The 60,948-nt window shown below is 37.6% G+C and overlaps 3 protein-coding genes and 3 pseudogenes across 4 annotated transcripts; 3 read left to right on the top strand and 3 right to left on the bottom strand.

The window, feature by feature from the left end:
* Positions 1-9,855: 9,855 nt before the first annotated feature.
* On the top strand, positions 9,856-10,672 carry LOC147524044 (chlorophyll a-b binding protein, chloroplastic-like; annotated as a pseudogene).
* A 971-nt stretch (positions 10,673-11,643) lies between these two features.
* On the bottom strand, positions 11,644-13,264 carry LOC147524043 (uncharacterized protein At1g28695 pseudogene; annotated as a pseudogene). Its single transcript, XR_015202646.1, has 3 exons — positions 12,931-13,264; positions 12,386-12,763; positions 11,644-12,180 (listed from the first exon to the last, which is right to left on the bottom strand). The product of XR_015202646.1 is annotated as an uncharacterized protein At1g28695 pseudogene (transcript).
* Positions 13,265-17,975: 4,711 nt separating this feature from the next.
* Positions 17,976-18,844, top strand: LOC147524042 (uncharacterized). The gene is made up of 2 exons (XM_086573390.1): positions 17,976-18,408; positions 18,510-18,844. Exons 1-2 carry the CDS (start codon positions 17,976-17,978, stop codon positions 18,842-18,844), a joined length of 768 nt encoding a protein of 255 aa, XP_086429516.1.
* Positions 18,845-19,036: 192 nt separating this feature from the next.
* Positions 19,037-19,836, top strand: LOC147524041 (uncharacterized). Its single transcript, XM_086573379.1, has 2 exons — positions 19,037-19,180; positions 19,294-19,836. Exons 1-2 carry the CDS (start codon positions 19,037-19,039, stop codon positions 19,834-19,836), a joined length of 687 nt encoding a protein of 228 aa, XP_086429505.1.
* A 13,981-nt stretch (positions 19,837-33,817) lies between these two features.
* On the bottom strand, positions 33,818-36,548 carry LOC147524040 (uncharacterized; annotated as a pseudogene).
* A 15,660-nt stretch (positions 36,549-52,208) lies between these two features.
* Positions 52,209-53,338, bottom strand: LOC147524039 (uncharacterized). Its single transcript, XM_086573368.1, has 3 exons — positions 53,158-53,338; positions 52,495-53,063; positions 52,209-52,382 (listed from the first exon to the last, which is right to left on the bottom strand). The coding sequence occupies exons 1-3, from the start codon at positions 53,336-53,338 to the stop codon at positions 52,209-52,211; spliced, it is 924 nt and encodes a 307-aa protein (XP_086429494.1).
* Positions 53,339-60,948: the final 7,610 nt, after the last annotated feature.

Raw genomic sequence — 60,948 nt, 5'->3', positions numbered from 1 at the left:
ATGGCTGATAATGGGTGGGCAAGGATTAGTCTAAGGTTGGCGGAACAGAAATCAAAGAGGGCTAAGCTCGAAGCTGATAATTTGAGGGCTAGGGGGATGGGACACTTGCTGATTTCTGAAGATGCTCCCATCATCTCTGTATCTAGTGACATGATGGAATCAAGTGAACCATCACACTCCGATCATTCTCTGGATTCTAGTGTCCCCTCGAAAGTCTTTGGACCAGACATCCCTGAAGCGGAGATCCCTTCGGATGCTTTATCAGAAAAAGAAGAAGAGGATCCATCAGAAGAGGATGCTCAACATATGGTAGTGTACAATGCTGAACAACAGGATGAGGTCTCAGTAGGGAACGCACCTTTGGATTTGGTACAAGGAAGTCAAAATAGGTTGGGCTATGATTATGAGGACAATATTTCTCAACCTCAGCCTCTTGCCATTGATGACTCAAATGTGATGAGGCGTCTCAACTTCACTCTCAAGCATCAGAACAGTGGTAAATGCTCCAAAGATCCTAGGGGTTCTACTAGTGGCTATGGTGGTGATGAAAGTTCAAGTGGTGCAAGTGGTGAATCGAGTAGCAGTGGAGGTTTGTGTGTTCCTCCTTTAGGGTTCGCGGTGGCTGTCCCCAAACAGCTGCCTCTTCAAAAATGATACACGCCTGGAATTGCTGGGGAATAGGTTCCTCCACGGTAATTCAAAATCTAAAGGATCTTGTGAGGCAACACCAACATGATATTATTTGCTTGTCTGAAACAAAAGTGGGGGAAAGTATGATCAGTATGTTAAGTAAGGTGATAAAGTATGACAACTTTTTATGTGTTCCGGCTTCTGGGCTTCGAGGTGGTCTGGCTCTTCTCTGGCAAACGGGAGTCAATCTGGAAGTGTTAGGAGCTATGACAAACCAAATAACAGGTAAACTATCTGAGTATAACAATCCTACCCCTTGGTATTTTAGTTTTGTTTATGGTGAACCTAATGCTAATCTAAGACATAGATTTTGAAATGAATTAAGAGAAACTGCGCCTTTTATACCTGGCCCTTGGATTATATTTGGAGATTTTAATGCCATTAGATCTCTAGATGAAAAAGTAGGGGGAAGGTCCATTTTTACTAATTGTATGTTTGAGTTAAATTCTTTGATTAATGATTTGGGCCTGATTGATCTGGGCTATAAAGACCCCAAGTTTACTTAGAATAACAATAGAAAGGTAAAAAATAACATCCTTGAAAGGCTTGATCGAGCCTTTGCCACAACTGATTGGATGGATCTTTTTCCAAGTATGGTTGTTAAAAATGTGGTTAATGCTACATCTGACCATTTATCTTTAATGATCCATCTCAAGCCTAAAGTGGAGAATGCGGATAGGCCTTTTAGATTTTATGATATGTGGCTCAAGGATGATTCCTGTAAGCCTGTTATAGATAAGGCTTGGAATGAGGTAACTCATGATCTGCCTGACTGGAAGGTTATTCACAGGTTAAAAAATACTGAGAAAAGTCTAAAAACTTGGAATAAAAAAGTGTTTGGCAATATTTTTCATAATATCAAGAGAATTCAAAAAGATCTTGATAGGGTTCTTCGAAAAGCTTTCAATCCTATAAATCATGAGAAAGCTAAGAAGCTTAAAGCTAGTTTGTTTGATTGGTATGAAAAGGAGGAAGGCTTCTGGAAATAGAAGTCTAGCCAGCATTAGATTAAATATGGAGGAAGAAATACTAAGTTCTTTCACCTGTCTACTATTTACAGAAGAAGGAAAAATAATATTGATAAAATTAAGGATAATGAGGGTATTTGGAAGGAGGGTAGACATGAGGTGGGTATAGCTGTTAAAGAGTATTTTGATGATATTTATGCATATGATAATCCTGCTATTAATGATAACATCCTTAATCTATTCTCTCCTTGCATTACTGATAGAGAAATGAGATTCTCACTGCTTGCCCCACTGGGGAAGATATCTGGAATGTGGTGAAAAAGATGGGGGCTCTGAAAGCCCCAGGACCTGATGGTTTTCAGGGCACTTTCTATCAGCAGTGCTGGGATGTTATTGGCTCCTCTATTATTGATTGTGTTCAGAATTTTTTTACTCAAGGTTGCATGAATCCTAGTTTTAATGAAACTTTTATTGCTTTAATACCTAAAATCTCTAATCCTGATCACATGTCTAAGTTCAGACATATTAGCTTGTGTAATTTCTGCTATAAGATAATTGCTAAGATTCTGGCTAATAGACTCAAAGCTCATATTAACAAGATTGTCTCTCCTTTTCAAGGAGCTTAATTTCATAAAAGGTAGAAGTATAGGGGACAATATTAGCCTAACTAGTGAGATTTTTCATAATATGAAGCATATGAAAACTAAAAAAGGGTTTGTGGCCCTTAAGATGGATATGGCCAAAGCTTATGATAGAGTAAAGTGGTTCTTCATAGATAATATTTTCCAAAGATTAGGGTTTAGTGATAAGTGGAGACTTCTCATCTCCTAATGTATTTCTACTATTTCTTATAGAGTGCTATTGAATGGTTCTCCCCTCGAGAAGTTCAATCCTGATAGGGGTCTTAGATAGGGAGATTCTCTCTCCCCTTATCTTTTTATACAGGTGTTAGAAACTTTATCTAGAATGATCGCAAAGGCTGAGAGCAATGGGGACATCCATGGCATTAAGATAAGAAGGAATGCTCCCCCCTATTACTCACCTCCTTTATGCTGATAATCTTATCTTGTTCACTAAAGCTAATCTGGCTGAAAGTGGAAAGCTTAAAACCATCCTTGAGGAATACTGCGAAACTTCTGGATAAAAGATTAATTTTGGTAAGTCTAGTATTTTTGGTAGTAAAAATGTTCATAAAATGTATAGTAAGATTTTAAAAAGATTTTGGAAAATGAGATTATTTGAAAGAAAGGATAAGTATATGGGGGTTCCTATTGTTCTTTCCAATAAGAAGAAAGAGGACTTTGATTATCTAGTTGATAAAGTGCATAGTAAGATAAACAGGTGGAGAGCAAAAATCATTACTCAAGCTGGGAGGACTACTCTCATACAATCTGTAGTCCAGACAACACCTCTTTTTGCTATGGCCACATACAAGCTCCCTCGATCTACTTGTCAGAAAATTGATAGAGCTTGTAAAAATTTTGGTGGCATGGTCAGGAAGATAGCAACATCATCCATGCCATTGGGTGGGATGACATATGGAAACCCAAGGCCTTGGGAGGCCTAGGGCTAAGGAAAGCTGGTGATATGAACAAGGCTATGCTTGAAAAGCTGGCCTGGAAAGCTATTATTGATAACACTTCTATATGGGCTAAAACTTTTCTAGCTGTCTATGGGAAGAATTGGCTTGATATAAAAGCAGAACCCCCTCCTAGGGCCTCTTGGTTTTGGAAATGAGTCCATAAAGCTACCAGGGATATCCTTCTAGGGGTAATTTGGAGCATTGGAAAGGGGACAAGGTAAATATCATGAAGTAGCCTTGGATCCTCATTAATGATGCCCCTATTACTTTGGAAGAGGTGTTACCTGGCATACCAGACCTTGAGGACCTCAATGTGAGGGACTTGATGCTAGGGGATGACTCTGGGTGGGATTACCACAAAGTCGAAAGGCTGTTTCCACTTGAGATAGCAACCCTTATTAAATAAGTGGTGATTAGACCCTCCACTCTGGCAATTGACACAATCAGATGGGGGGGGGGGGGCACCAGGAATGGTATACTCTCTGTTAAGTCTGCATATCAGTTTTTGAAAAACTCTGAATGGCAAGGGGGCACATCCTCTTTTAACATTAAAAGCATAAAGACTCTCTGGGGAACCAAATTGCTAGCTAGCAACCAACTCTTTCTCTGGAAACTGTATATGCACATTCTCCCTACAGGAGATGTGTTGAGCAGCCACAACCTAAAAGGGGACTATACTTGTCCTCTTTGCTGGATTGAACCAGAAGATCTAAATCACTTATTTTTCCAATGTGAATGGATTAAGTTGGTATGGTTTGCCTCTGAGTTGGGAGCAAAAGTGGAGGCTAGGGCAGCTATGACCATCAGGGATTGGTTGGATGAGTTCCTAGCTTAGAGTGGAACAAGGCCAAAGATCCTGGTATTGCAGAAAAGGGGATGCTAGCAGTTATCCTCTTACAAGAGATATGGGAGCTGAGGAACAGAGTGAAATTCGAGGGCAAAACACCTAACAGAGATAGCCTATTGAGGAGGGCTTATGCAAAGAGGAATAGATGCATCCAAACGTTTACTGATACTCAGGGAGTGACCTCTACTAACTCAATACCCTCTGATTTATGCCATGATGTGAATTATCTATCACTCTTCCCGTTGATTGAAGTAAACACCTTGGTAATTAGGTTTGATGCTGCTTACTGCAAGGAAATGAGAGATGTTGCTATAGGTGCCTTGGCATGGGATGGGGAAGGCAAGCTGGTGGGCTCAACTACTCGGAAGTTTGATGCTGGCAGTGCTGAGGAGGCAGAGATGGTTGCTCTGGAAGTGGCGGCCAAGTTAGCTAGGAGCACAGGGGGAACATCTTTTCTTTTTGAGGGAGACTGTAAACAAGTTGTACAGAATTTACAGAACTCTCGCAACTCGATTTCTCTTAACTGGAAACTAGAACCACTCGGTGTATGATTATGGGCTTATGTCAGCCTTTCTCTTTTTGTAATTTTAATTGGATTAGCAGAGGTTCCAATATCGAAGCTCACAACCTAGCTCAGTGGGCTTCCAAAAATCATGACGTGAGCCTACTGCTTGGACATCTTTTGGAATGTAGCACTGTACCTTTGATGCTATAATGAATATATGACATGTTTCTATCAAAAAAAAAAAAAAAAAACATTGTCTTATACCATAGTGTGTTTAAGTAAAATATAATCTTTCTTGATTCCCTTGTTTGTATCGACTTTCAAGTACATTTGAGAATAAATCGAGCACAAGAAGATTCTATATACCTTAAAGAATTCTTATGAACAATTCATGTTTTAGTTGCTTGTTTCTTTAAATGAAGTTTTACTAGGAGCACAGCCACAACCGAAGGGAACTCACATGTAAACAAGGCCGGGGTGATATGATAGTCGTGATTGTGCAAATAAGTTGAATGTACTAACCTTTTCGGTTTCACCAACGTTGTTCAATTCGTTCTTATAGAAAGAACTCCAACTCTATTTTACTCCTGTAGTCTTCTTCTAGGTAGATTGGATCTGACAATCTTACACCACAATTTCGTTTAATGTTAAGACGTAATTTTTCGTTCTTTAAACCAGGTACAGAAATCACTTTTAATAATTTGGGTAACTAAATAAAGTGGCCTGGTGCTTGTTGTAGACATGGTGTCCGGCCTCTAACAGTTTTTACAGATTTGTATAGTATCTTCCAAACATTTAAACAATTTTAACTAATTCCCCAATTTGATTTTTTTGTGTCTATCTCTATTAGTATAGTATACCATAATTAACATGGACCTTTAAATTAGACCAACCTTTTTTCTACCATGAAATGCCCTTAATAAAATATTAAAATCAATTATTCAATGCCTTTAAAAAGGACTACTTAGTCATTTCATAATTTACTATCATCTATACCCTCAAGATTATATAGTAATTTAAGGACGTATGTGTAAATTCAGGTCGGAAATCAACTATACGCTCCTATTTAATTGTTCGCCACTTACCCATCATTGATTGCCTAAATAATTACCTTTTATGAAATTATACGCCTATATTAATTATTCATAAATTAGACTTCAATTACCATAAATACATCTCTCCTTTCCGCTTCCGTCTCCCCTCTTTTGGTAAACAATAACTTCTTTCTTTTCATCTTCTTTTTTTGTCTCTTCATTTTTTCTTCTCAACTCAAAAATCTCTAGACACTCTTCTCTTTCTTCTTTTCACTTTGGTGCAAAGTCTTGAGAGAAGAAGAAAGTACTTATTAGTAATACTAACAAAGGTGGGCATGCATCTTTGTTATTGGGTTTTACTTTGCTAAAGATCTTTTGAGTTCAGTCATGAAATTACTTGTGTTGTTGTTTGGTGAAGAGAGTTCGGACAAGATGAAAAAGCCTCCATTTAGTCGATTCTCGGTTAGTATTCTTTCCTTCCTTAGTTCCTTATATCTCTATTTGGGCATTTGTATTTCTTTGTTATGCAAATTATTAGTTTGTTGATTTCTTTTTGGAGGTATGATTTTTTTAGGAAGTTGTGAGTAGTGGAGGCTAGACGATGTGGGGAAACCCGGCAGATGTCGGGAAGGTTGTTGATTTTCGTGAGAAATGGATCAAGAGAATAGAATGATTCCTTATTTGATTCTTGAAAAAAGATGAAATAGATTCACTTAATTTGGTCAGAGAAAAAGATATCGCCATGCAAAACATCATACAAGGCTGCCATAGGAGTAAAAGAGTTTTGATCATGTGGTTAAAAATGATAACACGAAAATCATTGAATCCTCACACTTAGAAGTTTCATTTTCTAGAGAAGTTGAAAGTGGGAGTGAAGAAAAGGAAACACCGATGCATAGACCGTGTGAAGGAAACTTGGTCTTTGAACATGGGATCTTGAGCAAAGCGACCACCGAACTTAGCGGTGCTTACAGGGAAACACCCTACATTCACCCAGTTAGTCCCTTGAAACCAAAGGTCGTTCTCTTGATTGTTGACCAAGTTTTGGATACTTCTGTGGATGGTGCAAAAGAAAGTAACTTTGTTGGGTCAATCTGTAGCTCTAAGGTTACTTCTCATGTTTCTGCTACATTGATGGGTGATACCACTGAGGATATGTTGTTAAGGAATTGATCTTATTCCTCTCTTCTCGCCTGCTCAAGAACCAAAAAAATTACTGTCTATGTGCCTACTGTGCAGTCTAATGGTTTTCTGGGGCCGGGATTTGCGCTTTTTGGGTTAATTGGAGCAAAAACTCCAACTATTGCATCTGCTTGGTTTGCTGTAGCTGTTGGCTTGAAGTCTTTCAGCCACTCTGGCTTCCTTGTGAATTTTCAGGTTTTGTGGTATACTGGAATTTAAAGAACCGGCTTGGAACTCTGCAACTGACTTATTTCTTATGTTTCTACTGGAAAATTGTCAAAATGGTTTTTGCTTTTTGTCTTTGAATCACTTTATCTTACTCTCTGCTTAGGCTATCACATTGTCATGGAGTTAAAGACCAACTAAACATGTTCTTGGGGTTTCCCACATATTTTGATTATCACTAGGATATATTCCTTTTTGTTGATGCAAGGTTTTTAAGGTTTTTTCCATCTGTATGACGACATCTCTAGGCAGGTATCTCTTATGTGAAAATCACGTGTATGTTACATGCATTATTACTTTTCATTTTACAAAGATCAATATCTTAAGTTACGCATTAGTTTATAGAGTTTTGTACCATGACTTGACAATTTTGATTTTTTTTAACAATCTTGGTTATGGCTTTCTGTTGTAATCCAACAAGTCGTTTACATAATAGAAGTATTAGCTATATGTCTATGTGCATGAAAATGTTAGGAGCCCAATACCAATATTGTTGATAGCTGTTGAGGCAGGCCTTGCTGCGAAACTTCTATTAGTCATTCAGAACGTTTGCAATCCTGTTTTGAAACAACGGTCTGCTGAGCGATTAAATTAAAGTTGTGACGTTGTGTAGTTTAAATCATGTATATTAGTTTCAATGCCTCATTGGCTTTGATAAAATTTTCAGTGCCAAACAATACGTCAAGAATCAACATATGAATTGTAAGCCCAATATGAAGACACAATTAAATATTTTTGTGTCTATAAGTAAAAGCCTAAACATTATATACTCTCCCAAAAAAAACCAGCTGATTTTACAAAATAAACAAAACAATGCCGATAAAAAAAAATGATAGAGAGGAGGTATTTAAGAAAAAACTCCGAAAAGAACAACTCTGGAACACATTGTTGCAAAAGGAACGGTGGTGCCATCTTTGCTTGATGGTTGAACTTGATGGATGAGTCCCGGGAGGGTTTAGATAATGATAGAATCTAAGTGAGTTTTAAAATGATCAGATATGGACGCCAATCGAAGTTGCTCTCCAAGTACTCGAAGCTTTTTGTACCGGTTTGGTCATATGGTGGCACCCTTGGTTCGTTGTAGAACTGCCCGGCTTATCTTCGGTGAACCTTACACATTGTAGATTTCAACCGATTTCGATTAACTTTTAGCTTAGAACGGATCGACGTCAAGTGCTATTTGTCAATTTACGAACGATCCGGATCACGGTTTGAGGAAAGTACCCGCAGCGTTTTCAACCGCTATGGATGTCACTTAAATTGATCTCCATGTCCCCTCGGCCAGGTGTGCTTGACAAAGGACCTCAAGATTGACACTTTTAAAGAGTTGATTGTTAAGTCGTGACTCCCAAAGAATAGTTAAGCACAAAGAAATTGGTGCTTCCATATGACGAGTCATACTTTTTTAAGCAAAGCAGAATTCTTGGTGGTGATCATAGACTCGTGTAAAGGCTCTTTTCCTCATTGAATGTTCTTTTTCAGTTTTGTAATGAAGTTGGTTGACATTTGATCAACTGGAAAACATTTATCGCCAGGTGTGTTTGACAAAGGACCTCAAGATTGGCACTTCTAAAGAGTTGATTGTTAAGTCGTGACTCCCAACAATAGTTAAACACAAAGAAATTGGTGCTTCCATATGACGAGGCATACTTTCTTAAGCGCCAGAATTCTTGGTGGTGATCATAGACTCTGTGTAAGGCTCTTTTTCCCATTGAATGTTCTTTCGGTTTAGAATGAAGTTGGTTCGCGGTCGGGAGAATTTTTCAATGACCCAAAAATTTATCTCGATTAGTCATCCTTCATATTTTTTATTTGATATATTGATAAACTTGGGACTTATTAAGATGTTTGACCATTGTTGCACGCTTATACAATTGATGTTGTTTCGAAGAACTTAAAGCTTAAGTATCAATAGTGATCGCTTTCCAATATACTACAAAAAAAAAAAAAAAAACCTAATGAGAATCAGCCCTTTTAAGAATTGCTTTTATATAGAAGGAATTGATTCACCATGCAAAGGAATTCCCTACATATAATTCCTAAACACAGGTGTTGAATTGATATTAAATAGAACATTTTGTTGTATTGTTTTTCCATACTTCTTTTCAATATGAAGTCTGTAATTTTGTTCCTGTCGTTTGACGAGGTATTTTGCTTGAGACACATGAAATTTTATTAGCTGGTGCTTCTTTGAATTTATCTATTAAGCATACCTTTATCATCATTTTTCATATAATGACAATGATACCTTATTTCACATCACTAACGATAAACAGTTATTGAATCTAGCTAACAAAATTAATACATGCTAATTTTCTAAGTAGTTACTTAATGGTGATGGTCGAGAAAGAAAGAAGGCAAGATAAAGCTAGCAAAGGTGACTTCGACTTCACCGAAATAGATTAACAATAGAACTCCAATGGATGACCAGGTATGCTATTGTTTTCTAGGTTATATGTACCTTTACCAGTTAGATCTTTAAATTTGTCTTATTTGTGGGCCTTTACTTCCCATGTTTTCCATTATGTTGTGATTTCCCCTCTCAATAACGTTTTAAACGGGTTTGTTTCCTTTCAGTAGTGTTCTTGACATTTGTTTTAGAGCATTATGATATGGATATGGATATGGGTATACATACAAATAAGAAGAAACATAAATCCCTTTCAACCAATGAGAAAAGATATTCAGATTTTTGGTAAAAATTTCTTCTTTGCGCCAACTCCTATAAATGCAAACCACTTGACAACAGCTAGAAACACAACTTGAGTAACAAGCATACATATTTTTCTTTCTCCGCAGTTTTCACTTCCTCCAAGATTACCATGGTCGCTTCATCGATGGCTCTAACTTCTCCCTTTCTAGCCGAAAGGCGAAAGCTTGCTCCATCAAAATCTGAGCTTCTAGGTGAAGGAAGGGTCACCATGAGAAAGACAGTGGGCAAGCCAACCCAATGGTATGGTCCCGATAGAGTCAGGTACTTGGGACCATTTTCTGGTGAGCCGCCATCTTATCTAACCGGTGAATTCCCCGGTGACTATGGTTGGGACACCGCTGGCCTCTCTGCTGACCCCGAGACATTCTCCAAGAACCGTGAACTTGAGGTCATTCACTCAAGATGGGCAATGCTTGGTGCCCTTGGGATCGTCTTCCCTGAACTTCTTTCACGCAATGGGGTCAAGTTCGGGCGGCGATGCCGGTTCAAAGTGGTGCACAAATTTTCGATGAAGGTGGATTGGATTACTTGGGTAACCCCAGTTTGGTTCATGCTCAAAGTATTCTAGCCATCCGGGCTACACAAGTTATATTGATGGGTGCTTTGTTGGGGCTACCACATTCTTTGGTGGACCACTAGGTGAGGTAGTCGACCCATTGTACCTTGGTGGCAGTTTCGACCCTCTAGGATTAGCTGATGATCTTGAGGCTTTTGCTGAATTGAAGGTAAAGGAGCTTAAGAACGGGAGATTAGCTATGTTCTCTGTGTTTGAATTTTTTGTTCAAGCAATTGTAACTGGGAAGGGACCTTTGGAGAACTTGGCTGACCACTTGGCTGACCCAGTTAACAATAATGCTTGGGCATATGCCACAAACTTTGTCCCCGGCAAGTGATCTGACATTCTGACCTATAAATTTGAGCGAGGGCATTTGGATTCTTATGTATGATGTAAATTCTTATGTATGGATATTTATTTGTTACATGTTGTGTGCCTTCTCTTAGTGTTGTAGAAGTCTTGCCTTATCCTAAGATTGATTTATTTTTTAAAAACAATAATACTCTTCGTGGGTTGGCTTGCACATGCAATCCATCCGCCGGGTTCTACGTGAAAGGGCTATGCATCACCTTAAGTTGTTTCATTCATATATATTTTTGTGTAGAATCTTTTGATGATGCCCAATTGTTTGGCTATTGGAACTTATTTTCTCATTGCACCTCATATCCATATGTACAACATGGAATGGAACATGAACATGTTCTGTTAAATACATATATGTTAGTATTAACAAAGGATCTATCTTTCACTTGGTTTTCTTAACCATCCTCATCAATCGATAGGTTGCACTTTGCAAATGGGGCAGACATTCTTCACTTGCAGCCATTTTTAATGCGATGCATGGTATTCATGCCCACAACCAAGAGTTCCAACCTTCTCTTGATTTCGATACTCAACCTATTCTGGTTTAAAACTACGAAATACTTTAAAGAACAAGCTGCGTGAGTTTTGCAAACAACTTTGGACCATCATTGGCAATTAAGTTAAAAAAAAACTCAAATAAAAATATCAAACCTTGCATGAGGCTAACAAAGTAGTAGTATAAACAATTTCGTAATTTTGGACTGAACTTTACTTCTGTTATATAGGCATGAAAGCCTAAATTTTGTAATCTAATGTTGATGCATGTTGCTTTTATATTATTTTGACATATGTAAATACTCAAAATTCATCCTACACTTTTATTTTCCATCCACGTGCGAGCACGTGCATTTTAGCTAGTTTAATTAAACAACCAACACAGATAAGATTCAAAACAATTACTCTTTAGCTTTATAAAATATAGGGCTCAATAATACTTTAGGGCATATCTAAATAATCAAGACATAATCCATATCGGTTTTAGTTTAAACTCTCATTGACATTTCTCCACGACATTATACATGCGACGTGTTTTGACCAATGTAAGGCTGACATATTTTCTTTCTTAGAATCATGGGCCACTGTTCTAAAACTCCTCCAATCTCGAAGGACAACAGAAAGATCAGCCACTTTAGCTTCAATACTACGACAACAATTTGCATGAACTGTAACGACTACACTAAAATCTCTACTGTTCTCACAAAATCCACTAAAGAAAAGTGTGTTCAAAAACCTGACTCTCAATCCTAACTCACTAAACACACCAATGTGCATTATCTTCTCCAGGACATCTTGTTCTTTCATTCCTTTGTAGTTTGAATCATTCCTCATTGCATACCATGTTTCAAACAATGAGATAGTTTTGTTGTTGGATTTGACAAAATAGAAACCAGTATTAATGTGGTTGTCTGTGGACCAAGGATTACCATTGAAGCTATCAACACTTATTTGGATATCCTCGCTATCATCTTGGCTTAGCCTCGCAAATGGATTGCCAAACCACATTATGTCAATATCCTGCATCGATTAATCAGCAAAAGTGAGCATAACAAATGATTAGGTTCTTCAATTGTACTATATACTACTTCCCGGGTGCCTGGGGGGTGTGTTTGATATATATACCCAAAACAAAAGGTCCTGTTTTTGGCATTTTTCGGAACAATACAATAAATGAAATTAAATTTGTTGTTACATTTTAGTGAACAATGATATTTGCACTTACTGTGAAGATGAAGTTGTATCCACGCTTAAGAAGGTCAGCAAGGAAGAGAGTTCGTCTCCACATCATGTTGATGAAATCACGAGACATGTACAATTTTTCTTCACCATAATCGACACCCTCAGTAACAAGTCTATAGCAATGAAGTCTAAGAAACTTGCATCGATCATAGGCTACTTGATCCATTGCCACCAGAAGAAGATGGTTTATTAACAATTGTGTGTCTTGTCCAAGCCAAAAACTCTCAAGAAATAAATCAAGCATTGGTTTCTCCCCTTCAACGTAAGCCTTGTTTAGTATAGCTATAATTAAAGATTTGTTCTCAGTTGCAGCTTCATCCAAAGTTGTTTCAAGCTCATCTCGTAGAGTCACAGTGGTAGTCTTTTGGCACAAATTAAAAAAACATTTTTTATCAAGAAAAGTATGTGTTGTACGTAGTTGAAAAATGAATAGGGAAATATTTATGCACGAATTTGTAACTTGGTGTGCTAGAAAATGTTTGAACAATGAATTTGCTTGTGTTTAACTTTAATGAATGGCTTACATACCTTGTTAGGTGATGAACAAGATTGGTAGTACTTGAACGAAAGGAGACCCTTGGACACGTCCGGTGTTGAGATGGATAGATATAGTACTCCAACCATAAATACTGACACTAACGCCAAATGCCCAACACGGTTTTTTGAACAATCCATGGCCAATGTACTTCAATGATCCTGATGAAGAATCTGATAAAACATACCAGCCAAAAAGATTTGCTCCTCTGTTTATCAAAAAAAAAAAAGTTTTGGCCCTCTTAGAGATGAAAGTGCAGTGTGATCATCATAAGCCAGCTTCAAGTCTTAAGGTTAATAGGTTAAGTAGAATGGTTACTAACGTACACCAGAAATAGTTTATTCAGCTGACAGTACAATTATATACATTTGAGCTCGATCAGATCCAAAAATATCAAATGCCCATTGTAAAAGACTAAAAGTTGTAATTCGATTTTAAAAGAAGGTATAGAATTAGATCTTAACGGCTTAGGACATTGATGAGTTACCTATCTTTATCATGTGCAAGTCACGTAATTTTTACTTCAAAACTGCCACACAAATTGTCCAGACATTGCTTAATGCGTGTGTTCCTAGCTTGCTTCATGTCGAACTTGGCGACATTGCTTAATGCGTGTGTTCATTGCTTAATGCTATCTCTAAACTGCCGCGCAACTTCAAGCCCAGCCCATTGGAAGTCAAATCAATGGTAAGTAAAATTTCTTTGAAATATTTGATTGGAGACATTCCAAAATCGGTTCATAATACCCAAGGAACACTATAAATTCAGGTAATGGGGAGGGAGTCTAACAGCTCATCTAAAAATATTTAGAGTTTGTAAAATCGAGAGATTGTTGTTTGTGAAAATTAAGAAGAGATGGAAGGAAAAGCTTTACATAAGAGCATTTGTCGTTGTGATTTTTATTATTGCTCTATTTATTGTCGCGCACGCAAATATCGTCAGCTCAATATTTCAGCCCAAATATCATGATTAATTAGAAATGACACGTGGCAGAAAATGATTGAGCAAGATTATAATTGGACCACTATATAAAGACCAGAAAGGGAAGAAATGATTCATTCCAAATTCATTACACAAAAAGCTGTAAAACGAGAGCAAAGAGAGAGAAAAAGAGAAACTTGTAACCGCCATTGTTACTCAATAATAAAACCTTACTTTTATTCTGTTGCAGTCTTCATCTTCAATTCTTTAGTTTTGTTAATCTTAGTTTAGTTTCACCGAACACTACATTGGCACCGTCTGTGATTCAAAGACAAGAAAAAATTGTTTCTTTTCTTCTTTCTTTGATGATCGAGTCATTTTATTAGAAGTTTGTGTTCAAGAAACTTCGATAAGATCAGTAAAGAGTTGAAAAAGGTAATCAAGATGCCTCCAAAGCGTACTACAACAAGCAAAGCGATGATGGTAAATGAAGAAAGTACTTCTCAAGCTGCTTCTAAGAATGAGGAACAAAGAACAAGACGATCAACAAGTAGACTAATGGAAGAAGTAAAGGAGATACAGGAAGCAGAGGTGTCTTGAAAGTTTTGTTGAGAGGTTGGAGGATTTGGAAAAGCAAAACAAGATCCTAATGGCTGAAAATAAAGCTGCAATGGAAGAGAATGAGAAGCGTGCTGAAGACGCTTTGTATGAGAAAGAGGGTGAGGCGTCGAGTTCAGGCACTCCAGTGGTTAGGAAGAGTCATGTCAAGGAAAGGAGGAAAAGCCACCACGAAGAGGTGCAATCGGTGGCAAAATCGACGCCAAAGACAATATAAGAGGAAGAGGTAAAAGCGCCAATCACGAAGGAAATAGTGCAGGAGATGATGCAGAGGCAGTTTGGGGACCAGTTGTTCGAAAAGGTATCAGCCTTGATATGGAAGCTAGCAGACGATGTGAGTCGAAACCCATTGAAAAAGGATATAGAGAGGGTGTCGTTACCTCTGAAGTTCAAGAGTCCAAAGTTCAGTCAGTATGACGAGGACTTCTGATCCTATGGACCATATGTTTAGCTATCGACACCAGTTCTCGATATATCAAGGTACAGAGTATTAGGATTCTGTACTATGTCGATCGTTTTCATCGAGCCTTAAAGGTAAAGCATTGAATGGTTCTATACAATTCTTGAGGGAACCATTTTGTGTTTTCGTGAAATTGAAGAAAGATTCCTCACCAACTATGGTCACCAGAGGGTGAAGCCAAAGCAGGTGTCGGTCTTATTTCAGCTGAAACAAGGAAAGAAAGAGTCATTAAAAGATTTCTTGGCTAGGTTCAAGGCCAAAACTAAATAAGTGGAAAGGCTAGACGAGTCTAAGATGATAGCTGTCATGTCTTTCCAAACTGGTGTGATACTGGGGTCATTTATGCACAAATATCTTTTGAGAAAAGAAGTTAAAAGTCTACAAGAGTTGTATGACAAGGCTGATAGAGATATTCGAGTAGAAGAGGGATTGAAGGGAGCCACAGTGCAAGCAGTATTACAAGTCTTTGACACAGGGAAGAGAGACAAAGATAGTAGTGATCGACATGAGAGTAGAGACTCCTCGAGGTCATATAACAAAAGACCTCAGGAGCAGTATACAAACCGAGATAATCAGCCACAACAAAGAAGGAAGAATGAGAGAACATTGAAAGAAGAGTTAGAGCCCAGTAACTTCATTGCCATCAATACTACATCAGAAGATATACTGAGGAGGATAACGAAAGAAGATTTCCTGACCTAACCAAAGTACCCTCTCAGGGAGGTGAAGGGCAGGCCTTTCTGTCAATTCCACAAGGTTGAAAACCACGAGACTAATAGGTGCTTACAGCTATTAAAGGAGATTGATAGGCTGATGAAGGATGGGAAATTGCGAGAGTTTAGAGCTGATGGCAGACCCGCAGAAGCAGCATCGATTTGCGATAAACCCCTTGGAGTAATAAATATGATTTACAAAGGGGAAACACCACAGAAGAAAATCATGAGAGATAAGATAAGAAAAATTTCAACAGTAAAAGAAGTGCTCGAGGTCAATGTCGAGCCTTTTCCAGTAAGTCAGAGTCTGGTATCGGTGAGCATCCCAGGAGCAATTATGTTTGTACCAGATGACCTGTCTAAGGTGATGTTGCCACATGATAATGCACTATTAATCACTTTGCGTATTTCGGGGTATGATGTCCAAAAGGTGCTTGTGGATTATGGTAGTTCTGTGAATATTTTATTTTGGAAAGCATTCATAGGCATGGGCCTCAATGAGATTCATCTAAAGCCGCCAAAATTTAGTTTGTTCGGATTTAATGGAAGCTCAACCAAGCCAGCGGGAAGAATAAAATTGCCAGTGCGAGCGAGACCTCAGACATCAATGACGAAGTTCGTGGTCATAAAGCATCACTTCGACCACAATGCACTACTTGGCAGAAAGTGGATACACGATATGCGTGTTGTTCCAAGTACATTCTACCAAGTACTCATATTTTCTACAGTATATGGCTTGCACGAGATTAGGGGGGATCAGTCGGAGTCAGAAAAGTGTAATTTTATAACGGTGAAGGGAATGATGAAGGGGAAACTCCAAGACAATGGGTGTCTTGGAAAGCTCTAGTTAGCAGTTACAACAAGTTTTACCTATCGACACCGATATGCAGATACATGAGCAGGTAAAGTTCACTCAAGAGCTAAAGCATATTGAAGAAACCCCTTGGGAAAGAAAAACAATAGAGGAGGTGGAGAAAGTGGATATTGGTACAAGAGAAAGTGAACATCATACGTTCATTAGTACAGAGATGCAGACCACAGTGAGAAATGAGTTGATGGTCTTTTTGAAAGAGAATCAGGATGTTTTTGCAAAGTCAATGTTGGACCTAACTGATATCGATCCAGCTGTCTGTTCACACAAGCTTAATATGGAAGAAAATTCAAGTCCAGTTCATCAAAAACATCGAAAGGTTAGACCAATGTACGAGGAAGCGGTGAAAGTCGAGATACAGAAGATGTTAAATAATGACATAATCAGAGAAGTGGAGCACTCGGAATGGGTGGCAAACATAGTAGTGGTGCCTAAGAAAGATGGTAGAGTCCAAATTTGTGTCAATTTTACTGATGTAAATAAGAAGTGTCCTAAAGATCATTATCCGATGCCAAGGATAGATGAGCTGGTTGATCGAACAACTGGTTCCGAATTAATCAATTTCTGCAATGGGTATTCGGGATATTTTCAGATTCTAATGGCTATTCTAGACCAATTAAAAACGGCGTTCGTCATTAATGGAGGTATATAATGTTTTATCAGAGTGCCATTTGGATTGAAAAATGCAGGAGCCACTTATCAAAGGTTAGTGGAAAAGATGTTCAAGAAGCTCACCAAGCAAATTGTCGAGGTCTATATCGACGATATGTTCATAAAGTCTATGAAAGCTGAAGAACATGTGAAGGACCTCGACACTGTATTTCGAATATTGCGAGAGTTTAATATGAAGCTTAACCCAGACAAATGTACTTTCGGGGTCAGCTCTGGCAAATTTTCGGAATATATTGTTACAAAGCGAGGCATCGATGCAAATCCTGATAAGATACGAGCGCTTCAGCAAATGCCATCACCAACGACTAGAAAGCAGATACAAAGACGGACTGGAAGAATAGCTGCGCTCAACAGATTCATCTCCAGAACTTTAGATCGATGTAAGCCACTTTTTAAGTTGCTTAAAAAGAATATTAAATTTTGTTGGAATGAAGAATGTGAAGAAGCATTTTCTGAATTAAAGAAGTATCTACAAGAAATGCCGATGCTTAGAAAGCCCGATGAGGGAGAAAGTTTGTTTCTCTATTTGGCTGTATCAGAATTTGCTATAAGTTCAGTGTTGGTAAAAGTTGAAAATGGTGTTGAAAGACCCGTGTATTTTCAAAGTAAAACAATGCTCGAGGCAGAAACACGGTATTCGACACTGGAGAAATACGCTTTGGCACTTTTATTCTCATCTTAGAGGCTGAAGCCGTATTTCCAATCACATTATGTGATTGTGATGACGAATCTCCCATTAAAGCAAACTCTGGCAAAAACTGCAAAATCTGGAAGAATGTCGAAATGGTCAGTACTAATAAACGAATTTGGTGTCGAGTATCGGAGAAAAGTCAGGTTCTGGCTGATTTCTTGGCTGATTTTCCATGTGAGGATGCTAGTTGGGGCATGGAAGAGGAGGAGTTCTCAACTCTGCAAGAGCCTGAGGATATTATCAATTTAGATGATCCATGGGCTGGAACAAATGGTTGTAAATTATTTGTAGATGGATCATCTGGTGGTAAAGGATGTGGTATCGGGGTTGTATTGGTTACACCCGAAAATCAAAGGCTTGAGACAGCAGTAACACTAGGCTTCCATGCATCAAACAACGAGGCTGAGAACGAAGCTTTAATCGCCGAACTGGAAATGGCCAAATCACTTAAGGTGAAAGAATTATCAATTTTCAGTGACTCGATGCTCGTGGTCAGTCAGATTAATGGAGGATATTCGGCAATATGTAATAACATGGTGGATTACTTGAGTTTTATAAAGAATAAGTTGAAAGACTTCGGAAAAATAATGTTTCAGCATCTTAATAAAATGAAAATAGGCATGCAGACGCCCTAGCTTATGTGGCAGTGATGCTAGAAAATACCGAGGGTCGCACTTTGCACATCGGTGTCCAGGAAAGGCCAAGCATTGATGTCGACAAACCAGAGGTTATGGAAAATGATACACTGGGGGCGTCATGGATGGAAGCATATCTATCATACTTATTTGAGGGAAAAGTGCCTGAAGACAAAAATGAGGCCAGAAGAATCAAATCTGGAGCACAAAGATATATATTGATTGATAATGAGCTATATCGAAAGAATCCTGGAGGTCCACATCTCAAATGTATATCACCTGAAGAGGCACATTTAATCATTGCAGAATTACATGAAGAAGAGTGAGGGAACCATTCAGCTGGAAGGTTATTGGCAAATAAAATCACGAGGCAAAGATATTTTTGGCCTCAAATGCGAAGGGATTGTCTTCGTTATGCTAAAAAATGTATGCAGTGCCAGATACATGGAAAGTCTATACACGTTCCAGCTAAGGAGTTGCACTGTGTATCGAACCCTTGGCCTTTTACGCTATGAGGAATGGACATTGTCGGACCTCTAGCACCTGGAAGAGGGAAAAGGCAATTCATGCTCGCGATCACAGACTATTTCACCAAATGGGTAGAGGCCATAGCCTTACAATACATAAAGGAGCAAGATGTGATAAATTTTCTTTTCGAAAGAGTAATTTGTCGATATGGGTTGCCATATGCCATTATATCGGATAACGGGCCACAATTCTAGGGAGGAAAGGTGAAAGCTTTCAACACTTCACATCTGCGCCATATTATGCTCAGGGTAATGGGCAAGCAGAAGCAACAAATAATACCATCATGGATAATATCAAGAAAAAGTTGGAAGACAAAAAGGGTCTATGGGTGGATGAGTTAAATAGCGTTCTATGGGCTTATAGAACGACACCTCAAACTACCATGGGTGAATCTCCTTTTACATTAGCTTATGGAATGGAAGCAGTCACTCCATCAGAAATGGTGGTATCGACATCCAGAACCAAAGTATTAACGATTGGCCGAAACAATGAAGTAATGGTAGCAGAAGTCCTCAATCTCGAGGAAACAAGAGACCAAGCAAGATTAAAGCTCGACACATACCATCGACAGCTCAAAAAAGCTTTCAACAAGAAAGTGAGAGAAAGACATTTTCAAGAAGGTGATTTGGTCTTGAAAGTGGTTACGCAAGCAACTAAAGAGAAAGGGGCTGACAAACTAACAACAAGTTGGGATGGGCCTTACATCATTCACAAAGTAGGAATCAATGGAGCTTACTACTTAAAAATTAAATCCTCATCTCGGTACCAGGTCAAACCTAAACCCTGGTGATCTATGGATCCTCATCTCGATACCAGGTCAAAATTAAACCCTGGTGATCTGTAGATCCTCATCTCGATACCAGGTCAAACTTAAACCTTGGTGATCTGTGGATCCTCATCTCGATACCAGGTCAAAATTAAACCCTGGTGATATGTAGATCCTCATCTCGATACCAGGTTAAACCGAAACCCTGATGATCTGTAGATCCTCATCTCGATACTAGGTCAAACCTAAACCCTGGTGATATGTAGATCCTCATCTTGATATCATGTCAAAACCTAAACCCTGGTGATATGTAGATCCTCATCTCGATACCAGGTCAAACCTAAACCCTGGTGATATGTAGATCCTCATCTCCATACCAGGTCAAACCTAAACCCTGGTGATATGTAGATCCTCATCTCGATACTAGGTCAAAATTAAATCCTTGTGATCTGTAGATCCTCATCTCGATACCAGGTCAAAATAATCCAGTTCTTGGCAGAAATGTGAGTTCGGGTAAAAAAATCCAGTTCTTGGCAGCAATGTTGAGTTCGGGTAAAAAAATCTTGGTATTGACAGGAGGATCGATATCAGGTCAAGATCGTGATAAAAATCCTGGTAGTGGCAGAGATGTCGATATCAGGTCAAGATCGTTATGGAAATTATTGCATATGTGGAATCGTATGCTCGATACCAGATCAAAATAAAAGGAGGTAGACGCCTAAGGTATGTCACAATAAGGAATATTTTTCTTTCGTATTTTCCAATTACAAATATACCAGGGGAATAGTATCGAAATTCAATTTGGTTTTCTTTTTATTATAATGAAAGCTTGATGGTGAAGCAATAGTAGGTGGATAATAATTCATTAAAATAAGAAAAACCTAGGCCAAACAGGGCTATTACAATGTAAAGGAAACACTAAAATAACATAAAGAAAAACATTAATCTTCATCTTCATCGTCGTCATCCTCATTGTCACCATCATCCTCATCGTCACCATCATCTTCATTGTTATCATTTTCATAACACTACGGATCTCGAAGCCATTGATAAACGTAAAAATAATAGTTTTACCTACGAAATAAAGCGATTAAACTTACAAACGCAAGTAAAACTAAAAACTATCTTACGTGTCTATATTTATCAAAGTTTCTACTCTCAAATCAATCGAAATAGAGCGAAGTAACAAGTTCGTTCCACTCCTAGTTCTCTAGCATGTGATGTTTTCTAGTTAACTAATCGGTCTTAAGTCTAATGAGAGTTTTACGAGGGGGAATTATACTACGATGCAATATGAAATTGATTATTTGAATTTAAACTACGAATGCTATGGAAATATGATTATTTTTGAATCTAGATAAAGGATTAGAGGGGAATTGAATCCACCTCGAATCCAACTTGATAACCTAGCATAGGTTCTTGTATCTCAATTCTTACGTTCTTATGGTAAGAATTTTGAGTTCTAATCCCTAGTATTCATGACATTTCTACCAAATACTAACTAGCATGTGAGGTCGTCCACCCATTCTCATGGCGAATCACAACCTTCTAGAGTGGAATAGATTCTACAATGCTTCTACACTATACCATTAAGTTTTCATCAAGGCTTCATCAACCCCTTTAATGGAGGTTTTAGCCTCGAATCATCAACCCATCATTTCCCATTGAATTATAACTACACATCATATCAAAATTCTAACTTTACTAATCTAAATTAAACAATAATTGAAATCCAATTAATTAACTAAGAATGAAATAAGAACAATAATTTAAACTAGATCTATAAATGCAAATGACAAAAATTGAAATTGAATAATAATAACTATTTTATTTATCTAATTAAATGACGAACAATCTTTCAAGGAATTAAATAAAAACAAGATATGAAACTAATTAAATCTAAGGAAAACTAGATCTAGAATTAATTAATGGAAGCTACTAATCTAATCTTTAATCTAGGTCTAACTATCTACCATTAACAAAGAGCTAAGTTTTTGTTTTTATACTTTCAGATCCAAAAATCGTGCATGGGCTTGGAGCCATGTTTTGGGCCAAAGAATCAGGCCCAAAACCCAATTTCTTTAGTCCAAAATGGGCTCTTCAGCTGCAGTTGGCTTCGACAGATGTTTCGTCCACTTCTGCTCCTCTTATTGGGTCAACGCTTAGACCATTGGAAAGCTCTTTCTGAGCCGGTCGTTTTGACATAAGGTAGGCCTAATTCCGAAGTCTGAGTCCAAAGATATGGTCTTTGGAAGTTCTGTTGACTTTGTGTGCTGTTTCTGCTCGCATTGACTTTGACTTTTCAGCTTTGACCGGGCTTTAGAAAGGCTTTGTCTTCTTGAATCTTGGCCTTTAATCACAGAACTCCTTAGCAACCAACCATTGCTCCTTTATCTAGCTAAAGTGGCACATTTCTCACATAATGGACTTTGAAGCCCTGAAATGCATAAAAACACGAATCGATATTAACTCTTACTTATTATTCACATAATTAGTCTAAAAGTATGATTATTAAGGGGGTTAAAACTACAGTTTTGGGCTCTTATCAAACCACCCCAAACAGCATTTTGCTTGTCCTCAAGCAAAGATGAGAAATTAGAATAAGTGACCAAAAATGGAGTTCTATCTACTCTCGTTTATTTGAGTCGCGATTGCATTGACCATATCTGACAAGGCCTTAAACCACTAGGAATTCCCTAGTGGACGAAGTTATAGTCTCGTGAGAGTTTTCCAGTGAAGGTACTCACAAACTTCATCTATACTACAACGACTAAGAAATAAAACTATTGTTTCCTTATTTATGTCTCGATTATCTATATCTCACTAGCAATGAATACTGAAATAATCATGTCGAAACTTAAGCTAATATATGCATAATAATAAATCATCTACAATAAACATATATACAATGAGTAATACTATGAAATGCAATAGCAGGTCCGTTTCGAAACTTCGAATAAGCGTCCTTAAGTAGGTTTTCACAATAATAGTCAAGATCTGACACTCTGATTTTTCCACTCAAGTTTATACTCTAGTCTTGAGCGATGGGCACACTTTACCTTACAATCTCAATGACACACAAGGAAGCCGGTCGATCAAACACATCCGCCACTTACTATCACACTAACCTATTCCTAATTGAGCTAGATGTCTTTATTAGGTGTTTCGGGATTAGGAGATGGTTTAAGAAGGAAGGAAATGGATATTCAAAGGGACAAGTCTGAGATAATATAGTCTTCATATTATGTAACTAGAGAAAACCTTGTTATTTACTTTTTTCTAGACTTTGTTTCCATCCTTAGCCATATTTTTTTTTTTTTCTTTGGCTTTTGACTCCTTTTATTCTATTTTTTGGAGTTTTTATTTTATTTCTATTTTAATTTTTCTTTTCTTTGGATGGAAAACTTTTTTTTTTTTATTTACGGAAGCAACTAACTAATATTTGTTTACATAGGTTTTTCTCTTCTTCTTTCTTTCTCATTCTTTCTCGGACTTATTCTAAATTGGGTAGGTTGATTTTTTTTTTTTTTTTGTTTTTGTTTTTAGTTTTGAGGGTAAAGGATTTGTGGTTTATGAAAGGCTAAAGAAAGGCTCGGGGCTTAACTAGCGGAAAATAATTCATAGGTTTGAATTTACGGCTATATCGATCCAAAGAGGGCCTAAATTCTCGCTTAGGATATGGTTTAGTGATCAAACAAGTGGGCGTGTGATTTCTCTATCCGGTTTTACTTCTCCCTTGTGTCATTTCTCAAATGTTTCACTCTTATAAGGCTTTAGGCTATATTCTCACCTGGGATTTGTAGAATAAATCTAGCCTAGATTTGATTGAAACTTATCTAGCTAACAATCATAGATACTCATGTAATATATTTATAGATAGATGCAAAGATTATTACCTACATATTAACCTAAGTTTCTAAAAATTATTCTAATGCAAAAGCTTCATTGAGACTTCTAGATTGTTAAGAGCATAGAAAAGAAAACAATACCAATATTCCTAAGTGTATAGCATAACTTATTTATTTATATTTTTGAATTTATAAAATTTTAACTAGAAAACAAGTGCATATTATACATATCTATATCCTAACAGGATGCCTTAATTACATGTGTTTCTATGCCCACCCCAACAAGAAGCATGCTTTGTCCTCAAAGCATTTAAATAAAGAGGGTAGAAAAAAAGTACCATGGAAACGCATGGAAATTCTGGAACATCTGCAAAACAAGGTTAAAACATACTAATATAAAATTGACGAACTCTAAAGAGTTCCACCCATTATGGGGTTAACAGCTTTAAATTACTTGGGACATAGCGGACACTAAATGGAATTAAAAACTTACCTTATCTCCGGACATGCATATTATCTACCCAATAGCACCATGGGTATTGTATTTCAGCCGGGCATGGCAAGTCCAAGAACAAATGCTAGCAAGAACCATAAAAATGCGGTTCCCGGCTACGTGTGTGATCACCTCGCGAGTCCAAGCACCATAAGTAGTGCTTGGGAACAGATCTTGAAAGAATATTCCGGGTTTATTGTAGGAGATGTCATCTCAAACTATTTCTTTATTTTAGCAACAGCTGAAATGACCAGGAACAACCAAGCAGCAGAAAACTGGAAATTTTCCCAAATGAAAAAGCCCACTAGAGTGTTGTTCGGTGCCAGCAAGCCGCTCCACTCGTTTCAAACTCCCCTAGCCATGTGGCCGATGAGGAAGGCTTCGGTTTTGGGGGCCAGGAGACAATTTTCTCCCTTTTTTTTCAAGGGAGTGAGGTGGGGTAAAATAGGAATTTGAGTGATCAAGAATGGAAAAACCAACACTTTGACGACATATTCCCCAAACAAATTTTTGAAAACAGGTTTGTAAAATTTGTTTTAAAACGAAAACTCAGAAGGTCTTTTAAAGGTCGATTCGAGACTTGCTAGATTACTATTTTATAGCTTTAAACTTTTTTACTTTTTATGAATTAGGTTTAATATAAAGGAAAACAATAAGCAGTAAAGACATAATTCACACCATAGAGAAACATGACTCAAAAACCAAGAAAACATGCAAGAGTGGAAAATGTGAATTATGTGAACCGTGGACTTAGGATCCGGTACTTACAACCACACACTTTATAGGGGGGGGCATCAGTTACCTGAATGGTGCATTCATTAATATATGGAAATGAAAGGAAATGCACCAAACACAAAAATTGAGTCGTTTATAGTCAAATATACTTTCGAGACTTTATCTAAATATATGTATGAATATCACGGTTTATCATATATCAATAACCGAAATAGTTGTGGATCGTTCCATAAATAAATATCCACGAAAAACATATCCAAACACAATCAAGCACCAAGATTTCCCTACGACCTTGACCTAGTGGAATGAAAAGCGAAGTCGGATAGACCTATAACATAACCAAGCATGCACCTTATGTTTCATCTTTGAACGAGAGGGTGTCCTAGTGAATAAGTGTGGAAAAGTGAATGGTTGTGGAAGATATGGTGGATTGGGATAAGTTTTAGAGGGAAAGCATGGAAAAAAATGAGGATGTGGGTTTAGCACAAAACTCATTCATGGTGTAGTTAGGGACCTGTCTTAAAGTCCGAAATGAAGGTGTCAAGTGGTTTATCCTTGGGAAGTATTTGTTTACTAGGTGGATTTAAAAAATCATGAAGCACGGGGAGAAACTAAAGGATCGAGTGCAAACTCGAGGTTCCTTTGAAAAGGTGGAGGGATGGGGAATATTGGTGATGGAAGGTGAATGATTTCGACTAGAGCTCTCAAGTCCATATCATCGAGAAATCTTGATATATGCAAGACATTTCTCAATAGTTGGGTCAAAAAGGTCACCGATAGAGATTGAAAAATTCATCTTCCGTCATAGCATCAAGGGATGAATGGTTATTGGCAAGGGGACTCGCGAAGTGGTAAAGAAGTGGTGCAAAAGAGTTGCGGGAATTCTTCTTCGATTTAAATCTACTACCGTGGGGAGTCATTGTTAAAAGTCGAATTTCGAAGGAAAGGAATTTGTTAATCTGTTTCTCGGGAAACATGTTTTGAAGTAATCTTGAGCTAAGCTCTCGATCATGCTAACCTCTCCATTTGTAGATGAATCGATATCTTGTCCTCGTTTTGAAAACATTTACCTCAATGAGAAAGATGGCCAAAAGGACAAGGACATCGAACCATCGCGGCAGTTTATGAGCGCGTTGGCGATACCAAGAAGGGGCACCCTAAAATGATAGGTACAAGAGTCGTTAGTGACTTACGTATCGAGGATAACGGGTCTTGGGGTAGTAAAATTTTGGACTTTAACCAAAGACGTTTTCAACCACACCCTTAGGATACTTAATAGACCGATCAACTAATTGCAATGTCATTTTAGTAGGTTGCATCTCCTCTAGACCTATTTGTTTATACAAATAAAACGGGAATAAAGTTAACACTAGCCCCAGTGTCTAGTAAGCGGTCGTCGTGTGAGAATCTCCTAAGGTGCATTGTCTGATAGGACGACCGGGGTCCTTGTACTTAACAATTCCATTATTTTCGGATAAAGTTGGGAACTGCTCAAAGGTTAGAAAGGCATCTTTAGGTATGTTGGTCTTACGCCTAGTAGTGCCTGCACAACTCCTTAAGAAACTTAAGCGTGGTTAGGTAGCTTTTTATAGCTTTGAGAAAAGGAAGGTTTATCGTTAGATTTTTGAAAACGTTCCTAATCTCCTCAAAGTTAGTATCCCCGGTTAGCATGGCTAATTTCGAGGAACGTGGTTTCACTCTATATTTAGCGTATGGCTCGACTTGATGTGTAACCTTGGCTTTTCTGTTTCTTAGGTTGTGGTTTTAACCGGGTACCTCTACGGTGGTAGGTTATTCAGTTTCTATTTCGGTATCTAGTTCGATATCCGGTGTAGGAGTATCTTGATGGGGTAACTATAGGCATAGTTACTTTGTTATCAACCACTCTTCCGAACGGAGAGTGGTGATGGCATTTAGCTTCGCCCTACGGTTGTAGTTTCCGTACTAGTATTACCGTTTACCTTAAAGGCTATGTTTGCTGTTCTAGGATTGGGTATCGATTGGCCTGGAAAAACGCCTTTTGCTTGGGCTTTCTCTTGGGCTAACTGTTGGTTTAAATTATTAACGGATTGTAGAATGTGTTGGTTAGATTGAGCCATGGTTTGGAAAGTTGTTGGCTCATTTGTATGAAGGTGTCAAGACGATCCGGTTGTGTGGGTGGAGTAGTCACGGGTGTTGTGACTGGAACTATCTCGCGTTGATTATTTATGGGCGGATTGTGATAGTTATTATTTACCGGAACGATACCTTTATTAGCATTATAATTATTATAACTACATTGACCTTGTGCTTGACCTTGTCGAGGTTAAACTTTGGTTGTTATAATTATTATAATTACCCCGATCCCGTCCTTGTTGTGGTGGAGCTTGGTTATAACCGCGTCGTTGGCCTAACATATTGATTATTGTACCACGTAGGTGTGACTTGTTGGTTATTTGTCCAACCGAAGTTGGGATTTTGTCTCTCAGGGGGCGTTTAGGTTCACTATTAATGGAACAAGAATGTTCATAGGCTATAGGACGATTAAGTCGGGATGCTTTCGGGGACTCAAACCGAAACTACATGGATTTGAATTTACATTCATGACGGGGATAGGCTTTTGTTGTACAGAAATGGCCTCTACCTTTTTTGTGAGGGATTCAATTAGAGTTTTAAGCTCAGGATCTGATTTAACCTCAAACATACTGGTAGCCTTAATCGTTGAAGAAGAACTAGCGAGCTTGAGTAATCGTCACTACCCCCAATTATTATTATGCTTAGTCTGATCTTCCAAAAATTTATATGCCTCTAAGGCTCCTTTACTTAGGAAACTACCCCCATTCATTATGTCTAGGACTTCTTTATGGTGGTGTAGAAGTCCTTTGAAAAAGGCACGAACTAACGTGTCTTTTGCTAGGTGATGGTGTGGACACTCTATAAGGAGATCGGTGAAACGATTCCAAGCCTCTGAAAATGATTCATGAGGATTCTGTCGAAAGAAGTGAATCTTGGAAAGCATTTCATCCGTCTTTAGGGGTGGGTAAAAATGTTCCATAAACAATTTGAACAAGTTTGGCCCACGAGTCCACGAAATTAGGCACAGGCGCTTAACCAAGACGCCGCCTTTATCAGGCGAAGGTGAAGGGGAAATACCATCGAGTTTAATTTATTCCGCACCAACCGTAGGATGGTGGAATGTTGTAAAGACTTGTTCAATCCTACGACGTGTGTTGATAAGGTTTTTCATGGTCTAAACCATGAAAAGCGGGTAACAAATTAAATATATTTGGGGGATCGCGGAAATCCCCAATTGGTCCGCTAGAACGCGATGCAAGATTTAGGGCTATCGCCAAGGCTTTATAAAAGTCGAGAGAGGAGTCTCTCTTTCTTCATCCATAATATCGGTGGTGTGTGTGAAATAGTAGCTAGAGGTGTAGTGGGTGGGAAACTAGATAGACTTATTTGTTGGCGTTAGCCGCGGTAATTACGTTAGTTGTTTTTTTCGACCGGACCTTAATCTCATGCAAGACTAAGTCGAACTTAACTAAACATGCAACACTCCAAACAATTCTGATATACTAGTAGAAACCTCTAACTGGAGATGCGAGGTGTGGAAGAAATGAATACCTGATTGCGTCCTTGCTTCGCTTATGAATAGCGTCTTGTTTATGCGTGTTTAGTGTATATAACAAGTTAAAACACTGAAAAACTTGAAAAATCGAAATTCGAAACAAACCTGTGGAAATCCGGCAAATTTCAGCTTAGGGCGCAGGTGCGCTCGTTTTGAAGCGCCGTCGGCGCTCAGTGTTCGATAACTTAAGCGTGGTCGCTTTCGGTATGGGGAATTCGCTCTATGTTCCATAACTTAGCGAATCGCGCTTCGGTATAAAGCGGATCGCTCTATGTTCCAATAACTTAACTTTTCGCGGGTCGCTCTCGGTATGAAGTGGCCGGCGCTCCGTAATTTTTCGCGGAACTTTTCAATGTTGAAATGAACAACCACAGTATGAATCAAACAAGGATGGGTGGGTGAAATGGGACTTAAAAATGACTAATTATACTATGAAAACAATGCTAAAGTGAAACTAAGATGGCAGCGACGCCATTTGATAAACGTAAAAATAATAGTTTTACCTACGAAATGAACGATAATTCTCAAAATGTAAGTAAACTAAAACTATTTACGTGTCTATATTTATCAAAGTTTCTACTCTCAAATCTATCGAAATAGAGCGAAGTAACAAGTTCGTTCCACTCCTAGTTCTCTAGCATGTGATGTTTTCTAGTTAATTAATCGGTCTTAAGTCGATCTAATGAGAGTTTTACGAGGGGGAATTATACTACGATGCAATATGAAATTGATTATTTGAATTTAAACTACGAATGCTATGGAAATATGATTGTTTTTGAATCTAGATAAAGGATTAGAGGAGAATTGAATCCACCTCAAATCCAACTTGATAACCTAGCATAGGTTCTTGTATCTCGATTCTTACGTTCTTACGGCAAGAATTTCGAGTTTTAATCCCTAGTGTTCATGACATTTCTACCAAATACTAACTAGCATGTGAGGTCGTCCACCCATTCTCATGGCGAATCACGACCTTCTAGAGTGGAATAGATTCTACAATGCTTCTACACTATACCACTAAGTTTTTATCAAGGCTTCATCAACCCCTCTAATGGAGGTTTTAGCCTCGAATCATCAACCCATCATTTCCCATTGAATTATAACTACACATCATATCAAAATTCTAACTTTACTAATCTAAATTAAACAATAATTGAAATCTAATTAATTAACTAAGAATGAAATAAGAACAAGAATTTAAACTAGATCTATAAATGCAAATGACAAAAATCGAAATTGAATAATAATAACTATTTTATTTATCTAATTAAATGATGAACAATCATTCAAGGAATTAAATAAAAACAAGATATGAAACTAATTAAATTAAACTAATTAAATCTAAGGAAAACTAGATCTAGAATTAATTAATGGAGGCTACTAATCTAATATTTAATCTAGGTCTAACTATCTACTATTAACAAAGAGCTAAGCTTTTGTTTTTATACTTTCAGATCCAAAAATCGTGCATGGGCTTGGAGCCATGTTTTGGGCCAGAGAATCAGGCCCAAAACCCAATTTCTTTAGTCCAAAATGGGCTCTTCAGCTGCAGTTGGCTTCGACAGATGTTTCGTCCACTTCTGCTCCTCTGATTGGGTCAAGGCTTAGACCATTGGAAAGCTCTTTCCGAGCCGGTCGTTTTGACATAAGGTAAGCCCAATTCTGAAGTCTGAGTCCAAAGATATGGTCTTTGGAAGTTCTGCTGACTTTGTGTACTGTTTCTGCCCGCGTTGACTTTGACTTTTCAGCTTTGACCGGGCTTTAGAAAGGCTTTGTCTTCTTGAATCTTGGCCTTTAATCACATAACTCCTTAGCAACCAACCATTGCTCCTTTATCTAGCTAAAGTGGCACATTTTTGCACATAATGGACTTTGAAGCCTGAAATGCATAAAAACACGTAATCAGTATTAACTCTTACTTATTATTCACATAATTGGTCTAAAAGTATGATTATTAAGGGGTTAAAACTACAGTTTTGGGCTCTTATCAGCCATTCATCATCATATTCTTCTTCTATTTATTATTTTTCTTGTTCTTCTTTTTGTTCTTCTTCATCATCGGTGTAATCGGTGGTAGGGCAGTCTGACCAATGAGGCCAGTCGGGAAGAACCATATAAATGGCAAAAATAATAAGGAAGAGGGAAGTAAGAGACATTGATTTTTTTCTAAGAGGACGATAAAAGATGTTTTAGAATCATGCAAATAACGGTCTTTTTATAGTAGTAAAAATTATAAAAACAAGGTGATTTAATAGTGATTAGCAAGAAACCATGGTAATTTAATGTTTATTAGCAAGAAAATGAGGGAATTTAATGATGATTATTAGGAAAATGAGGAAAGTTAATGCAAAAGTAATTCTTGGGTGTGGAAAAGTTTTCGGTTTAAATAATAGTAAAGTTTAAACGCATGTTGGTTTTCAGAGCCAGTTGGTTGAATTTATTTATTGCTATTTTGAATGTTTACATTGAGTAAATGCTACATGGGTCTTTACCAAAGAGGTTTCAAGCAAAGGTTACAAGGTTCGAATCCTGGTATTGATACCAGGTCAAAACAGAAAATTCTGGTGATCTATAAATCCTCATCTCGATACCCGGCCAAAAATATTACTAAGTATCAATTGATACTGCTTCTAAGTGGGGTGATATCGAAAGTCGAATTTTCATTTTCAAAATATTACTAAGTATCAATTGATATTGCTTCTAAGTGGGGTGATATCGAAAGTCAAATTTTTTATTTTCAAAATATTACTAAGTATCAATTGATACTGCTTCTAAGTGGGGTGGTATGGTATCGAAAGTCGAATTTTCATTTTCAAAATATTACTAAGTATCAATTGATACTGCTTTTAAGTGGGGTGGTATCAAAAGTCGAATTTTCATTTCAAAATATTACTAAGTATCAATTGATACTGCTTTTAGTTGGAGTGGTATCGAAAGTCAAAATTTTAATTTCAAAATATTACTAAGTACCAATTGATATTGCTTTTAAGTGGGGTGGTATCGAAAGTCGAATTTTCATTTCAAAATATTACTAAATATCAATTGATACTACTTTTTAAGTGGGTGGTATCGAAAAGTCGAATTTTTAATTTCAAAGTATTGCTAAGTATCAATTGATACTGATCGATGGAACTGGTTTTTTATGTATGCAGGCGATGAAGAGGCCATGGTAGCAAAGTTGTGCTAATTCTTGCTATGACATTTGTTCAATTCTTAAAAGCATCCTAATAAACTGCCTTGTAGAATTATGCGTTCAAGTGAAGAATATTTTTTCTTGATTTTTTATTCATTTATTTTTTTAATACATGGAGAATAAAATGAGCATATATTACATCTAATTTAATGAGCCGATTTGTTTTCACTCTTGTAAAAATTACACATGTTATCTTCTTTTATTTTGCCCACAATTGTACATTTTTTTATGGTGGTTGCCCGTTGCCACAACTGTACTACAACCACAAGAACTCACATATGAATCAGGGCCCAAACTCTAATTGTGGTTGAATGCACTACAAGACCTAAGTTCTTATATCTCCACTTGAGGGGGTACCTCACAAGTAACGATAAGTAATAAAAAAAGATGAAACTTCATAGCTCAATTAAAACTTTGTTGCCGTTCCAAGGTAGTATAATTTTGTTCGTAATACTAGGTATTGCCCATGCCTTTGACACAGATGTTCTCGTCACTTTTCTTATTTTCCTATTTGTGACAAATAGTACGCAATTTAGTCAAATTAGTTTGTTCTCACCGATGGTATGCACTGATAGTGTTGTTAGAGCCTCTTTAGTGTGACACTATTGTACTATTAGTGCAAAGAAAACAATGACCGCTATTACACCTTTTGTGCATAATAGTGTCTTGTCAATCAACAAATAGAGACTCTTCAGAGGTAACACTCCAACTCATGCATGTTCAAATTAAAGAACACATATAAAAGTCTAAGCAGTGCTTAAAGTAAATGAACATATTTAACGAATATCATGTCTTAATTATTATTACTAGCAAGATGCACGTGCTATGCACGCGATATTAAACAAAATTTGTTGAAAAGTGTAAACATAATTTGGGTGAGAACACTTACAATTGACATTATGTCTGAGCAGACACACTGGCAGCCGTTTTAATTTTGAATTGAATGGAATTCCATTCCTATTTGATTTCTAGACGTACCTACGCAATAAACTTTTAAGTATAGCTCTAAATAACATGTACTTTGAGTCTCTCATCCTAGCAAGTACACGTTGCAAACAACAGAGATTAAAGGTTACTACATCAAAAGCATCTATGTAACGCTATTCACTAAAATCAGTATCCAACCCTTGGGAAAATTGGGCACGCTCGATGAGCATGAACTGGAGAGGTAGTCTTGAGTAATTGCTTCTATTTAACCGAAGACATTGCCTATGGTATTTCACAATGTCGGTTGCCATGATGACATGTGCTGTAGAACGTAGACAACGAAAATTTTGAAATTTATTTGTGTATCTCAAATATATGGCAGCAAATTAAAGAAAATGGTGATATACATGGTAAGAGAAAAAAGGGCTGACCGTATTAGTTTTTGGGTACTGCTGCATCTCAGCTGTCATGCCACTTGAAGGGACGACAGAAGCATTAGATTGAGTATTAGAGGCGAGACTGGCAGTTGGTTTTGGTCGGACTTGATCATCGGTATGTTGATATCCTTCACGTATCATCTACAAAAACAAAGTAGTCATAGCAAATAAAATGCAGATAGAACACATGATTGAAGAACTGATTTCCCATTATTTGGTCCAGTAATTTGTGAAGTACTGAGCTTTGTAGTAGGTATTTTGCAAATTATACTTTCCACTTCGAGACATTTGTGTTTCTTGTGGCGCATTCTATGATGCACACATGAAACGGTTCTATTGTGCCTCTAGTGAAACTTGGGACTGCCTATGTTGTTAATAATATGGTTTGCTTAAAAAGAAAAATAATTTTTATCATTTTCGAAACATGGTTCTTTAGAAGGAAATTCTTCCTTCTTCCTTTTTCCCAATCAGTGCACTTTCTGAAAATTCTGACCTGAGTATTTTGCAAAGCCCAAATGCAGCAGTGTTCTCTTTCATTCGGGTCAGAAATAGATTCATTACGCCCATACACCTTTAGGTGATCTCTGAACTAAAGAGTCAATTCTTCAATTGCCTTTAGGCGATATCCGAACTAAACAAATTCAATATACTACGAAATTACACCGTATAGACTGCACTGAAATTAAGATACTTCAAAATATAACGTTGTTTCAGAATAAAGATAGAACAGTTATGGGCTACACCGCATTCAAAAGAAGTGCATACACATGAAAGATGATCAAGATTTAGTTGACAGAGAAATAACAGGTACATAAACAGCAGATTGTGTAATAATCATAGTCCACAACACAGATATGACCACATCAGTCATCTTTAGATTGACATACTCTAGTTGGCATACTCAAATTAAGTCATCTTTACGTTGTACAAGTTGCTAGTAGAGTTTCAAACCATACGCATTTAGGTTGTAAACGATCGAGTTGGCCATCTCTCATCATACCTCCCATATGAGGAACCCATTGATGGAAGCTCATACAGATGGAGAGGATTTGGTTCTATCCCATAATCTGTCAAGGGCCTATGCTCAAGAACATCATCACGAGTTTTGCACAAATTCAGGAATCTCTACTTCTCCTTTCTTGATATCTTCCCACAGGTATTGTAGGCGGCTAATATACTTTATCTTCCAATACACACTGCACAAAAAAAGATAACAAATTTCATACAAGTATTGTATAAAATATTAAAATCCAAGTCCAACTCTCTAATTTGGTGCAGTATGGAAAAAGTAAGAACTCACCCTCCACTCAAGAAAAACTGGCCAAGTGTTGCAAGAAGTAGCCGTGACCGAAGGCCAGGATGAACGAAGTACACCTAAGTTCCTCATTAATTAGTGTGTTGGAAAGATGAGATGAGAGCAATTGGGTTGAATATGACATTGGTTTTGTTTCGGCAATAAACTGCTTCAACACAACGAGAGCAATGGTAAAGAACGCACTAAGAAACAGAGGAATTTGATGTTGGGAGAGATGAAACTGAACCAAATAATGGCTGCCTACGTACCCAAGATCTATTCTCTAGGGATCAAGTTTCCACGTAGTTCCTTATGAAAAATAATGTGATATTTATATAGGTAGAGTAGAGAGTCCTTGTAGCTCAAGTAATCTTGTTGCTTGAGTAATTGTGATAGAATATAACTGTCAACTGATAATTATCTTTTTGATAAGAAATGAATTTGGACATAAATCAATGTACATTAGTGGCAAGCCATGTGGCTAAGGTTCAACCTTAGACACATGAGTTAATGGGCCTCAGATATTGATCCATGATATTGCGAATTGGGCTTTAGCCCTGTCGATTAACCGAATAAAGTAGAGACTCCTACTAATGGACGTTTGCCACGTAGGTGGGGGTCGAAACAGTTTCCTTACAGGGTAGTCATCAACCTTATTCTTTTTGTGGTTAAGTTTGTGCCTGCAAAAGTAACCCCATTGATATCAGAATCAGGAGATGATTATAATCATGTTGTTAACTCGGTATAGTTTTAAGATTTTAACTTATCATGTGCAGAGTACAAACACAAGTCAGCAAGAATTAATATGGACATCCTGTCAATGCTAAAATACATAGAACTCGAAACATTGAAAGCCAAAGATTGTTAAGCCGGGGCTGTTAGTTTAAGACCTTTTTAAGTTGGGAATGTTCATTCAGCCCCCCCTTTTTTTTGCAATAGGTTTTTTAAATTTTCAGGCTCATTGTTTCTGTAGATCAATAACAGGCCTTAGTCCATTGGCCTGATACAATTACCATATAGAAAGGGAAGTAACAAATCAACACACATTTCTGGAAGGGAAGATGGTGGGTTTTGTTAGAGAAACATCATTCTCCAAGCTTAATTCATATGTTCACCACAAAAAGAAAATCTAGCTCATAATATGATCGTCAATTGGCATGGCATGGTTACACTTTCTAAAAACAGGAAGAAATTCCACTTTTACAAACCTAGTATTCAAAGTTTCAATCTTAACTCAAGATGCATTTTATCTTTGTGACCTTCATCGGCCGTCTGGTCATTGCTATTATTGACAATCTCTTTTTGCGCTTCTCGGTTTGAAGGATGTGTAGTCCGGGTGAGTCGTTTGACAGCTAACAATATGACCTCCTTCTTATATTTACCTTCCTTTGCTGAAATCTGCACACACATAATCAAGGTAAAAGCTCTGTTGTACGGACACTTCGAATGAAGATATATCCTTGCTAAACACACCATTTTTAAACTAAAATGGGTGTTTATGGGAAATGTCCAATTTTTCATGTCGAAAGATGCACAGTAATTCCCAAGTCATATAAGAGGTATCCTACATTTTCTAAGATATATAAGAAGCAATTACTTAATTAAAAGATAACGACCAGCTTGGAATGTTGCCAAACTTCATGACCAGAAGGAACATCGCCGCATGGTCTCTCATTATTATGTAAATGGCGTATTAAGCCTTAAATCAAGCACGCCTCCATGTGGCTCGTGAAAACTAAATTGGAGAGGAACATCGGGGGGGGGGGGGAGGGAGGAATTTTTTTGAAACAAATTAGAGCAAACACAAAAAATGAAATAATACAGAATTTAGGCTAATAAGCTTGCCACCATTCCACCAATCCTTATTAACCATTGACCCTCTAACTACATAAAGTACATAGGTTCACCTGTCATGTAAATATTACCACCTTATATGGATTTCGACCCACATGTAACTTCCTCTCCTTATTCACTATAAAAGGAGTTGTAGAGAATTCTCACAATTGCCTTATGCCTTAGTTTAGCCTTAAGCCATAGTTTTACTCAATTAGTTACACAGTTTTAGATCTAGATCTAGGTTTATGTGCAACAAAAGAAGTTGAAAGGAAGAAATAGGAAACACACCAGTCCTGCAGAAGATTTAGATTGCAACCACTTAGACAGTTTTTTATGTGATGATTTATTGATGTCCAGTGTCATTCCTAGAGGCCTACATGGCTCGACCTATGCAAGCAACAGAGACAAAATACAAAAACTATTAGCACATCTATTGATCGTGACATGCTTCGAATCGAGAATCTGAAAACAACAATGACACAAATAAAGGACGTGACAGATGCCAGTTGATCAGATGTATCTATACATGACATGCTTCCCGAGAATCAAAGTCTACAAGCATGAACCTCAAACCCTAAACCCTACAATATTAACCATAGAGCAACATGATTCTACAAATACTTTTTCCCCCTCTCCAGGATACTACAAATCTCATATTAACCATGCGTATGAAATGCCTGCTAATTGAAGAAAATGGAAATAGCTAATAAGTATGCAAAACGGCATACCTGTTTACGCAGAAGAAATTCCTTCTGTGAGTTTGATAACTGTCCTTTGACTTTTTGTGTTATCTTTCTCTGCTACATGAATTGATTGTTGCAAGGAAACGATTACGTGTATGTAAAGTGTCTCCATCCATGAATAGATAATAGACATAGAAGCATAATATCTTGGCACTTAGTTTCATTCTCGAAAGCAATCGAACACAAATGGGAAAGTGGGATTCCCATATTTCTTTGCTCTATCTGCATATACAGAAGATGAATCTCCTACTTTCAGTCCTTTCCATCCATAATATCTGAAAGGCATGCTTCTAGTAAAGAAAAAAAACATCGCATAAGAGTTTATAGCTATAACCCTACCCTGTTTCAGTCATGCAAGCTAAAAAAATAGTATATTGATACAATTAGAGGGTTAGGAGTTAGTATGGGAAAGTCATTAAAGATAAATATGTAATATAACTCTTGATTAGCATATTTAGATCATCAAACAGGAACACCAAGGCCATCAAACAGTATATTGTGCACGCCTTATGGCGTCAAATTGAATCAGCTACAGAAGTAGATATTCTAAAATTTTGTCCCATAAAAATATGTTAAAGGACGAATTTAAATGAAACTCGAAACCATATAGGTTCAAAATAACTTGAATTGAGGACATTAATAAGATTGAATGATTAATCAAAAGTCAGAAGCTACAGTTGTATATGAGAGGTAAAAGCCAAAAGTAAAGGACTAATATGACTATTTTTCCTGTTCATTTTTTGATACTATGCTCTAAAAGATTTTGATACTATGTATAAGAGATGTACAAAGTATTTTGATCCGAACTTCATAAGTTTTAGGTGGAGCTACTTCAATCTCTTCTATAACCAGAGGATCCCCTGCCTTTCTACCTATTGCAGCTGCACTTTTATAAACTTAATATTATTACTCAATTATGAAAGAACCCGTACTGGCTTGAATTTGAGTGAAGAGTTGGAGAGAAGTCTAACCTTTGCATCTTATAGGTTTTCCTGTTGTGTTTGGTGATGTGCTCCCCATTCTTCAGAGTTCAAATACGATTAGAAACAGTCTCTTACCTCCACTTCTTGCAGATGTAGTTTCAAGAAAGATAGAGGAAGGTGAGAAATATTTAACAGTCTTTCACTTTACCACCAATTAATATGAAGGCAGTTTTCAGTATGAGAAATAAAAAATTTGCGTTGAATAGCACGATAAAGTCCATCATGAGCTGGCCTTGAAAAGCTCAAGACCATCTCAGATGGTCAAAAAACATTGACAGAGGTAGATTTGGGTCCCTTGCAATTTCAGCAAGATATCCGTCAACTAAGTTGGCAACTGTAAGATTGGAAGTAGTCGGCATAAATCCTGAGCTTCTAATAACCTGCATCTCTTCATTCATCGGAGGATCAATCTTTAGGTTTTGTTTCTGCAATACAAATTCTTCCACTATACTTTTGACTACATCAACATCATACGACATTGGCTAACCGTTTTGGGCTGGAATAAGCAAATCACTAACTGAAGCTTCAGCTAACTGCTGGCCGATTCTCTTAACCAGCTCACTCCTGCCCATTTCTCGAGAATCGAGTAAGATTGCAGCTTTTAACATTTTCATATAAAGTTATTCAATTAAAATAACATATTCATATATAGTTACTCCGTTGGCTAAGTATGTTAGCAGGAGCTCCTGATTCTAAGACCTCATCTAACCCTGAAAAATGAGGAAAATCAATTGGCTAAAATCATTAATCATTAAACAACATCTGAATATATTGGGTAGACCAACATCAAGGTGGAACCAGCCATAGTAATAGCACATTAATGGTCTAATTATACAGGTCCAACCAAGTGTTAATCATGAATTCACATTAAACTTTGTAAATTGTACCTCAATAGTGGATTTTTGACCTATGCTGTCTTTGATCATTTTCCGGCCCAAACAAAGAAAGTGCATCCTGAACCGATTCAATTGATTTTGTATCAATTTCACCCATAGCTTGCTATTTTAAGTTCAGTATGAACCTTGTGGGATTGAACTTGAATGGCAGTGTGAAGGCTGTAACACATACAAATAAAACTTGGGAGTTTGGACAGTCCTGAAATTAATCCGATAAAGCTATTGACTGACATGTACTTTTTCATAACCCTTTCTTCTCATCTTCACGTAAGTCCCTTGATCTTATTTAGAACGATAAGCTACTGGTGAGGCTTTATAAAAGTCAAATCCAACATCATATTCATCATAAGCAAGGGCGGAGTCCAACTAAGAAGATCGACCAGACCGGTAGGCCGTCTAAGTCAGAGTGCTTTTAGGTCTAACACCTGGAGAGGTTTCTTAAGTTGACGCTGCCGAAGAAGAATAACTCATAGGAAGTGGTGTCTATGGACTTATGAACCTCATTTGAGCCCCCTTCCCTTGCCCATCCATCTCACTCCAAGCTCCATTTGTACGGATAATTCTAGGAAAAAACCTGTAATGCTAAACATCTGCTGAAATTAGTAGACATCTTCAATTAGAAGCTCCCCCATGAGCTAAAACGGGATTTTATGTGCCAAACCAAGTGCCGCCACTAACTGACCAATATGGATAAAAATGCTGCGGGGACGTGGAGATCAATTTAAGTGACATCCATAGTAGTTGAAAATGTTGCGGGTACTTTCCTCAAATCGTATCTGGATCGTTGCAATGACAAATAGCACTTGACGTCAGATCCATTCTAAGCTGAAAGTTAATCAGAAATTAGTTGACATATACAATGTGTAAGGTTCCGTTGAAGATAAGCTGGGCAGTTCTATAACGAACCAAGGGGCGCCACCATATGACCAAACTGGTACAAAAATCTTCGAGTACTTGGAGAGCAACTTCAGTGACGTCCATATTTGATCATTTTTAAAACTCACTTACATTCTATCATTATCTAAACCCTCCCAGGACTCATCCATCAAGTTCAGCCATCCAGTAGCATGGCAGCCACCATACCTTTTGCAACAATGTGTTCCAGAGTCGTTCTTTCTGTGAGTTTTTTCTTAAATACCTCCTCTCTATCATTTATTTTTACCGGCATTGTTTTGTTTATTTTGTAAAAGCAGCTGGCTTAGGGGTTCCAACATCAAGTCGAAAAGACCCATGTCAGCTGCATCTACAATAACTGCTTCAAAATGACCATAGTAGTCAATCCATTTCTGCAGAAGGTAAACTTCTCACAAGATCAGGCCCGCATGCACCACATATTAGAAAATTAACAAATGCATATGCTTACCTCAAAATTCTAAAAGCTTGAGTTGTATGCGGCTGTACTCTCTTGGAAGCAATAGATGCCACTGATTTGGCAAAGTTGTTAGCCTCCATTCACTGTAATTTCACTTAGGAGGTGCAGCTACTTTAATCGTCATGCGGCTTGGTGCAAGTGCAATGATCTCCCTGCTCTTACAATCTGTAATGCCAAGGAACATAGTAGATCCACCACTAAGAACAAAGTTCGTTCCCATACAAATCTGTTCTGATATCAATATCACTCTTCATGATTGAGTTGTAGGTGCTCTTGTGAATTTCAGCATCTGCTATTAGTCAGTGTTCTTGACTTGTGAAGAACACGAAAGCACTACAACGGCAGACTTTGGCAGTATGCTCATATTTTTCTTAATAGTAGTCTGTGTGGACCTTATTATGTACTCATAAAGAGAAAAGAATTGAACCTAACCTTCATTGATGGTCTTAGGTATGAGTTTGCCTATGGGGATGACTTCCCATCAGCCCGGCGTTCTTAAACAACCTTAATTTCGAGGAAGTAAGTCCACTAAGGACCCAGCGACTGGTTTGATTTTCCAGTCCCTCGATCACCCATGATCGTGACTCCTCCAATTTTTGGATCAATCACATTAAGTAGAAAACACAGTTTCATTTCATCTTGCCCGACTATTGCAGCAAAAGGATACACTTTTTTGGCGACTCCTCTTAATGTTGACTTGGCATATGCGGGAGGTGCTGCAGTGATAATTGATTCATCTGCAGCTGTTGAAGGTGTGTGGGTTCCATAACCATTAGTCTTTTGGTTTAGCCTTTAATGACAGACACATGTATATATCCCCAGTTTGGAGTACTTTGCTGAAGGAGCGAGCCCCTGTGAGCTTGAAAACACAATTGGAAGGGGTGCATTAGATCCACAAAGTTGCTTGAATGATCTTTCACGTTCTGACCATATAGTCTGGCAGCTGGCATCGACACCAGAAATGCATGAGCTGCGTGGCCAGTGGTTGTTATGAGCTCACAACAAAACATGATATCACCATGAATTCTGATGTTTGTGAAGCAGCTGAAGAGCAACTTGTAAGTCTGTAAAGAAGGTTGCAGTTCCTAAAACCAAAGATACTCGGAAGCACTTCATACAGCGTCGGGAACCGGTGTGTGCGAAGGAATGCACTAAGAAGAGAATTGCATGTGGGAACATTAGGACCGCGAAATCCTTGCGTCAAGCATATCCTGAATAAATAGGAACAGGGTAAATACCAAAGGAAGGTAGAAACAGGCAAATGAACACATATACTCGCTTGCATTTATAACCGACGCTTATCACCATGAACACAAAAAAGGGTGTGTGCATATAAACTGTCATTATTAGTTGCAAAGGTAATGGAAATATCATAGCAAATTGGGAATTAAGCATGATTTGCTCAAGTTATTTTTTCAAACACATTTATAAACTTAATACGTAGCAGCATTAGAGGACTAAAACACTTCTTTAACTCAACTTAATACTAAGCATAGCCATAAATGACTTTGATACAAACCAAGGCTTCAAGAAAGTAACTATCGAGGCTTTAGGGAAACTTAAAAGAACAAACAGTAAAGAAAAACACTTAAAAGTAAAAGCTTCAAGCTTCGGACCCCGTCTCAATTTCCATGGAGGGTTCATAATCCGAGTCGACATTATTGTTGGCCTCATCGGCTTCATCATTGCTGATAATTATAACCTCTGGATTGGCAAGCGGGTGTTGTAAATTTTGAATTTGATGTTGCAAGATCAGGTTCCAGTTGCGTACTTGTGCTATTTGGTTACGAAGCTGATTAACTTGGTTGCGAAAAGTTTCGGCATTGCACCCGTGTTTCACGCAGTTCACGAAAGTTGTAGTTAATGATTTCGACTTCGAACGTATTCTTAAGGTAGTTAACGGCCAGCCTTGCCGCCACTTGTTCAGAATCATCCCTGTATGGTGTGGGCAAGCCAAGAAACCTCATTTTTGTAGGTTGCCGTTCAACCCATGCCTCATACCTCCTGTTGACGAAATTCGATCCATACAATGGTAATTGCATACCTAGGATTCGGGATGCTTCATCGAGTAAGTTCTTGAATGAAATTGGAATGTTGTTATAAGTCATAACCTGTAATGGAATAACCAAAAAAAGAAAATGAATTAGTTAGGAAATATCCGAAATAATAGTGGAGAGCCACAATAAGAAAGTATAACATGCCTAGCTTCTTTGTCTAGTTGGAGAGAATGAATAAGCAATGAGACTATAATAGTTGAGGAAATGTAATCAAATCATGGGGATTTATAGAAAACAAACCAACCCAAAGTAGAAATAAGCTGGAGAGCCAGACGCATATTTTGTTTTGGGCATTAATTGGGTTCGTCGTTATGATTGGCGAGGAGCTATGGATAGTGGGTAATCATTTTTGGTTCAAAGGGTTTCCGTTTTTTTTTTTTATTTATTGGTGTCTTTCCATTCCCTTTGCTTGAACTTAAGTGAATAGAGTGGGAGACGAAACATTTGAGAGGCTGGCGAAGGATTAAGTTGGGCTAACCTGACGAGATTATTGAAAGCCCATAATTTGTACCGACGTTTTGGACGCGCAAGAATTTAATCTAATTGCTTTGAAGCAGTTATGCGAATCTAATAATTTGTAATAATGTGTTTTCGACCCTTGCTTATTGGTTTATAATCCCTTTATTTAAAATCTGTCTATATTTTCACAGTTATCACATGATGATGCCAATACAAATCTATTAAACCAATCGTCTAATTAATAACGCAAACATATATATATATATATATATATAGTAACGGTTGCGTATGCAAACTTGGTACATAATATTGCGTGGTATGCTTACTTGATGTTATTAAGTCTGATGGTTTTCTATAAGTCAATGGGATATAGAGAAATGAATGATAATATGAAACACCATGAAAAAGATTAGTTAACACCCAACCCACAATAATATCCAACATTGCACACTTGAAAATATCAGTTTTAATTGAGATGGGATCTGTTTGCAGAACAAAAAATGGAACAATAGTAAAGTGTTTGTACTTGGCCATGTAATAGGTAATCTATCTAAATAAGGACATAAAGCAATTTGCATTGTTTGTGTCAAAATAAAGAGCAGATGTAGCTAATGGAGTTCAAATATAGAATAACTTAAGTGAAAATGGTTATGACACAAAATTTTTAATTTGCTGAAGCATCAGAGGTGGGTGTACTATACTAATAGAGATGATAGAGCATAGTGTTGATTAGAGCATAGCAAGAGGGTGACGCTATTTATAGAGATGATAAAGAAAAGTGTTGATTAGAGCATATAAAAAGTCATTTTGATGTTGCATCTTAGGATTCATAGTAATGTATAAATTAATATTGCCTAACGGCATGGATGAATATCCAAATAGTTTGGACTTAGATATGGAAGAATCTCCAAATAGGAACTTAGGATATGCTAGCTTAATGTAGTACTGACACATGTGAGTAGCTATTAAAAAGGTCCCCATTTGTATTACACAGCAATAAATTATTGAAGTCTCCCATGAGGTTAGTTTTTGCACATATTATTGTGTGCATACATCATATATTAGGGTCACCTTCAGAAGTGGAAGCAAATTTGATTTAGAGGATCATATTTGATGCATCCTTTTGAATTCATCATAATGTTTAAATAAGTAATTTCTATTAAATAAATAAATTTGATTGATTGGATCAAGTGTGAGTACAATTGGAACACTTGTAAAGAAGACAATACCGTACGCCTGATGAAAACTTGAGCAGAGTCAAGTACTTAGTTTTTATTAGACTGAGTTGGCCATAATAGTTACTCGGCTTCCATTGTCCGAGATAACTTACATGAATTCAAAAGGGAAGAAATGGCACACTATGTTGGGAAGGTTAGTCCTACTTATTCCCATCCACCATTGCAGAAAATCTCATATTGATTCGGTATGGGCCAGCATTATGAAATCGTTCATCATCGGTTCCATCAGATTTTGCCTAATTGTTTTGTTGAAAAAGAGTAAGTAGTATTGATGTATTTGTCCCTCTTACGATTGTCTAGAGCAACAAAAACTAGAACTGTTGTCTCCAGGACCTTCTTCAGCATATCATTTCTGATAATAGGTTTGTAAACATCAGGATTGTTTCGACCTTCAGCCCAATTGACGTTACCTATTGGTTAGCTTGTCAGAATTACCTGCAAATTAAATCAAAATATCAAATCAGAAAGACATTAAGCTAAGTATGTGTGTAGCCAAAAAATTTTCAAAAGGTTTCCCGTTTAAATTCCTACAACCCTATTCCTAGCCAAGTGTTGGGCAATACAGTTGTAATTGTTAACGAAAAATGGTTTACATAAATGCTGTGGAGAATATGACGTTGTGTTAGCCATGTGCCGTCCCTGATGTATGACCACCAATAATGCAGAACCTCAAAAGTGTATCCATAAAAACATTCCCAACCAAAAGAAACAGAGGAAGGAGAGGAATGAAACACAACCAATTTGACAAATTTTAGCAGATCAAGTTGAAACCTAACAAAATGTTTATTGCGAAGTCCTAAATAATACAGTTACAATATTAGACCAACATAAAAACAGCAAAAGGGTAATTCCACCATAGTATTTAATCCCAGGAAACAGTGCATCCTGACCATAAATAAAAGTGGTACAAATTAAATGGCTAAAGGAAACATTAAGGTGATGGAAAAGGCGAAGCCCAACTAAAAATCGTCATCATCCTCCTCGGCAACGTGCTTGGCAAATTTATGTTCCTGTTGTTGTATCTCTCGCCTCTTCTCAGCACTTTCCTTTTCCTTCTTTTGGTTGTTTGGGCGGGAACCTCAGGGCATGCACGGCCTCATGTGCATGTTGAGGCAGAAGGCAATCCTCGAGCTGAATGCAAATTGAGGCTCATTTGTAGATTATACATCTCCAGTTTCCTTTGATACCATCCACCCATTTGCATGATCTATTGTAGCATCAATTATGCCGTCTCGAATCACCTTAGCCACGATTCTCTCACCATCGGCAACAGGATTCTCAGAATTCAACCTCGATTTTTCAGCAACATCTTTTAGTAAGCTACGCGGTCACACCCTTAGAAGGGGGCCTTACCAACATGGAGAAAGAAATAATGAAAGCAACTGATGTAACAGAACACTGTCCAAATTCCACATCATAATCTCACATATATATCAGAGTTTTCTAAGTTATGGGAGTATCATAAATGGAACGCTGCCCAAAACTCGTATTGATAAGACACAAACATTTACCCCGCAAATCATGGCGATGCAATAAGCTATGTTTCCACCGTAAGTGGGGTGCCTAGACCACAACCGACTCAACGGAGGCAGCCCTAGCACACCCACATCGATCTCTGTCTAAGGATGGCAGCGCAATTTGAAAAAATATTTGGTTGCACAATTGATAAGTCCAAAACTAAAACTTGGAATGTCCTCTGCCAAGAATGGCCGAAAGGGACAAAAAAAGATTATATTACCTCAAAGCAATATCACTCTGTCCAGCCTTGCCCAATCGCTCTGCACTTAGTAGGAGTTCAAAAGGTAGTAGAAGGAATCAACCTTTTCGACCTATTCCTTAAGTAGGAAAAAAATAATTCATAATAGTGGCTTTAGTATAAAGGGAGGTCTTAAAGTTTTTTTTTTCTTACTAAAATTCCTTTGAATAAAACCAATACGCAAGCACGGCACACCAGGCAACTAAAATGAAGTAACTTATTATTCAAATTCTGTTGTCTTACCTCTTATAACATTGGCAACATACTTCGCTTTGAAGGCATGAACCAGTGTCTCAGAAACTGCTCTATCAAGCGTAAATCCGTTCTGCATCATTTGGTCCCAGAATCTACAAGCCATTGAGAACAAAGATGTAGTTACATACAACATCTGGGTGAAGTAGTAGGTTAATTAAATCAGCCGGCAGAGTGGGCAAAACAGAACGAAAGTCAAACACCTTTGAGTTTAGCTCACCAACGGCAGCTAGAGAGAGCCCCAGGTTTGATTTCCAGTGGCTTATCCTGACCTTGAAGAATGACCAGGATCTAAACGAACACATGCAAATTTCAAAGGGGAAAACTACATCAGAACCAAATTAAAAAAATGATGATCACATGCCGAGCCGAAAAGCTAAATTAAATGTACCTTCATTAGGAAAATGCATGAAAGATTCCATTTGTGCCACACATAACTTCATCTTCACTGGAATGGTATGATTGGCCCAATCATCAGAATTAGTGTATATATGTTTGGCTTTGACAAAAGGGGAAAACCAAGGGGGAAATTGCCGCACATGCAACATGATTTGTTAAAAAGGGGGGAAAAGTGAAAAGAAGGTAAGCATACAATTAACATTTAACCATTATGAAAATTAAATATAAGTAAGAGTAGGAAGGGACAAACCATGAAACGAAATAGACAATGTCGAACGAAAAAGTTAAACACATAGGTGCCAGTGAAAAAACACAAAGAATAACACTGGTCAAACAATAGTCTAGGGTTTCTTGTTAAGAACAAACATTAAAAGAAGTAGATTTGATAAGACAGTGTATTCACGTTGCATTCATGGATGTCTCTTGCAAGGAAGAAAGGATAAAAATGTTGTCACATAGCACCCTTGATTTAATCTGTACGTATACTATTTATGCACATACAAAATAGATTAATATTTTAATTATAACATTCAAGAGTGTGGAGATTTACCTTGAACTATGTTTTTCTAATTCTTTTCAATGGTTGTATACCGGGTTCGATTGCACTGGTTGAATCCCCTTCTCCAACAATATCATCAGCCGACTCAAGACATGCACTTTGGCATTCCTCCGTTTGTTTAAAATTTTATACGTGGTTGTAGTAAAATAGCGCTGCTTGTATTCCGAACAATAAAACACGCATAAGACTACCTTATCAACCAATTGACTGCTGATGTTTGCTTGCTCAGGGTAAACTTTCTCAATGGTGAACGATTCAAAACCATCCTTTGAACTGAACTCGGTGATCTGAACTTGAAAAGTGTAAGATTTGCCTTCAAGTTTCCCAAGTTTATTTTGAAGCGCTTTGGGGCCTATGTCCTTTTTTTTGGATATCAAGAAAGGATAATATAAGCAAATGATGTTAATTATTGTAAGAAATGTAAGTTTTGAATATTTTAATTAGCTTGCCTTGTGGATTATATCTAATTCTTCTACTGGCTTCTTAACCAAGTTTTCAGCATGCTTGTTGAAAGCGACAAAAGTGGTAATATCCAAGAAATCATTAACAGCAAAGCAAAGCTTATACCTGTTTGCATATTAGAATGTGTATAGGCAAGAAGTAGGTACATAGACATTTCCAATTTTTTTTATTCAATTTAAATAAATGAAAAAGAACAACAAAAATGATTTATTTTACTAACCTTTTTTCGGTATCAACCTTACATTTTGGACAACGCCAGCGTTATTGGGTTCGGTTTGAGCAATTGTTTTAAAACAACGTTTGCAACAATTGTAGAACCAATTAGTACTGTACACCTTGTCTATGATGGCACTGCAGGTATAACTTGATCCCTACATAAGAAAGATTCAAGTATATTTTAAGTAAAAGGTATATATATTAACGCGTGAAGAAAAAATTACCATGCACCTTATATAACTGATCTTTTCCCATTTCCTTCAATTGATTAATGGTTACTCTCTTGTCTCTAAGCATGGCTTCTTCTAAAAGATTTTCAGCGGGGGCCCTCCGCTTCGACTAATATGTTTGCAGCTTCAATGCTAGTAGGCAACAATAAAAAAAGCAAATGTAGGGCTGACTATGTGTATAGATCAAATTAGTCAATGAATGGTTGCACACCAAAAGCACAAACCAACTAAAGGGGAGGAAATCAAAGTACTACTTGGATAGTATAAATGAATGTAGTTTACGTTAATTTGTAACACCTACATGGTTACATAATTTTACATTTTAATGCAAATTTAACACTTATGTGGTTGCACACTTTTGGCCGATATTTTAACCTTTTTTTTTTATACTTTTTTTTTATAGCAGCGATCGGGAAGAATGAATGCAAATATGATTTATAAACAGCTAAAACTGACCTGCGCTTGAACTCAAAGACATCATCGATATCTAGGTTGACATAGATCTTTGTTCCACTAACAGATGAAAGTGTTATTTTGTCTACAAAAAAAAAAACTATATTTAAAGTCCATCCTTTGAGAATAAAATTTCAGATGAGGCATAAAATTCAGATTAATTAAATTTCAATGGCAATTTAAATTGTAAACACTTTAAATGTATTAGTACCTTGGTAATCCCTTGCAGCCAGCGAAGTTGCTATAATGATCACGTTATGTTGTGTTATGATGTCTTCTGGAATTGTTTTGACCAGGTCACCCCATAAAGTAATGGTGACTTCGGCACGTCTGAAGGTTGTATAAATTTGGATTAGGCTACAACAACATGTTAGTTTGTTTAATTCGATATCAAAAAGGTCACACGCACTTCATATCCATGAGTACTATCTCCTGCAGAACTGATCCAGATTTCTGTTTTGTGCTTCCAACTTTCTTAAGCACACCAATCACATCTAAATGTATAAACAAATAGAAGGTTAGATCTTTTAATCATTTTAAAAGACGACACTGGGAAGTAAAACAGAGAGGGAATACTTAAGCACAAGGTCGTGAGTTATAACCTGATAGAAGAGTTCTCTGTTTCGCTTTATCTGGAATGGTGTTATACTCAATGAAATTGAACTTGTACCTTTCGATTTCAATACCTTCTTCATCTACGGACTGTATCAATGTTTGTGGTTTGAATTGGATTACAAAGGGATGCACCACGGGGCGATAGGCCTTTGCTAACACCACATCAAAGCTTTCTATGATGTAGATATTACCCTCTTTCAACACATCTCCTTTGGCCAATTTGTCAAATTCTTTAAAATACTTTGATTCCAATTTAGCATGCATGTGGGTTCCCTAGTAATAAGGAAAAAAATGAGTGATAAATTATGAATGATTGCACAACAGACGATGTTGATTACCTTAGCATCCAATAGTAGTAAGTCTCTACTTAGGACCTCATTGTTGTTGTTCCAGTGGATCGACTCCCACATCCTTGTCACACAAACCATTATTTTCAATTTGCTTGTGCCTGAACGAAGCTTAGAAAGGGGTTGGAATTCTTCTGTTGCCATTTGAGGCTTCCTATAAAACAACAATGCCGAATGTATGTAAGAGATTAAGACGAAATGTTAAGTGAACAACTTCAAAGAAAAGCAATGAAATATTATAAGCAAATATCATAGCATCGTCTAATAGGGACTTTACAGAAATATCTGCCTGACAGGGAAAACAATAATATGGAATTCCAACTAACTAATCACCTAGGCTCGACAAATATTTGATTTCAATTGATCAATATACTCACAACCTCTCCAGCACAACATATATAAAAAAAAAAAGTAAAGAAAGGCTTGGTGAAGAAGGATCTTGAACAAATGAAGAGAGGGCTAAATGCTTTTATGTGGTTGCAGATGGTTGTGATATTCAACATATACATTAATGGGGGACCGGAAGTTGTAAAGTGGTGTAGTGGACGTTTAAGTCAGAGCAATGGCCAAAGGGAAAACCCAATCGTTGAATTGAGGTTTTTGCTTGCTGTTACGATATATATATATATTGAATGCCGAAAGGGATAAAACATCATTGCATTTATTGGGTGAAAGTTTATAAACGGCTATTTATAGGCAGTTGGTCAATTGTTTCTTTAAATTATCTTTTATCTATTTTGAGATTGTAAGTAGCTTAGTTGACTAATTGGAAGATGCCTTTGACTAATTCTTTTAATATGTGCTTCTCATGGACAGAGAGATACAAATGGACTGACTGCAGAAAACAACGAACTTAAATTGCTTTTATACACCATGGAGCATCAGGTCCACTTGCAAGATGGTAGATTTATTCTAACTTATTTAATTGCCCAGCTTTGTGTTAAGTAAACGTACTTCAAGCTGTGGAGAATCTAGTCAAGTATAATTCCAATAGTTATTGATTTCGAATGGTAGTTCTCTGTAATACTAGTTTTGACGGTATGCAAATGTGAATGTGATCATTCGTTAGGTGATGGATGGAGTGTTTCCTCCAGGTGTAGCTATTAGGTAGTATCATAATACACAATCGACCCAAAAAAACAGTGTACTGGCACATCTATGATATGGGCATCGAGTATAGGATCTTATGAAAGCTTGCAGTTGTCAAGGCCCCAAACTCGTAAATGATTAACTTTATCCTCTAGATAGGAATGCATGATCTTACAAGGATCTAGGCCAACCTTATGATGGCAAGATTCTATATTTGTATACATTAATTTCATTAAGAAGGTACTGTTATTAGCGTACTTCCAACCTCAGCTAGCTCTATTTCTGAAGAAAGTTCACTTGTTTGTCGTCTAATGAAATATAGAGGTTCTTCACTACCTGACATTGTTGGATTCCTCTCAGAAAAATAATCAATAGAGTCTCCATCGCCCTAAAAGTAAAAAAGGAAAAAAAGAAAAAAGAAAAAAGAAGAAGGAATTCGTATGAGGTTCTGTGTTCAATGTTCAAACCTTACACTAAAAAGATTTAGTGTAGCCTTGGTGTAGAGCTGTTGACTTGCAGAGCTTATCTTGCTCTTTATGTTAGAGGCCATGCTATATAATATATTACTATAACATGTTTGATAGTTCCGTCTAATCTCAACTTCGTGACTACTTATTGAAATAACATTTGTCACAAAATGTTATTGAATTCTTTTTGATAGCCCTAAATGGCTTAACTTCGAGAGATGAAGTACAACGTCTGAAGTTGGTGACGGGGCAAAATATTGCTGGTGCTGGGTCCATGATGAATTTTGGTTATGAGGGACCTAACTAGCAATTCTATCCCAACAATCAGGCAATGTACACCAATTTCAACAGCTCCTGATTAACTCTCAACAATCGCGCCGGCCCAACGGAATCAAGAAAAAGAAGAACCGCGAACTACAACAAATGACAAAGTGGGGACTTCAAACTCAAAGGTTCTCTTCATGCTTTGAGTCAAAGAGAGTAAATATGACACGAATTCTTCAGCCAGGGATTGAAGAGATCAATGGATAAGCTAAACACGGTCTTAAGTGTTGCAAGATGTCAGGTGTACTGTGTTGTTAGATAGATATTCTCCTTTCCTGCATACTGTAGTAAAGTATATTTATATTAGTGAACGTGCTCTCGTGGGGACTTTCATGTAAAACACTCATTGTAGGATTAATTCTTTCATTCTATCCCATGTATTTAAAAACTTCTGAGGACTCGTGCTGCAAGGATATATCATAAATTCATAATCCCAATGAATTTGCAAGTGACGAAACATAAGAAAACGGATAATTTCTGTATTCTACAGTTTCCTTTCGTAGTCTTACTATTATAGTTATTCAGTAAAGGAAGTAAAATGCCATAAAGACCTTCCTTTTAGCGATTAAACAGTAGACTTCTAGGAAACTACGTCCATGGTAATTGGAGGATCTATTCTGAGGGACAGATTTTCGACGAAGGACCTAAATTTACTCTGGTTTGAGTAACAAACACTTTCTCTAAACAGTATGACTACAGCTTCCGTGCTGAAGCCCAAACAACGGGTTCTTCTTTCCATGCCAAGTATAACCCAACATTTACCCCTTGAGCTGGCTGTAGCGACCATCTTGATCTATACCTCTTCAAGAGTGCTTTAACATCGTCAACAACATCATCACTATACAGGAATGGTGTAAAGGACATCTTTAGCTTCTCGGACCATTGGGCTCCTCTGTCCCTTCTGTTTGACTCCTCACCACCACTATCCCCGTCACAAGCTAATACACTAAGTACGCTCCTTGAACACTCCCTCTCCAACATCAACCTTTATCTATAACTATGGGCAGCATGAGCTAGGGCGCGCCCTTTTCTAGTTTGTTTGGATCAGATATGAACAGACCAATACATTGGTCAGCAATGACTATTACCATTCAAACATGTAATTTCTAACGTGACGTGATTGAGTTACAGACATAATTTAAATTATAAGCACATAATTCCAATAGACATCCAAGTTTCATACTTATAGTTTGACCTTGTTTAGTCATGCAGACTGCAACATTCAACTCCGATCCTTTGATATTTTTTGTTGAACGGGAGAACATCTGTGTTGGCTTTTGCTGCAAATTCACGTGCAGTCAAAATGTAGTTAGAATCATATGGCAGAATAAGCAAGATACAAATAATTAACAAATTCGGAGAAAAACCATACATACCCAATGGCTATTGTACATTGCAATAATGGAGGACATCATTGTAGACAACATTCTTAGTGTAAGTTTCAGAGCGACCCCGTATTGTTCCTTTCTTGATTAAAACTTTGGTAGAAGATTGCGATATTCCTCTTGATAAAGCAACATAGAGCTGGCCATAGGAGAAAACATGATCCGGCAAATACACTCCAACATTTGGAATGGTTTGACCTTGCGATTTGTTAATTATGAGAGCAAAGCTCAGCTTGATAGGAAATTGTTTCCTAATGAGCGTGAAAGGTAACCTTGCATCCAGAGAAGGGTGAAGTGGGATGCGGTGAAGGAAAACTCTAGCACCAATAGAATTCCCAGTAACAATCTCTGTATCAATGACATGTGCGTCGAATCCTCTACATATCAACCTTGTTCCATTGTAGAGGCCATTTTTAGGATCTAAATTTCTGGTTAGTATAACGGGAGCTCCCAATTTAAGTTTCAATTTGTGAGGAGGTAGACCACTAGGACATAGAGAATTTAAGTACTCATTCGGGTACAAACCACGTGAATCATTTTCAACCGAATCGAAAGAGTAGTATGTGACTTCTTCACCTGGAAACTGATCAATTATTTCATCATTCAATAAGTCAGCCAGTTTCATTTCTAGGAGTTATTATTGCCCTATGAATCATGTAGTTAAGGTCACCAGCATTTTCATGTAAGCTTGGGAAGATCTCATTTATAAGATTCCCAGGTGAGGTCTCATTGTCCCACGGTACAACAATATCTTGAGGAAGCGCAATCATGTCCTCGTCAATAAATGGTTCAATGCCATCGCCTATGCGCATCAGTAACTTTGCAAAAGTCGGATCGTTTCTCAGCCGCATGTTTTCCTTTAAATGTATAACATGTACAGCCTCCCAAAGGGGGAGTTTGTAATACATGCATCAATAGTCTGTGCCCTCGTACCACGGGGAATCACAGGAAGCACTTGGCGGAAATCTCCACCCATAACGAAAACTTTTCCCCCAAAAGGCTGATCATTGCTTGTGATGTCTCTTAAAGTTATGTCCAGTGCCTCAAAAGCATGACGATGTGTCATTGTAGCCTCGTCCCATATCAGTATGCTCGCTTGCCGTAACAAAGATGCCAAGCCGTTTCCCCTGTCAGCCTTGCTTATTTTGCATGTGGACACGGATGTAATTGGGATCGGTACCTTGAATCTTGAATGGGCTGTACGGCCTCCAGGCATCATTATAGCAGCAATTCCCGATGTCGCTGTTGCAATCGCAATTTTTCCTTCACAACGAATTTTTGCTAGAATGGCTTTATATAAGTATGTTTTACTTGTACCTCCTGGGCCGTCTACAAAATATACACCACCTTCTTTTCGCTGAATTGATCCTATAATCTGATCAAAAGCATTTCTTTGATCATCATTAAGGTTGCCTATAGCTGAGAGGTCTTCTAAAGTAACGGGAATATTCAGTTCTTCTCTAATTAAATTGGAAGTTCCATGAAGGTGAACGTGTTCATCAGTGATTGCAGGCAAATCGTAGGCTGAAATTTGTTTACCATGTTGGTCTACTAACACTCTAAGTTCAGACAACAAACAATCCCTTACATAGATCGTGTTTGTATTGGAAAAGGCATAGTCTTCTGACATATGCCCATGAAATTCATCCCACAAAGCACGCACACCGGCGGGATTACAATGGACCAGGATAGTAACAAACAATTTCCGCAAAGAAGATGGCATTTGTATCATTGATGCCTCAAGCAAACAGCTGCGAACATCGTTATCCCTTTCAAGCAAGCCCAATTCCTCAGCAGCTTCTTTAAATGTGTGGTGTACAGTAGATCCAACAGTTCACAGGTGCTCAAATAACGTTGGCCCTCTAATATGATTGAGTAGCACCCTCAAGTAATATCTCTCACCCTCTAGAGGTGGAACGGCAAAAAGTCTTCCAATGACACGATTTTGTCAAATTCTGTCTTGCCAATGCTTACCCGACTTATTCCATACATAACGTCCAAGGATTTCACGATAGAGATGATGTCGAGCAGCTTCGCCAGTGTTATTAAGAGTAAAAAATTATGTTAACATTGTGCGGGAGTTCCTATCATCAGCCAAAACATCCTCAATGAGGCGATTGCCCCGGTAGGTCACCTCATGCATATTCTTAAGGTGGACTTGCAAAGAGTACACGGATGGGTATATTTGGCTAAGTGGGAATTCAAAAATCCTCCAAAGGGCTTCTTGTGGGCAAATCCAACGTCCATCAACATACTGCTTTATTTCATCTTGTTCTTTGTTGTTGTTCGAGCTAACTTCCAATGCCACTCGATCTGAACCCTTGTAGATATACTTGTATAAATATTTGACACTTTTAATGCTCGAGCATATCTCGACATTGATATGGCAGTTGTATTTCTTTAGTACAACCCAACGATTATCGACACGATAACTTCGACGATGATTTTGTACAACTGCAAATGCACCGTTGTTTCGCCTCATATATACTGCATAGTAATCGCTTCCTTGATTAGTAACTGGAGCGAATTGCTTTGGAAAATTTTTGGAACATTTCTGATCCTTCATGCAAACGCATTGTGGGTTCAAACTACCGCACGGACCATGAATCATATGTTTAACAACAATTTCATATAGTTAAGTTCAAGTCTTTGGGTCCGAATTTCCGCTCGACAATTTTGTCATAATCTTCCGCGCATAGTTATCTTGTCATCTTCGCCAAGGATCGATGGATGTGTAGCGCGGTAATCCTCGCTTTTGAAATTCAATAACATGGACATGCGCAACAACTTTCCCAAGCACCCCTTTAGTAAATAGATCATTTTTTAACTTTTCAAGCTTGGCGCGAAAGATCCTAACAATCAAATCCGGTCTGTCATTGGGAATTTGCCCTTCCAACAACTCAGCGGTTATCTCCTCCCAAGATGGATTGCAAGTCATTGTGATAAACAAATCTGGCCTTCCATACTTTTGAACTAATGCCATGGCATCGTGATACCGACGATGCATGTCTCGGGGGCACCCCGTAAAAGACAGAGGCAAGATTGTTTTGTGCCCCACATTACCTTAATTTGGAATAAGAATGGACTTTAGGATCTGCAATTAATAAAACGTGCTTAAGAACTAAAAGTATCTGCATACTTGAATGCAATTCTCCCGAGTTTAAAGAATCTTGCAACCCTTGATAAAGCTCATCCCTTATTTCTTGTTGATGATCACGCACCCACCTCAATCTTAGAGTGGATATTTTAATGTAGTTGTCAACTATATATTGTTGTAAAAGACGACCACTACGGAGAAGAAGAAGTGGATCATCCGGTCGAATCTAATTATGAGATGACATGTTAGTTCTGCTTCCACCGGGGAAAAACCAATTCAAAACACAAAACATATGAAAGTAGAAGTTGGCACTCACCTGTAGCAAGTAACAATAAAATGCTTGGCAACTAAGCCGTGCTCCATTAGAGCGGAACATATGCAAATTCCATCTTGGGGTGCCACGAGGGAGTAGCAGAGGGTACTGAAGCGGATCGTAATAGCCAGCTGCATCAGGGACATTCTCAAACTTGCCAGATATCTTTTGAGCTACGATATCACTTTCATTAAGGTTACTTGGATCTTCACCACCCACCAAAATGGCTGCTACTTGAGCAGACGTAGGCAAAAGCTATATTGGTGAGCACCTATTGGGTTATCCTTAATTAGCAGGCGAAGATTGGGCAATGAGGATAGCTGCGATATCTGGCGAAATATCTTAACGTACGGGTTTTCCTTTAAAACCTTATGAATGATTGCAAGCACCCTCCGGTCCAACAATCCGCTTTCAGCCATACGGTGGTCAAGCTCATGATCCGTGTCGTATATATAAATCTGAAGACACCTAGGTCTATCCCCAGGGTTGGGCAAAAGGTTGCCAATACGATGATAAATAGATCCCCGAGCTTTATATGTGTAAATTCCTTCCCGGCCGTCTGCGAGCTCTTCGTCTATGTGTACACCCATAGAAGTGAAAGAGAAGACATGGTTGTATGCGCGCACGTGTTTCCTAAAATCAATACCTTCAATTGTCTGAGATGTATATAGATTAGTCAACTCAGGGGGTGCTTCCATTAAAGGTAAACTTGTGGTCCCATTTGAGCAGCATAAGCCAGGTGGCTCGCGGTGGAAAAGCCTAGCTTGACAGTGTGTACAATTCCTTGGTTGCGGTAAATGATGGGTTTGAAGACTCGAAGAGTCAACATAACCTCGTGCACAATTGTGATTCCGCCTTCTTCTTGTTGGCACTCTTATTTGGTGGTCACTACGATGATTACCTAAGGTTTAATACTCTTAAGGTTAATATATTATAGAAGCGTAGGCATGAATAGATTGAAACATGCAAGATAGATATATTTAATTCAAGGACAAAATGGAACCTTGCAAAGCAACAACTTCAGCCGTTAAATCTCCACGGTTGTTTTCAACATCCCCAGAGTGCATACCAGTATCAATCACACAGAATGGATGAGTAGCATCTACACCTACATCTTTGTGATCAGCATCTAAGTCTGCAGTTAACCGTAGATTCGTCTTTGGCAAGATTAGCGAATGATAAGTGTCTAAGGATCAATGGTGTAAAAGGAGTTTATAAGTATAACCTTCAAAAGCTTCATCCTCGTAGTCAGTGCTGCTTTGAGTATCACCATCATTGAAGGTTATGTAACTGAGATCACATTCGTTAGATATTTCTTCAGGAGGTATGCCCCAAACTGGCAAAAATAAGACAAAATAGGAGATGTGATACGCATGGACAAATTTATTAAATCGATAATGGAATATGCATGGAATAATTCGTCGTGTTGAGGAATAAGCTAGGGTGGTATTAGGTACAGAATAATTCCTAGGGTTTCAGATTTACCATCATTGCTTCCACTTTCTGATGGAAGTGATGTTGCATCAATACAACCAAATTCTTGATTGGCTAAGCTTCGGGCTCGTTGCCTTATATGAGTCAGCCGTCTTCCCTGTGAATGTCGACCTGCACGAAGCACTTGGTTGGAAATATTCCTAGCTTGGCGTCGTACGTGAGTCAGCCTATGAGGGGTTAGACTGTTGGAGTCCAACAATTCTTCAGCAGGAATCAATCGAGGCGAGCGCCATGCCACACGCATACGTTCTCTATGAGAAGCAAGTTGTTCATTTCGTTGGTTTTGGACTCGTCGGTAATAATTCCTTCGGATACGTTCCCTTCGGTGGGCTATCTGTCTCTGGGGTCATATTGCTTTTGCCTATCACTTTCCCCTAATTCTCTCGAGCTGTTTTGTTGTTGTTGGGCACACTATTATCACTAACAGAGAAATTTGGAGGATTCCGCCCCGACCATTTCAAAGACTTGCAGATGAAAAATAGCTTGGTTATATATGAAGTTGGGTCAGTAAGTAGTTTAGAATACAATAAGACTTCATATAATTAAGTGAAATACTGAAGATATTTAATACATTTAGTTTGCAACAACTTGAAAAGCACTTGATCAGATTAAGTCATTTCAAAATAATAAATAAACTCATGATACTATCTAAACCAACCCTTGGAAAGTAAAGACCACATTTAACCTGGCTATATCACTTTTTTGTATCGTTACTTATTATATGAAACCAATGAAACTAATGATCGAATAAATCCATTTGGCAAACTAAAATCCGAGCTGTCAGATACCTTTCGATCTGGCTGTCCATGTAATTGATATGGTCTTTTTATGCAAATTTTGGTTGTGCATTTGATTGAGCAGACTGAGAATGGACTCGTGGAAGCAGTAGCTGTTCTTGTATCGAAAATGCCACACATGTGTTTTGAGTTAGATGACACAAAATTAGGTGAATGCTTCAAAACCAAAGTCTGATCTTATGAAGGTACTAATTGGATTTTCCATGATAAAAGTCTTTTTTATTAGTGACGTCTGCACTACATTACCATTTTGAGTTTATGCCCAGGCATGGGAAAGATGTCGAGGACAGATAGCTAAGCTAGACTGCAATGCTTTCTGGGTTAAGTGCGATCATCGCCAGACCAGGGAGGACTTGAAGAACTTGTTAAAGGTCATGCTTGGAAACACTAACATTCTTAGTAGTGTGACATGTCACTGGATGGAGCCGTATATATCAAACTTTCTTTAAGTCAGACCATTTACAATGGTGAGTGTTGTCGTGTTTATATTACTTCTGGTATGAATTTATTCTTTTTGGTGTTTTGTGTCTTTATCACTGGCTTATAAGCTTTAATCCTGGGTCAGGGCTTAGCAGGAACGTACAACTTAGCTTAGAAATGCATGCAATTAAAACCACTATCCAAACCACATAGTTTGATGGGGCTTATCCTTGGAATTCAAGGAGAAAACATTGAGGTAATCATGAATTATTTTGTTTCTGCATGAACTTAATTTTCTGTTTTGCTTTTGAAATTGCTTATTTTACCTGTATGATTAAGGTCATTTTAGCTGAACGTTCAAGAGCTTTTGGCCCCTGGTGAGCTACTCTACTTCTCATGCACGCAATTATTTTACTTGATTTGTAAATTGTGCAAAACCTAAATTCTTGATGATGATTATTAAGCTATCAATCCTATTGAACTATTTTAGACAGTTAGAGTTACCTAAATTCTACAACTAAACACAAAAACTGCATGACAAACTTCAAGCTAAAGATTAGTTAAGAATGAAGCTCAGCAGTACCATCAGCTCTAACTCTCTTAAGATCGGCCTCTTAATTAGACCATTAGAGGCCATCCAAACTCCTCTCTTTGGAGTAGCCCACTTCATCCTTTAGGCTGTAGTTGATTCATGATTACTCTCCTACTTTAAATCGAAGAGATCTCTAGCCCTACTACTGAATTAGTATAGGAATATAATCCGGTCTACCTTTGAAGTAGTGAAGGATGACCTATTTTGAACCTTCTGTCTACACTTTTGTCCTCAGAATATGCTGTAAGTTAGCCTTTTATTCTAGAAATTGTTAATCTGTATTCTACTTGGTTGAATTTCCTTCATAAATTTGTATTGCCAAGCAAACAGCTCCTTCGAGTTTGCATTTTCTTTGGGGAAAAGAAGTGAGCAAAATATACTTTGCAGCCTTGGTTTTTTGGGTCTTGTTTACGTTGAACAGGATGAAACCTCATAAACCTTAAATAGCGATTTAAACTTGTTTTCACCCCACAAAACCTTGAGTGCAGCAATTGCTCCCTTTCCAACACTTGTTGGTCCGAGAAATTCAAATTTACAACTCTTGTTGGGTGCATCCCTGAACCCCGACATTTAAATTTTTAATAATATGTACTGGATCATTATGCAAATTATTGGATATGTAATGGTTAGAGCTTCTAAAGATCCAATTTCCGCTTTGATGGACACAAGGATTGAAGTTACAGATCTCTGAATGTTTATTAATAATGAATATTTCAACGCTGAAAAGGAGGGGAGAGCGAGTTAAGTTCAGCGACATGAATAATATTTTAATAAGCCGCACTTTGTAAAGATTTCTTACCTTTTTTGAGGGTATAACTCGTAAGGATTATAAGATGTTGATGTGGATGCGTTTCTACTCTCTTTAGAGTTTTTGAATTTTTTGTTGTTTATGTTAGCATTCCAATGCTCTTTTTTTTTGTTTTTCTCGTGATCAGTTTACTACTTACTTTGGGAAAATTTTAGTGTGTTGACCTTCACTTATGAGAATGCTCCGTTTTTTTAGGCACCACTGCATGATGCTCTCCATTTGGTGTCAAATGAGATTTGGCCAATCTATGTGTGCGTTGGAATTGCGGAAATTTTACAAAATCGTGTTGGTATGTAATCTGTTAGTTCCTAGTTGTTGCAGAAGTGTTCTTTTTGTATGTTGATGTTCAACAGATTGTTTGTATGAAACACTCTGGTCGGTCTTTGTTGCAAGACTAATATTTTGGTCTTGAGTGCAAGACCAATATTGTTTGTGTACTCAATGACCGAGGGACTTCGGATCTTATGGATAGATAATAAACTTGTCCTGAATCGTCCGTTGGCTAGAGGGCTGTGAAGGGCCTTGCCGGATGAATTCTAACTCTGGATGCAGCAAAGATCCTCACCATGATGCCAATTTTCGCATAAGAGGCAATGACGTACTATGCCTGGCTCATAAGATATATTTGAAGACATGAAATTTGTTGTATATATTTTTTGTTGTATTGATCTATCTATCTTTTGCAGTCTAAGCTTAGGTAGAAATAAGTATGGAATTGTTAATGTCAAAAGTTTGTAATCTTTACAAATATGGACACGGTATAGAAATTGCAATTAGATATATGAAATATGCTGAAATTCGAAAATATCAAATGTTTAAATGATGATGAAGAATAAGGGATTTGGAGTAAAATTGCAATTAGATATATGAAATATGTTGAAATTCGAAAAGATCAAATGTTTAAATGATGATGATGAAAATATTAAGACTTACAGATGAG

The sequence above is a fragment of the Coptis chinensis genome, chromosome 1, assembly GCF_015680905.1.
Source record: "Coptis chinensis isolate HL-2020 chromosome 1, ASM1568090v1, whole genome shotgun sequence".
NCBI lineage: Eukaryota > Viridiplantae > Streptophyta > Magnoliopsida > Ranunculales > Ranunculaceae > Coptis > Coptis chinensis.
The sequence above is the reverse complement of the archived record's forward strand: the minus strand, read 5'-3'. Positions and strand labels throughout refer to the sequence as shown.

Bases quoted from the DNA above. Each gene is read 5' to 3' on its own strand.
- LOC147524041 (XM_086573379.1), top strand. From the start codon at position 19,037: ATGGACATTGTCGGACCTCTAGCACCTGGAAGAGGGAAAAGGCAATTC. The intron at 19,181-19,293 runs GTAATTTGTCGA...TATTATGCTCAG, and splicing joins TAAATTTTCTTTTCGAAAGA to GGTAATGGGCAAGCAGAAGC.
- LOC147524039 (XM_086573368.1), bottom strand. From the start codon at position 53,338: ATGCGGCTGAGAAACGATCCGACTTTTGCAAAGTTACTGATGCGCATA. The intron at 53,064-53,157 runs GTGACCTTAACT...ATCAGTTTCCAG, and splicing joins AAGCTTACATGAAAATGCTG to GTGAAGAAGTCACATACTAC. The intron at 52,383-52,494 runs GTACAATAGCCA...GTGAATTTGCAG, and splicing joins ATGTCCTCCATTATTGCAAT to CAAAAGCCAACACAGATGTT.
- LOC147524042 (XM_086573390.1), top strand. From the start codon at position 17,976: ATGGTCAGTACTAATAAACGAATTTGGTGTCGAGTATCGGAGAAAAGT. The intron at 18,409-18,509 runs GTAATAACATGG...ATAGGCATGCAG, and splicing joins TGGAGGATATTCGGCAATAT to ACGCCCTAGCTTATGTGGCA.